The following is a 72089-nucleotide window of genomic DNA, read 5'->3' on the forward strand; positions in this document are numbered from 1 at the left end:
TTGATGCCTTCAGTGTGAATGTACAATTTTCATAGTCATGAAAATACAGAAAAATCTTTAAATGAGAAGGTGTGTCCAAACTTTTGGTCTGTACTGTATATATATATTATGTCTTAGTAATTTACTGTATTGAAGTTTTAGTCATGATCAAAATATTCCTTTTATCTTGATCAAAGCATATAAGATTTGTTCTCGATTTTCAACATAAATAACAAATAATAGAGGAAAAATTTTGATTATTTTTGCTTCTGTAGATGTTATGTCTGGCATGGCCTTCAAGTGTGATATTCGGCTTGTGTTATTATGTTTTTTTTCTCGGTCAGCACAAAAAGCTTTTCAATATTACAATTTTCAGGGCTCCTAGTTACATTCAGTAAGTAAAATATTGGTTTTAATCTCACAGGCTTTAGAGCATGTTATTATAGAGCTTTGAGCTATCCCTTGGTTCAGTCAATATTGTAAAATGCCAGAAACCAATAAAGAAATTTACATAATATTAATTTAGCATTTACAACAAAGTAAGCGGTTTCATGATTTACATGAAAAGGGAAAATAAACTGGACCCTTATTGAAAGGGAATATATCTCTTCATGACGAGGGAGTATCATGAAAATGTTTGTTTATATGCTGCAGCATGGCTTGACAACATTGTTTCAAACATATAACACAACTGTAAATTGTAACAATAAAATATAGAATTCATTATTTAGACTGCCTTTCCATATTTTACTATTTTTGTCAATGTACTTTTTTTTTTTTACTAGAAACATAATTTAAAGTCTAAAAGGTTTAAGAGCAAAAGGTTTAATTATGATAGGGCAATTGTATTTGTGAATTAAATAAGGAGATTGAGGCTGCACAACCAATGAAATAAACCTTTTATTAACCAATGCGACGTTTCTGCTTCAGTGAGCTTTTACTGGAGCTGAATGTCACATGGGTCAATAAATGCTTCTTTTCACAGGTTGTGCTACTTCGCTCTCCATATTTGTTGTTTGTTGGTTACTGTTGTGTTAAGTCCATAGGCGTGAACCCCATCTTTCAAATTGCCATCTCTGCCTGTCCTTTAATTTGTGAAATATTTTCTGGGATTCACTAACTACTAACTACAGTGAATGATACCAAGAAGAAATAAAAAGATCCCATAGATAATGAAAAAAAAAATAGTGTCTGGTTTCAGGTAATTTACTAAACTTGGCCAAGATCATGGAGTTATAGAATACGAACATAACCATTGAATCCCCATGGGCTGCAACACTCCAGCTCCACCTCTCTGTTGGTATGGAACTATGGTACAGTGGTTCTGGTGGTTGGTATTACAGTGATTACACGCTATACAGTGCTGGTCACCATTATTGGCACCCCTTCATTTTTCATAGACTGTACAATATCTTCATAAATAAATGGAAATGTACCAAAGTTATATCCTCAGGATTTTTTAATTAATGGTCCAAAGTAATACAACAATAAAACATTGTTTTTCAACTTCCATGTTGCAAATTCAAAGAAGAAACAGAATAAACAGCATGTGCAGCAATAAAGGAACCCCTAATTAATACTTGGTTGCACACCCTTTGGCATTGCTGACAGCCTCCAAACATTTCTTGTAGCCATCTATAAGCTTCTTGCACTTCACAGCTGGAATTTTCTCCCACTCTTCCTTTGCAATTTGGTCAAGCTCTTGAATGTTTGCAGGGTTCTTTTTCCCAATGACAGATTTCAGCTCACCCCAAAGATTTTCAATAGGATTGAGGTCAGGACTCATTACTGGCTATTTTAAAACAGTCCATTTTTTATTTTTCAACCATTCCTGTGTACTTTTGGATGTGTGCTATGGGTCATTGTCATGCTGGAGGACCCATGATCTTTGACTCAAACCAAGTTTTCTTACACTGGGTAGGACATTTTGCTCCAAAATCTCTTGATAATTCTCTGATATCATGTTTCCTTTGATACGGTCAAGCCCTCCAGTACCAGACACAGTTAAGAAATCCCACAGCATTATGGATCCTCCACCATGCTTAACTGTTGATAAGGTGTTCTTTTACTTATAAGCTTCATTGTGCCATCTGTAAACAAACTGTTGCTTTGCATTCCAAAAAGCTCTATTTTTGTTTCATCTGTCCACAGAACATTTTTCCAGAAGGATTCTGGTTTGTCAAGGTACTCTTTGGCAAAGATCTGTCGTTCCTTTTTATGTCTTTTCTTCAGCAATGGTTTCTTCCTTGGCATTCGCCCATAAAGCTCTGCTTGGTTTAGTGTGCAACGTATAGTATTTGTTGAAACCATGACCCTAAACTGTTCCAGGTTGGCCTTCAGGTCTCTGGAAATTTGACGTGGTGTTTTTTCCACCATTCGCACCAACTGTCAAAGACATCTCTTGTCAATTTTCCTCTTTCCCCCATGTCCAGGGAGATTCTTGATGGTTCCATGCTTGACAAACTTCTTAATAACATTGCACACTGTTGAAACTGGGATACCAGGGTCTTTGGAGATGGCCTTATACCCTTTGGAAGTCCTGCGTTTGCTAATAATAGCAGTTCTGATGTCCTCAGACAGTACCTTTTGTCTTCAACATTGTGACAAAGGAACAGGGCCTACCATGTGGCTTTTTCAAACACTGAAGTCATCATTCATTGGCTAATTCGTGTCACATGGGCACCACAATTAATCACAGATGAATTTTTTTTGTGATTTACCACAAGCGAGTCAAAATGTGTTTCCATACTAAATTACTGTAAAGGGTGCCAATACCAGTGACACAGCCAGCTTTAGGTTTTTCTATTTATCCCTCCCATTGTTTTTTGTTTTAAATTATTGTTTATAATTTTCTCTTTTGTATTTAACATGAGTGCTGTATTAAAAAAAATTGTTTCACTTGGTTCATTTTTTTCAGGAGATATTCCACATTATGTACTTAAACTTCATGGGTGCCAATAACAATGAGCAGGACTGTATATGATTCACATGACCACTGCAGCCACTCACTGTGTTTAGTAGTAATGTTTGATTGTACAGCATACAGCTGTTGATGCCAGTGATAGGCTACAATAGTCCTGTGAATGACTGATGGACTTCATCACTCAGTGGCAGGAGATTCAAGGGGTTCTCTAAACCTCTTTAAATTACATGTTCTTGGTGCATAAACTACTTCATTTTGATTCCAGCACCAACATCAGCTTTTTAAAAGTGATAATGAGGTAGGTTTTAAGGCAGCATTTCTTTCAATATACTGTATTTTGTATCACATCATAGTATGCAACAATACAGGTACCAGTTTTCAGCCTGTTTTTTTGTGCATATGTTTAGGTCTCACTCCTATGCATTGATCTACTAACCTAGTAGACAGCTTAGTAGACCAATATATAAAACCATCCTCACATTGCATTTGCTCTACTCTAAGTACTATTTTAGGTCAACATTAATAAAACCCATTGAGCTAGAATTTGTGTCTTTTACTTATAAACTCACCTGACTCACACTGCATAGTTTTCCAATGTGTTTTATGAGCTTTTTCATTACTGTATTCAGAGAGCTTAATTTTTTCATGATGTAACCATATGAGGGCTTGAGTTTCATGAGATAAGTTGAATTTTTTAATGCCACCGTTTTGCTGTACATATAATATATTGAAAAAATTTATTCTGGGAGTAGGAAGAGTGAGGAGCAGGGAGAGGAAGCAAGCAGAGGGAGAAATAAAAAAATGAGGGGAGCTTTCTAATGTGTTTTACCTAACCCTGATTCACATCTAGCCATCACACAAGGGATGGGTTATTTAAATGTTTGACCAAATATAGCAGGATCATTTGTAAGTTCATAATTTTGTATAGCCCTTGAATTATGTTATAAAGATCCAAATGGTCCTTGACAAAAAAAAGGTTCCCCACCCATGATTTAAAGGTTCTCTAACAGACCCTTTTTGAATATATGTTATTATATTTTTTAAACCTCGTTTTCACACTGCTCAATATATTAACCCCTTTAAAGCCCATGACGTACTAATACGCGTCTGTGCCCTGGGACTTAAGAGCCTGACCTGTATTAGTACGTCATTGCGATCGCGCGCGCACACAGGCTGTGCGGGTGCGATTGCTGCCAGGTGTCAGCTGATTGTCACAGCTGACACCCGGTACTATGTGCAGGGAGCGGTCCCGCACTGCTCCCGGCACATTAACACCCACAATGCTGCGATCGAAGTCGATCGCAGCATTGCGGTGGCTAAGGGGAGGTGATCGCAATACTCACCTCCTCTTCCGGCCTCCAGCGCTGTCTGCCGCGGCTTCCCGGGTGTTGCCATGACGACCCGATGTCGTCATGACAACATCTGGGTCACCAGACAGCAGGAAGATTGTTTGGTCATGCGCAGTGCAATCTTCACACTGTGCAGCGCTGACTGCCTGCATAGCACAGGGATGGTGCTCCATCCCTATGCTATGCAGGCGATCAGAATAAAAAAAAGTGAAAGTCCAAGAGTGGGACAAAGTAATAAAGTATAAAAACTGTCAGAAAGTGAAAAAAAAAAAAAATTGTAAAAATATAAAAAAAAAATAAAAAAAAGAATCCACCAAAAATAAAAATATAATGTACCCATCAATAAATATTATTATGAAAAAAACAAACAAACAATAAAAGTACACATATTTGGCATTGCTGCGTCCGTAATGACCTGACCTATAAAACTGTCCCACTAGTTAACCCCTTCAGTGAACACTGTAAAAAAAAAAATAGAAAACGAAGCAAAAAACAATGCTTTATCATTATACCGCCAAACAAAAAATGGAATAACACGCGATCAAAAAGACAAATATAAATAAAAAATGGTACCGCTGAAAACGTCATCTTGTCCCGCAAAAAACAAGCCACCATACAGCTCCATCATCCGAAAAATCAAAAAGTTATAGCTCTCAGAATAAAGCGGTGCAAAAAAATATTTTTTTCTATAAAATAGCTTTTATTGTGTAAAAGCGCCAAAACATAGAAAAACTATATAAATGTGGTACCGCTGTAAACGTACTGACCCGAAGAATAAGGCTGCCTTATCAATTTTACCACACGCGGAGTAGAATAAAAAATTTTTTAAAAAAACAATTCCTGAATTGTTGGTTTTTGTTTATTCTGCCTCCCAAAAGCTGGAATAGAAAGCGATCAAAAAATGTCACGTGCCTGAAAATGGCACCAATAAAAACGTCAACTCATCCCGCATGTCACATGACTCTGTCAGCCAAAATATGGAAAAATTATAGCTCTCAAAATATGGCGATGCAAAAACTAGTTTTTACAAAATATGTGTCTTTTAGTGTGTGACAGCTGTCAATCATAAAAACCCGATATGATTCTGGTATCTCTGTAGTCGCACCGACCCGAAGAATAAGGTAGTCTAATCACTTATACCGCACTAGGAACGGCGTAAAAAATAAACGCTAGGGCTGGAGTTGGAGTTAGGGTTGTGCTAATGTTAGGGTTGGGGTCAGGGTTGGGCTAGGGTAGGGTTAGGGTTGGGGTTAGGGTTGTTTTTTTTTCAAAAGTAAAAAAAAAAAAAAGATGACGATATGGCAACTAGTGTTGAACGCAAGTGCTCGCTACTTGTGTTTGCATCGGGTCCTCGGGTATGCATTGAGTATCGCGGGTGCTCGAGTCTCCGTTCCACGAGCGATCCCCGCATGTTTTCTTTGGGGTGTCTAATAACCGTGAAACATGCGGGTGGGGACTTGAGCATTTCACTTGAGCACTCGTGATACATGGTGCATACCTGAGTACGCGATGCAAACTCAAGTAGCGAGCACTTGCGCTCAAGACTAATGACAACTTATTCAATATGATGACCTAATGTCATCAAATTCTGTGTCGTACCTCTGGGTTCAAAATGTTCACTATACCCCTTGATAAAATCCTTGAGGGGTGTAGTTTCCAAAATGGGGTCACTTGTGGGGGGTTTCAACTATTTAGGCACATCAGGGGCTCTCCAAACGCGACATGGCGTCAGCTCTCGATTCCAGCCGTTTTTGCGTTCAAAAAGTCACACAGTGCTCCTTCCCTTCTGAACTCTGCCGTGCGCCCAAACACTGTATTTTCCCCACATATGGGGTATTGGTGTACTCAGGAGAAATTGCACAAAAGTTTTTGGGGTCCATTTTCTCCTCTTACCCTTGTGAAAATAAAAAAATTGGGGCTAAAACATCATTTTTGTGGAAAAAGTTTGATTTTTTTTATTTTCACGGCTCCATGTTATAAACTTCTGTAAAGGACTTGGGGGTTCATGGTGCTCACCACACATCTAGATAAGTTCCCTGAGGGGTCTAGTTTCTAAAATGGTGTCACTTGTGGGGGGTTTCCATTGTTTAGACACATCAGGGGCACATCTGCTAATTATTCAAGCAAATTTTACAATCAAAAAGTCAAATGGCGCTCCTTCCCTTCCGAACCATGCCACGCGCCCAAACAGTGGTTTTCCCCCACATATGGGGTATCTGCTTACTCAGGAGAAATTGCACAACAAACTGCATGGTGCAATTTCTCCTGTTACCCTTATGAAAATGCAAAAGTGGGGGCTGAAAAACATTTTTGTGGGAAAAATGTGAAAATGTTATTTTTACGGCTCAATGTTATAAACTTCTGTGAGGCACCTGGGGGTTCAAGGTGCTCACCACACATCTAGATAAGTTCCCTGAGGGGTCTAGTTTCCAAAATAGTGTCACTTGTGGGGGATTTCCACTGTTTAGGCACATCAGGGGCTCCCCAAATGCAACATGGCGTTCGCTAATTATTCAAGCAAATTTTACATTCAAAAAGTCAAATGGCGCTCCTTCCCTTCCGAACCCTGCCGTGCGCCCAAACAGTGGTTTTCCCCCACATATTGGGTATCTGCTTACTAATGAGAAATTGCACAACAAATTTTGGGTTCCATTTTTTCCTGTTACCCCTGCGAAAATAAAAAAAATTGGGTCTAAAGTAACATTTTTGTGAAAAAAGTTAAATGTTCATTTTTATCTTCCACATTCCAAAAATTCCTGTGAAGCACCTGAAGGGTTAATAAAGTTCTTGAATGTGGTTTTGAGTACCTTGAGGGGTGCAGTTTTTAGAATGGTGTCACTTTTGGGTATTTTCTGTCATAAAGACCCCTCAAAGTGACTTTAAATATGATGTGGTCCCTAAAAAAATGGTTTTGTAAATTTTGTTGGAAAAATGAGAAATCACTTGTCAACTTTTAACCCTCATAGCTCCCCAATAAAAAAAAAATTTGGTTCCAAAATTGTGCTGATGTAAAGTAGACATGTGGGAAATGTTATTTATTAACTATTTTGTGTGACATATCCCTCTGATTTAAGGGCATAAAAATTAAAATTTTGAAAATTGCAAAACTTTCAAAATTTTCGCCAAATTTCCGTTTTTTTTCACAAATAAACGCAAGTGATATCGAATAAATTTTACCACTATCATGAAGTACAATATGTCACGAAAAAACAGTCTCAGAATCAGGGGGATGAGTTGAAGCGTTCCAGAGTAATTACCTCATAAAGTGACAGTGGTCAGAATTGTAAAAATTGGCCTGGTCATTAACGTACAAACCACATTGGGTTGTAAAGGGGTTAATACTTAGAGTAAAAATAACCCCAAGGTCCACTTTTACATTTCCTTCCACCTTGGCAATCGCAAGGTTACACATCTGCTTTAAAGAAACCAATAAATTGCTCAGATTAAGATTGCATAATGGAAAAAAATGAACATACAAATGTTGAACTATATGCTTTATTTTCCCCTGTAAGCTTTTGGCTTGGCTACAAAAAGTACTATATTGTTGTTCATAATTTCAATTCACCTCAATAACAATTTGTGATTAGCATGGACAAGCTTTACATTGTTAGTTAGGTTTTATTACTGTAATTTATTTAATTCATTTCTTGTTTGTGTTCACGTCTTGAAAACAAAAGGCCACATTTTAAGTAAAATGACTATTGGAGTAAAATCAATTACTATTGATGTAGACAGCCGCATGAAGCTTTGTTGAAGTAGAGGAGATGTGTTATTTAAAAAGAAATGACTGCTACAACTGCATGAGCAAAATACATAAACGGCAACAAATCCATTGGAAATAATGAGTTGGCAAAGTTGATATCCAGATACAACACAACAACATGATGGACTCAGTGACACATTCTTGGAGATAATTCTATAAATTTTTGCAGAGATATTTTGCAGGTATTGTGATGTACATTACTATAGCATTGCTATCTTACCCACAAATAATATAGTATTTACAAAAAACATAAAAATATCACTTCTCACAACATAATAGACTGATACACAAAACTATTAATGTTCGAATTTCTTAATGTTTATATTTCTTTTCTGAAACATGCTGATTACTACTAACATTAGAAAATGAGATAATTTTTTTGTTTTATTACTAATGTCAGTGGACATTTATTTAACTTCTTAAATCCCCAAACCATAGTATTATGTACATGGAGATTGGGCCTTGACATTAACTGGCATACTATTATGGTAGGGTTCTGGGTTTTCCTGGTGATGTGGATTTTCAAAGCCATAGGTCAGGGTGAGGAACATGGACAAGATGCAACAAGACAGTAGAACTGGATTTCCTGGAAAGCACATGGGTCAGCCAGTGGAGTATATAGAAACCATGGGGCCGTACAGCAAAACTCCTAATTGGGCCCCCCCTTCCTTCTCGGAATTAGGATTAGGCGGGGTCACGATGCAAAGGAGGAGTCACAGAATGGCATGCCTCATACATTTAAAAGTGAAGAGGAATATGAATTACCACACATACAGGTTAATTTTGGTCCTATTGAAGCCCCTTACTGTTCTCACCCACTACAATATCCCTTTTATGGCCCCACAGAGTATGATGCTGACGCGCCCCCTGGGTCGTGGGGTACTCGGTGCCGGGCCGGACGTTGCTTGGGGAGATGTCACAGTGGCGGTGACCCGGTCCGTGACCCAGGGTGGTCAGTAAAAAGGGTTATTTTATAGTTTTTATGTATGCAATTCGTGACGCCACCTGTGGTGTGCGGCTATAGGTAGCCGCCGCTGCAGCGCAGATCTTCTGAAGCTGGTGTTTAATGCAGCAGAGTTGGTTCGACTCTCCACAGGTCGAGCTTAGTTCCAGGGCAGTGTAGATGTTGTAGTGAAGTAGATGATGCTGGGCGGTGTAGTACAGGGGTGATGGCGCAGTTAATAATCAGTCCACAACTCAATGGCAGTTTCCTCTTATGTTTACTTGCGGTGATTAGGAAGACCAGGACACGGGTGCTGGCTAGAAGTGGAAGTCCGGGCAGCCTGGAAGCAAGTAAGGAATCCACCTCGCCAGGTGGAGTTGTAGGCCTCCCCTTTTGCACTAATCTCTCTGGCCCTGCTGCTTGTAGCTGTGCTGTGGCCCTCATCCCTGAGTGCAACGTCCTTGTGCTCACCCGTATGGCAGGCAGCTCGGGCCTTGCTGATGCATCACTCCCACGTGGCAGTGCTGGGCCCTGTGGTGCTGCTGAGCCTCTGGGCGTCTGGTGGGGCCAGGAGACCTGCAGTCTCCTGCCCTCCGGTTTCTGCTGCTGGGCCTTAGGTGCCCCACAACCTCGGACTCCAGTGTCCGGTTCTTCCGTGCTCCTATCCTCAGGGGTGAACGGCCGTGCAGCTCCACTCCCTAGGTCTTTCCTCTTCAACGTCCTGACTTCAACTCCTCTCACTAAGTCTAACTAACCCTGCCTCCAGATCCCAGTTGCTAAGGGGAGGAGCTCCCCTTGCTGGTCTGGAGACAGGAACGTGTTGCATGTTAGTATACCTGACTAGGGGACCCCTGCTTGCTTCCAGGCATGGCATCACCTCTTGTGAGGGAGGCAATGCCACTGTGGCAACCGGACTCCTGGGGTGACACATTTCCCCCTAGTTAACTTCAGTACTCCCGGACTGAGGATACCTTTTAAAATTAACAATAACAATTCACATTACAAACAATGTACAAAGTCAAAAATTCCAAAAACTAAACTTAGTCTTTACACCACAATCCGGGTAACCGAAATTTGGCTGGTGGGAACCGCATCAACCCACTTTGTGTATCGTTCCTGGGCGTGGCTTCAGGGTACTCTGTCGTTGTGCCTGGTCTTCGGCCACATCTTATTTTCAAGGCCACTTACTAACTGTTTTCAATATTGTCCTGACCACACCTAGTTCTGTGGTCCGATTGTCCATAAATTTAACAACTATATATATCCAAGATTATTTAACGGTTACAACTATATATAACATACTCTTTAGTTCTCTTACACTTTAGTTCCTCCAGCGGGCAGGGAGCTGACCGTTAGTACTCCGCGTCGATCTACGTAGTACTTTTGTTGTCACTGACCTACCCGGGTCCCTAGTGTCTACTCCTGGTGTGGTGGGTTCAGTGTGAATGACACTACGGGTAGTCTGAGGTAACACCGGTAGGCTGGGTAATCTCCTACGAATTCTTTGACTTACTCTGGGTACGACAGGTTCACTGCTAGCAGAGGGTAGATTCTCCTGATCTGCTGCTGATGAAGCATCTGTCTCTGGGGCCGATTGGTCTTCCAGATGTTCTGGAGCCTCTGAAGCTTCCGGTGAGGCCGCTTGGAGAAAGGTCAGGACTGGTACCACAATCGCTTTGTTCACCTGCGTCCAAGACCGGGGAAATTCTCTGAGGACTGTCTGGACCGTTTCCTCCACTTTTGCTGTGGGCCGAGGGCTGTCTAGATCTTCTTCTGTGTGTTTCAACTGTTCAGGACATGTCTTCAAGTGATCTCTTGAGACTGCCGCTGAAGTTTCTCCTCCATCCTTACTGATGAGACACACTTTGGTGTTATCGTAATTCGAAGGTAGGACGGTGTATGGCTCAACCTCCCACTGGTTATCTAATTTATGGACTCGTCTCTTCCTCTTGAGTACTTGTTCTCCAGGTGACAATGGAACTGCAGGCGCGTGCTGATTGTAAGTTTTATCCTGCTTCTGTCTCGCCTGGGACAAACTTCTCTCAACAGATTCTTGCACCTTGCGGTATTGTTGCTGCCGCTCTGTATCCCAATCTGCATCTGCTGATGTCGTCTCTGGTGTTAAGAATCCCATGTCTAAGTCAATGGGTAGCTTACAAGGTCTTGCTCTCATCAGGTAAGCAGGTGTACAGTTAGTGGAGTTCACCGGGATGTGGTTATATAGGTCCACCAAATCTGGTAACTTCTCTGGCCACAGGCAACGTTCTTCAAGGGGCAACATCTTCAACAGGTCTATTACCACCTGATTCATCTTCTCACACAAACCATTGGTTTGGGGATGATATGGCGTCGTCCTTATTTTCTTGCAGCCATACAAGTTACAGAATTCTTGGAACACCTCTGCTTCAAAGGCTGGACCTTGGTCGGTAAGCACTCATTCAGGGTAACCGTGCGGATGACAAAAGTGTTGTTGGAACGCTTTGGCTGCCGTCTGAGCCGTCTGGTCTTTCACTGGCACTACTACCAAGAACCTGGAGTAGTAGTCTACTATGGTGAGAGCTTAGACATAGCCTGACCGGCTTGGGGCTAGCTTCACGTGGTCCAAGGCTACCAGTTCAAGTGGTTGCTTGGTGAATATGGGCTGCAGGGGAGCCCTCTGGCTATCACGGTCTTTCCTCCTCAGGTTGCATGGACCACATTCTCGACACCATCTCTCGATTGCTTTCCTCATGCCAATCCAGTAGAATCGCTCACGTAGCAGGACTTCCCACTTCTTCCACCCGAAGTGTCCTGCTCCATCGTGGTACGCTTCTAAGACCATTGGCGCATCCCGCCTCGGGACTGCCACCTGCTAGACCAGTTCGTGTGTCCAGGAGTTGATACTTCTTCGACACAGCTTTCCCTCGTAGATGAACGGTTTGCTATTCTCCTTCCACAACTGTTGGGTCTCCTGTGGAGCATCTGGATCAGGGTGCGAGTCAGCTCGTGTCAGCAACTCCTTTACCAGGCAGACAGCCGGGTCGCTATCCTGCATCTCTGTCCATCCATGGTGGGGCAATGGGTTGAACGCGGCCTCTCTGTTGGCGGAGCACTTGTCCCTCACACAGTGGGAGCACTGGGTCACCCCGTGACAATGAAAAGCGGGTAGCTCTATCTCCTCCAGCTCTTCCGGGTCTCCCCCCCATCTGGCAAGTTGGCCATCCTGGACAGCACATCAGCATTTGTGTTTTTATGCCCCGCCCAATACTTGATGGTAAACTCGTAGATAGACAGTCGGGCCATCCATCGTTGCTCTAGGGCACCAAACTTCGCAGTCTCCAGGTGCGTCAGCGGATTGTTGTCTGTGAAGACTGTAAATCTGGAGGAGGCGAGGTAGTGTTTGAAGCACTCTGTTACAGCACAGACTATGGCTAAAAACTCCAACTTGAAGGAACTATAGTTGTCGGGGTTCCATTCCGTAGGACGGAGCATCCTGCTGGCATAGGCAATCACTCTCTCTCTGCCCTGCTGTACCTGGGACAGCACCGCTCCCAATCCCACGTTGCTGGCATCCGTATGGAGTACAAATGGTTGGCCATAGTCGGGGTAGGCCAGAACTTTGTCTCCAGTAAGAGCCATTTTCAGTCGAATGAAAGATTCGTCTTCTGGTTTACCCCATTTGAACGGAGGTTTCGGGTTCTTGGCCTTCTTGGACTGGCCCACTAAGAGGTCCTGCATGGGTGCCGCTATCTTGGTGAAACCCTTGATGAATCTCCTGTAGTAGCCTACCAGCCTGAGGAACTGCCGCACTTCCTTGATAGTGGAGGGTCTTGACCAGTCCTTGATCACGGTGACTTTTTCAGGGTCTGGTGCTACACCTTCGGCGCTTACCTTGAGCTTCAACAGGTGGTACTTGGACGGCTTTACCTTCAGGCCATAACCAGATAGGGCTTCGAACACCTCGGCCAGGTGCTCCAGGTGGTCTTCATATGTCTTCGAGTAGACAATTACATCATCTAGGTACAGCAAGACGGTTTCAAAGTTTTTGTGTCCTAGGCAACACTCCATAAATCGCTGGAAGGTTCCTGGGGTGTTGCAGAGCCCGAATGGCATTCAGTTGAACTCGCTGAGGCCCATTTGTGTTGTAAACGCAGTCTTTTCTCTGTCCGCCTCTGCCACATGAACCTGCCAGTACCCACTGGTGAGATCCAAAGTGGAGAAATAGTTAGCTGATCTCAATGCTGTTAATGATTCCTCAATTCTGGGTAATGGGTAGGCGTCCTTATGTGTAATGCAGTGAATCTGCCTGTAATCAACAGACATCCTCATTACATAGTAACATAGTTTTTAAGGTTGAAGGAAGACTAAGTCCATCTAGTTCAACCCATAGCCTAACTTGTTGATCCAGAGGAAGGCAAAAAAAACCCATGTGGCAAACACTAAGCTCCACATTGGGGAAAAAAATTCCTTCCCGACTCCATACGACAATCAGACTAGTTCCCTGGATCAACGCCCTATCATGGAATCTAGTATTTATAACCTGTAATATTATACTTTCAAGAAAGGCATCTATGCCCTTCTTAAATTTTAATAGTGAATCACTCATTACAACATCATGCAGCAGAGAGTTCCATAGTCTCACTGCTCTTACAGTAAAGAATCCCCGTCTGTGATTATGATTAAACCTTCTTTCCTCCAGACGTAGAAGATGCCCCCTTGTCCCCGTCTCAGGCCTCAGAGTAAAAAGATCAGTAGAAAGGTCTTTGTACTGTCCCCTCATATACTTGTACATAGTAATAAGATCACCCCTAAGTTTTCTTTTTTCCACACTAAATAACCCCAAGTGTAATAACCTGTCTTGGTATTGCAGACCCCCCAGTCCCCTAATAACCTTGGTCGCTCTTCTCTGCACCCACTCTAGTTCAGCTATGTCTTTCTTATACACCGGAGACCAGAACTGTACACAGTATTCTAAGTGTGGTCGCACTAACGACTTGTATAGAGGTAAAATTATGTTCTCCTCATGAGCATCTATGCCTCTTTTAATGCATCCCATTATTTTATTTGCCTTTGCAGCAGCTGCCTGACACTGGCCACTAAACGTGAGCTTGTCGTCCACCAATACACCCAGGTCTTTTTCAGTTACAGTTTTGCTCTGTGTTTTACAATTAAGCATATAATTATACATTTTATTTCCTCTGCCCAAGTGCATTACCTTACATTTATCCCCATTAAAGCTCATTTGCCATTTATCAGCCCAAGCTTCTAGTTTACATAGATCTTCCTGTAATATAAAATTGTCCTCCTCTGTATTGATTACCCTGCAGAGTTTAGTGTCATCTGCAAATATTGAAATATTACTCCGAATGCCCCCTACAAGGTCATTAATAAATATGTTTATTAATCTTTCTTTCTAACGAGAACTAAAGGAGCTGCCCAGGGGCTACAACTATCTCTGATCACCCCAGCCGCCTTCATCTCCCGTAACATTCCTTTGGCACATTGATAGTGAGCTGGGGGTACAGGCCGGTACCTCTCTTTAATGGGCGGATGATCTCCTGTGGGGATATGATGTTGGACCCCTTTTACCTGCCCAAAGTCTAGTGGGTGTTTTCTGAAGACTCGCTCATATTCTTGGACCACCCGGTATACTCCATGCTTTTGGTGCAAAGGGGTGGAGTCAGTGCCTACTTGTAGCTTCCGACACCAATCCTCCATCTGCCCCTTGGAGCCGTTATCCTCCGCCGGTTTGGATGGAGGCAAGGGTTCCACTGCCTTTATTGCATTGTTACTGACAGTGAACAGCTTAGCAAGGGTAGCATACTGGGGTAAATGGACCTCTTTCTCCCCACAATTCAGGATGCGTATCGGTACTCTCCCCTTGCGGACATTGACTACCCCCCTGGCTGTCAAGATGGTGGGCCTACTGTCAGAGTACACGGGTTCCACCAGGGCCTGATAAGCTTGACCCCTGAGACCTATTGCTGCCCGACACCATATTAACATTTCACTCCTAGGGGGCATTGCAATGGGGAATGGATCACTCATCCTGACACTGCCAACTTCTCCACCAGACAGCTCTACCTGTTGTCTTTTCATCAGCGCCCTGATTTCCTTCTGCATAACTCGCTGCTGACTGGAACTGGCAGTCTCTGCGACCTGTTGCAACAAAAGAATAATTTCCCCAAGACAATTTTCTATCACATTGGTGCCTAAGGTTATCATAGGGTGACTTTCTCAGCGATCAATATCAACAATAATCATTCCTTGTGATGGCAATTCTACTTTTATGGTCACCTCTTTATACCCCACCTGAGGCAAGGGCTGACCATTGCTGGCATAGATACTAAGATGTTCATCTGGACGGCGGGTAATGTCTGAATCAGTCCAGTATTGTTTATACAGGATATTTGGCATCGTTGTCACTTGGGACCCAGTGTCCAGCAGTGCGCTCATCGGGATGTCATCAAGCACGACAGGTAGGACCAGTCGTCCTCCCACGTACTTGTCTCGCCAGCTTTGTGGGCCTGGTCGCCTTACTCCTTGGGGTTGGCCCTCTGCCACAGGGGTTGCTCGTTTAAATTACAGAATCTTGCGTAGTGCCCCGCCTTTTGACAGCGTTGTTCGTCCTGGTCGTAGCGATCGCTGTTCCTCCCTCTGGTCGGTGGAATTCTTCTCTGTCGCCGCCACGGGACATCATCTGGACTGGAAGCCAGCTTGATCTTTTCCTTTGGAGACACTTGCATGGCCTGCACGGATTTGGCTAACGCTGCCACACTTTTGGTCAGCTCCTGGACCTGAAGGCGCAGGTCTGCAGATGGATCATTATCTAGGGTCTGCGCGTCAGCCTCCACAGGTGCTGGGGGAAAGGACGCCACCTCCTGGTGGTATGTGATAGCTGGACGCCGGAGGGATGCAGTGCCACTTGGGATTGATTCTCGCAGCACCCGGATGGCTCTGTCTTTAAATTGTGCAAAGTCCAGATCAGGGTTTTGCAGAGCCATAATGCGCAGCTGTGTCCTGTGAGCGCCAGACAGGAGCACCTCAATAAACTGCTCACTCAGCAATCTGTCCTCATCTCGCACACTGTCGGGGTCTACCTGTTTGATGGCCCGCAGCGCCTTCTGCAGGTTTAGAGCATAGTCCCGTACACTGTCTTGCACCCTTTGTTTGCACCCGTAGAACTTCATCTTTATTTCTGCTGCGGTGCGGGTGTCAAAAGTATCCTTCAATCGGGCCAGTATTTCCTTGACAGTGCCTTTGTCCCTGCCCGGCCAGGACTTCACCTCTCTCTGGGCTGCACCGATTAGCTGTCCTATGAGTATGCTGACTTTTTGTTCCTCAGACAGGGGGTATACTTTAAACAAACTGCGCAGTGTCTCCTCAAAGTCGTTCAGGGTGTACGTCTCCCCTGAGTACTGGGGCAACCACGCCGCCCCCGGTTTATATGGCATTGATAACGGCATTACAGTGGCGGCGGCCGCGCCCGCGGCTGAATCCTCTCCCATGCTGGGCATCTTCTTCCCCCCTAGAATCATAGAATGGTAGAGTTGGAAGGGACCTCCTGGGTCATCTGGTCCAACCCCCTGCTCAAAGCAGGATTCACTAAATCATCTCAGACAGATGTCTGTCCAGCCTCTGTTTGAAGACGTCCATTGAAGGGGAACTCACCACCTCTCGTGGCAGCCTGTTCCACTCATTAATCACCCTAACTGTCAAAAAGTTTTTTCTAATATCTAATCTGTGTCTCCTCCCATTTAGTTTCATCCCATTGCTTCTAGTCTTTCCTTGTGCAAATGAGAATAAAGATGATCCTTCTACAATGTGACAGCCCTTGACATATTTGTAGACAGCTATTAAGTCTCCTCTCAGTCTTCTTTTTTGCAAGCTAAACATTCCCAAATCCTGCAACCGTTCCTCATAGGACATGGTTTGCAGACCAGTCACCATTCTGGTCGCTCTTCTCTGAACTTGCTCCAGTTTGTCTATGTCTTTTTTAAAATGTGGTGCCCAAAACTGTACACAGTATTCCAGATGAGGTCTGACCAAAGAGGAGTAAAGACCAATAATGACTTCACGTGATCTAGACTGTATGCTTCTGTTAATACATCCCAGAATTGTATTTGTCTTTTTTGCTGCTGCATCACACTGTTGACTCATGTTCAGTCTATGATCTATTAGTATACCTAAGTCTTTTTCACATGTACTGTTGCTTAGCTCTATTCCTCCCATTCTGTATATGCTTTTTTCATTTTTATTGCCCAGATGTAGTACTTTGCATTTTTCCCTGTTAAAAACCATTCTGTTGGTTGCTGCCCACTGCTCCAGTTTATTTAGGTCTTTTTGAATCCTCTCTCTCTCTTCTCTAGTATTAGCTATCCCTCCTAGCTTTGTGTCATCAGCAAATTTAATCAGTTTACCCTCAATTCCTTCATCTAAATCATTGATAAAGATGTTGAACAATACAGGTCCCAGGACGGAGCCCTGTGGTACCCCACTTGAGACATTCATCCAGCTGGATGTGAAGCCATTTACAATCACCCTTTGAGTTCGATCACTAAGCCAGTTATGAATCCACCTAACAGTTGCCTGGTCCATTGCATACTTGGTCATTTTTTCAATAAGGATGGTGTGAGATACTTTGTCAAATGCTTTGCTGAAGTCAAGATATACTATATCTACAGCATTTCCCTGATCCACCCAGTCAGTGATTCTGTCATAGAAGGAAATTAAGTTAGTCTGACATGACTTGTTAGTTATAAACCCATGCTGACTCTGGTTAATCACTTCATTCTTATCCAGGTACTTACATACATGTTGTTTAATAATTTGTTCAAAGATCTTTCCTGGTATAGAAGTCAGACTCACCGGCCTATAGTTCCCTGGGTCCACCTTCTTCCCCTTTTTGAAGATAGGAACAACATTTGCTCTTCTCCAGTCTTCTGGGACTTCTCCTGTTCTCCAAGAATTTTCAAAGATTATGTGAACCTCAGCCAGGGCCTGGGCGTCTTCTGACGTACCAGTATGCTGCTCTGCAGGCGGAAGGATCTTTTACCCAGCGGTTCCGGATCGGGGCCTCTTGCTTCCCTTCGGCGGGCGGCAAAACACGTGATAACACTGTTTAGTAAAGTCTATGGCACACAGGACCCGGTTATACCGGGCTTTGTGAATCCTGTTTGTGACGCCAAGTTGACACGCCCCCTGGGTCGTGGGGTACTCGGTTCCGGGCTGGATGTTGCTTGGGGAGATGTCACAGTGGCGGTGACCCAGGCGTTGACCCAGGGCGGTCAGTAAAAAGGGGAATTTTATACTTTTAATGTATGCAATTCGTGACGCCACCTGTGGTGTGCGGCTATAGGTAGCCGCCGCTGCAGCGCAGGTCTTCTGAAGCTGGTGTTTAATGCAGCAGAGTTGGTTAGACTCTCCACAGGTAGAGCTTAGCTCCAGGTCAGTGTAGATGTAGTAGTGAAGTAGATGATGCTGGGCGGTGTAGTGCAGGGGTGATGGTGCAGTTAATAATCAGTCTACAACTCAATGGCGGTTTCCTCTTATGTTTACTTGCGGTGATTAGGCAGACCGGGACACGGGTGCTGGCTAGAAGTGGAAGTCCGGGCAGCCTGGAAGCAAGTAAGGAATCCACCTCGCCAGGTGGAGTTGTAGGCCTTCCCTTTTGCACTAATCTATCTGGCCCTGCTGCTTGTAGCTGTGCTGTGGCCCTCGTCCCTGAGTACAACGTCCTTGTGCTCACCCGTATGGCAGGCAGCTCGGGCCTTGCTGATGCGTCGCTCCCACATGGCGGTGCTGGGCCCTGCGGTGCTGCTGAGCCTCCGGGCGTCTGGTGGGGCCAGGAGACCTGCAGTCTCCTGCCCTCCGGTTTCTGCTGCTGGGCCTTTGGTGCCCCACAACCTCGGACTCCAGTGTCCAGTTCTTCCGTGCTCCTATCTTCAGGGGTGAATTGCCACGCAGCTCCACTCCCTAGGTCTTTCCTCTTCAACGTCCTGACTTCAACTCCTCTCACTTAGGCTGTGTGCACACAAAGCGTTTTTAATGCGTTTCCGCAGCGTTTTTGCAGCTGCGGAAACGCATTAAAAACGCATGGTAGAAGGGCAGCAATGTTCCCCAATGATAATCCGCATGTGCTGTGCCCATGCTGCGGATTTTTCCGCAGCGTTTATGCTGCGCTCAAAAATCCGCAGCATGTCCATTAATTTTGCGGAAACGCGGCGTTTTCACCGCCATTGACTTTCATTAGACCGCATGGATTACGCATCACTGTATATGTAGATGCGTAATCCACGCGTTCTAATGTGCGGATGGTACCCGGGTGTGGAGGAGAGGAGAGTCTCATCCACACCCAGGTACCATTAAAAAATCTGTAAAAAAAGAATAAAATAAAAAATAAATGTATACTTACCTTCTGTTGGCCCGCGCACCGCTCCTGCTTGGTTCCCGGCACTTTGCAGTGAGTTGAAGGACCTGCGCTGACGTCAGAGTCATGTGACGGGTCACGTGACGCTGACGTCGGCAGGTCTTTCAATTCAATGCTGCCGGCAAAGGGAGAACGGAGTGAGCGGGACACCGGGGCCATCGGAGGGTAAGTATACATTATTTTTTATTTTTACCACTCTCTCGGGTCACACTATATAAATCCATGCTGTTTGCATGGTTTTATATAGTGTGACCTAGTTGTCACAAGCACTTTCCAAGTGATGCTAATCGCTTGGAAAACGCTTGTCAATCCGCATGCGGAAATGTCAGTGGGTAACCGCTCCATTTCCGCATGTCCCTGGCAGGAAAACGCATGTACAATCGGCATGCGTTTTTTTTCTGCCAGGGAGATGCAGAAACGCTCAGGAAAAAATCCTGAGCATTTCTGCATCGTGTGCACATAGCCTAAGTCTAACTAACCGCGCCTCCAGATCCCAGCTGCTAAGGGGAGGAGCTCCCCTTGCTGGTCTGGAGCCAGGAACGTGTTGCATGTTAGTATACCTGACTAGGGGACCCCTGTTTACTTCCAGGCATGGCATCACCTCTTGTGAGGGAGGCAATGAGACTGTGGCAACCGACTCCTGGGGTGCCACAATGCCTCCAAAAATGCATCTAACACATTGCATGATACCCCCACACATACCAGGTGAACCCAGTGTCCCCAAAACAGTATGATGTCCCCACAAGTAAATACAGTACAGACCAAAAGTTTGGACACACCTTCTCATTTAAAGATTTTTCTGTATTTTCATGACTTTGAAAATTATTCATTCACACTGAAGGCATCAAAACTATGAATTAACACATGTGGAATTATATACTTAACAAAAAAGTGTGAAACAACTGAAAATATATCTTATATTCTAGGTTCTTCAACGTAGCCACCTTTTGCTTTGATGACTGCTTTGCACACTCTTGGCACTCTCTTGATGAGCTTCAAGAGGTAGTCACCGGAAATGGTTTTCACTTCACAGGTGTGCCCTGTCATGTTTAATAAGTGGGATTTCTTGCCTTATAAATGGGGTTGGGACCATCAGTTGTGTTGTGAAGAAGTCTGGTGGATACGCAGCTGATAGTCCTACTGAATAGACTGTTAGAATTTGTATTATGGCAAGAAAAAAGCAGCTAAGTAAAGAAAAACGAGTGGCCATCATTACTTTAAGAAATGAAGGTCAGTCAGTCTGAAAAATTGGGCAAATTTTGAAAGTGTCCCCAAGTGTAGTTGTAAAAACCATCAAGTGCTACAAAGAAACTGGCTCACATGAGGACCGCCCCAGAAAAGGAAGACCAAGAGTCACCCCTGCTTCTGTGGATAAGTTTATCCGAGTCACCAGCCTCAGAAATCGCAGATGAACAGCAGCTCAGATTAGAGACCAGGTCAATGCCACACAGAGTTCTAGCAGCAGACACATCTCTTCAACAACCTATAAGAGGAGACTTTGTGCAGCAGGCCTTCATGGTAAAATAGCTGCTAGGAAACCACTGCTAAGGACAGGCAACAAGCAGAAGAGACTTGTTTGGGCTAAAGAACACAAGGAATGGGCATTAGACCAGTGGAAATCTGTGCTTTGGTCTGATGAGTCCAAATTTGTTTCACACTTTTTTGTTAAGTATATAATTCCACATGTGTTAATTCTAGTTTTGATGCCTTCAGTGTGAATGTACAATTTTCATAGTCTATTCAGTAGGACTATCAGTTGTGTATCCATCTGACTTCTGCACAACACAACTGATGGTCCCAACCCCATTTATAAAGCAAGAAATCACACTTATTAAACCTGACAGGGCACACCTGTGAAGTGAAAACCATTTCCAGTGACTACCTCTTGAAGCTCATCAAGAGAATGCCAAGAGTGTGCAAAGCAGTCATCAAAGCAAAAGGTGGCTACTTTGAAGAACCTAGAATATAAGACATATTTTCAGTTGTTTCACACTTTTTTGTTAAGTATATAATTCCACATGTGTTGATTCGTAGTTTTGAGGCCTTCAGTGTGAATGTACAATTTTCAAAGTCATGAAAATACAGAAAAATCTTTAAATGAGAAGGTGTGTCCAAACTTTAGGTCTGTACTGTATGCTTAATATGTCATTCTCAGCAAGGAGAAACATTACCCCTTGGATACCGGTCTGACCCATCTCACTCAAACCATATCTCACACTTTGCACTGACAAGAGGCAGTAACCTGAAACACAGTGCCTGCAAATTGAGATTTTGGTTTTGGCTATTATCCTAAATCATGTGATAAGGCTACTTGAAGAGTCAATATTGACTTTTAGGATTGCTACTTCCTATAGGTGGCACAAGAGTTCTAGTTCTCTTCCTCTCTGATGAGACAATTTGCATATTTCTCAGAGGAGCATTGTGGCTTAAAACTCTCCTCACCTTGGCATGCTTAACATATCACTCTCCGCTAGGAGAAATGTTACTCCTTGGATACATGTTATAAGCTAACACTCTCTGCTCTGAAAAAGACAAGAGCTGGAGGGAGAGCCTCCTCTTTAGAGATGAGCGAACATTTCAATGTTCGGTTCAGAAATGTTCGCTGAATATTTAGACATTCGCCAAATTTATTCATTGAATGTTCGTCGAACATTGCCGAACGCCATAGGATTCAATGGGGGGACAAAAAAAAAGCATATGCAACACCTTCAAACAGGCCGAAAACATAAGAGGGGTCAAGGGAGGGCTTTGGAGGATGGATGTGATCGAGGTATGTTTGAATCATGAGGGGAAGATTCCAGTTGTTAGTGACAGGTTGAAGAGGAGGGTTAGGCTTGGGATGAATGCTGTGGTACTGTTTGGAATGAGGTGGGATCATATTGGGTCAAGTTCACCAGTGGTGAGATGTGATTTGAAGAGTAAAGATGATCTTCCGTGATGGCGGAGAAGCTGGTTTTGGAGGAGGAGAGTTGAGTCATTATGATACGGAGGTGTTGGGACTTTAATCAAAAGCTTTGCCATATGTTGTCAATCTTCTGCTTGAAGACTTGAATGAGTCTTCAACTGAGATGAGAGGAGAGGAGAGGGAGGGGGAGCTGGTGGACAGAGGAGAGACTTGAAAGTACTGAATCGCTGTTTAGGGTTGTGAGACGCATATGATATGAGAGATGAGAAGTAGGTTTGTTTTGCTACAGTGAGCAATTATGTAGCATTTTTAAAACTTCTGTTACTGGACTCCACTCCCATTCTTTGGCAGTCGAACAGCAGTACGCCTTGTAGATGAGGGGCAGGAAGAACATGTGCTCCATTAGATGACAAGTGCTGCGTCAAGTGGCGTCTGCTCCTCTTCCTCCACCTTAACATCACACACAGTACAGTCCTCAGTGGTGGCACCCCAATTACCCTTGTTTGTACCCACGTCACAACTCTCCAACCGGCCAACTGACTGTGGGGAAGCACAGATTGGCGAATCTGCAGAGCTGTTCACACATTTTATTCTGGGGCATCAGAGGTCTGATCCAAAGCTTCACAGACTCAAGAGGGGGAAAGCATGTGTAGCGATGCCCAAAATTTTTTTCAGTTGATCCGGGCCCGGACAAAGTAGGGTCAGAGAAGAATCCAAACCCTCATTACCAGACATTAACCCCTGGGGGTGGGCATGGATGGGTTGGAGAAAGAAATAAATAAACACCAGAACATGGAGAGCTAAACTAATATACAACAGGGGTCGGAGAACTAAACTAATAAGACAACAGGGGTCGGAGAACTAAACTGCTAAACAATTAAGGATGGAGAATGAAACAAATACACACCAGAACATGGAGAACTAAACTAATATAAAACAGAGGTTGGAGAACTAAACTAATAAGACAACAGGGGTTGGAAAACTAACCTACTAAACAGCTAGGGTTGGAGAACTAAAGCACAACACACCAGGGGATAAAGAACTAAACCACTAGACACCAATGTGTCACTAGACAGCAAGTGTTGTAATTCCCAAGGCTTGCAGGACAAACCTCTGTATCTAACACTTCCTCAAGTGCTTCTACATCCTCCACCTCCTCTAGGGCCTCCATTCCACCTGCGCCCTCAATCTCTGCCTTAATGAGACACACGTTCCAACTGTGCAGAGAGAATCCCCCCCACCTCCATACTGCACAGCCAGGGCTCACTGCAATCGGGCAGTCTTCAAATTAATATGCCTTGGAGATCGCAGTCATACAGCTAAAGAGTTGTGGACAGCTCTCCAGGCCAAGTTTGAGCAATGGCTGTCTCCACTGAACCTGGAGCAAGGGAAGGCCATGCGTGATAATGGTGCAAACTCGGTGGCGGCCCTACACCGGGGCAACCTCAGACACGTGCCTTGCATGGCTCGCATCCTCAACCTGATGGTACAGCAATTTCTCCGTCACTATCCCGGCCTGGAAGTGCTGCTGCAGAAACCACGGTCTCTGCATGCTCACTTAAAACTATAAAAATGAGCAGGATCTTTAGTAGAAAATCCAGACTACTAGACAACGAGCAAACTCCTTCATGATGATAGAGGCCACCATCTCCTTAGCTTGCTGGTACTTTTCTGTGGGAATGAGCTTGTCTCCAACCAGCCACGAATATCCAGTGAATGACATGCCACAGTTTGGTATTTGCACCCAGTACCAGATGCGAAGCCATCCACAATTTCCATACCTCAGGAATTTTATTTGGTACACTGGCTGCCCAAACATTAGTTTCTCACAAGGGAGCTGAAGACACTGAGTGGCAGTAGGTGCAAGTTTCTCCAGCATGACCTGTTTCTTATTGTTAGATATCAGAGGGAGAACATAACTGGGCTTTGCCAAGGTGCCATATTGCATCTTAAGTCTTATAGACTCTACACTTGCAGCCTTACATTCTACAGGATGGTGGGGAAGGAGACAGTAGGTTGTGGAGTTGCATTAGCTCTGGTGGTGTTGAGGTGGCAGCGAGGCAATGGCAGGTTGTAGGCTGTCTTGAAGAGATGGGTTTTCAGGTTGTGTCTGAAAGATCCGAATGTGGTGGCTAATCGGACGTATTGAGGCACATAATTCCAGAGGATGGGGAATATTTGGTAGAAGTATTGGAGGCGATTTGGAAGAAATAAGTGTGGAGAGAAGGAAGTCTTGGGAGGACCGGAGTTTACGTAAGGGAATATATCGGGAGATTAGTTCAGAGATGTATGGAGAAGAAAGGTTATGGATGACTTTGTACATAAATGTTAGTAGTTTGAACTGGATACGCTGGGCCATTGGGAGCCAGTGAAGAGATCTTACAGATTTCAATCTTATGGATTGCTGGAGCCAGTTCACAATAAAAAAGCAGCCATAGAGTGTCCGGGAACCTTCAAGCAGACTTTTCTTAGCCAGGGCTGCTTCTCTGCAGGGTTGGACGGGCCCACCAGAGAACCGGAGAATCCTTCAGTGGGCCCTTGCTTCTCCTTCAGGAGAGTTCCTCTAGTGCCGAGGTCGTGATGATGATAGAGGCCACCATCTCCTTAGCTTGCTGGTACTTTTCTATGGGAATCAGCTTGGTTCCAACCAGTCTGGAATATTTCCAGTGAACTATGGCACGACGCCATGGTATTAGCAGTGCCCCCAGTAACAGTAGCAAAGCCATCCACAATTTCCTTATCAGGAATTTTATTTGGCAGACTGAGTGTCTGCCCAAATACATTAGTTTCTCACAAAGGAGCTGAAGATACTGAGTGACAGTAGGTGCAAGTTTCTCCAGCATATTAGATATCAGAGGGAGAACAGAGAGGGAAGCACAGTGGCTCAGTGGTTAGCACTGAAGACTTGCAGCGCTGGGATCCTGGGTTCAAATCCCACCAAGGACAACATCTGCAAGGATTTTGTATGTTCTCCCCATGTTTGCATGGGTTTCCCCCTCAGTAAAAAAGCAGCCATAGAGTGTCCAGGAACCTTCACACAGACTTTTCATAGCCAGGGCTGCTTCTCGGCAGGGTTGGACAAACCCACTAGAGAACTGGAGAATCCTCTGGTGAGCCCTGGCTTCTCCATCAGGAGCGTTCATAGTGCAAACCTTGCAGGTTGTGATGATGATGAGGCCATCTATCTCCTTAGTTTTCTGTTACTTGGAATGCAATCGCAAGTATGCAGCCAGCCACCCACCCACAGGCCGCAATACTTAACTGACACATTTCTGGACAGCTGCTTGCACTTGAAATGTTGCTTTTTAGGCTCATGGAGGCGGAAGCTTTTCACAACCTTATGGCGATGGCCGGGTCTCCATACTCGGTCCCCATCCGCCACTATTTCTCCCGGTGTTGTCCCCGCCTTCAGCAAGCACAAGTCCCAGAACATTACCCGTGCCCTCCTCAGTGCACTTAGTAGGAAGGACTGCCTAACCACAAACATGTGGACAAGTGAATGTGGCCAGGGACGGTACATCTCACTGGAGCCAGTCCACAGAGAAAAAGCAGCCATAAAGTGTCCAGGAACCTTCCTATAGACTTTTCTTAGCCAGGGCTGCTTCTCGGCAGGGTTGGATGGGTCCACCAGAGAATCGGAGAATCCCCCAGTGGGCCCTGGCTTCTCCTCCAGAACAGTTCATAGCGCAAACCTTTCAGCTGCTATGGGGCTCTTTAGCAGGGGAGAAAGGTGGTCCCTCAGAATCAAATCCTCTGGTAAGCCCAATGTTCTTCAGTCTGACACTGCTTCTCGGTGAGAGTAATATTTCACCACAGCCATATTCTTTAGCTCAGTGAAAGGACTGGCATAGTGAGAAACTGTATCTACTCCGGCTGCCATTTCTCCCATGAAGTGCTCTAATGCAGTTTGTTCCAATGGCAGCCCGTCCAACATTAGTTCACACTTCTCGGTGGTGCTTTGACACTCAAAGATCTTTACACCTTGAATTTTATGACTACAGAGTTTGGCAATGGCCTGATCTGCAATGCATTTTGAGAAATAATGTGCATAAGCAAAGCCACGGTTTAAGCCACTGAAGGTCATCATTAAGCAAAACTCATACAGCTTTCGCACAGACTAAAAGAGGGGTATCAAGACTTCCAAGACAGCCAAGAGTTTCCTGTCCTCACCAAGAGGACCACTGTCCATGTTCTCCTCCTCCTCCTCATTATCACTGAATCCGCATTGAGATGAGATGAGGCTGGGCTGCATAGTTCCTTGCTCCGCCTGCAATGCTTCCTCTTTAACTGTGAGGACCGAGTGTTCCAGTAGACAGAGAAGCGGGATGGTGACACTAATTATGGCGTCATCGCCCCTCACCATCTTGGTGGAGTCCTCAAAGTTTTGGAGGACGGCACAGATGTCACACATCCATGCCCACACATCAGCTGTTATGTGCGGAGGCTGACCTGAATGCCGGTGGGCATGTTGAAGCTGGTACTCAACAACTGCCCTCTGCTGCTCATAAATCCTTCCCAACATCTGCAACGTTGATTTCCAACATGTGGTGACATCGAACAACAGTCGGTGAGCTGGAAGCTGCAAATGCTGCTGAAGCACTGCTAGGGTGGCGGAAGCTATAGCTGACTTTCTGAAATGGGCACACACGCGTTGTACTTTCACAAGCAGCTCTGGCAGATCTGGGTAGGTTTTGAGAAACCATTGAACCACTAAGTTGAGCACATTTAGTGCTCACTCATTACTAATGTGTACCCCTGTATGGAGAACAATATCAGCACTAAAAAAATTAAAAGATGAAATATAGCCTGCTTTATATACCACGGTACTAAGCAAACCAATTTCGATTATATCTTGTATACCCCGTTGACAAAAATATCTGCAACAAAGAATTAATTTCACTAGAGTAGAACTAGTATAATGGTGACTGACAACTCTTCCACTACAGCCAAACCCAATAGATGGAGACACAATCAGGATTCTCCACATTTCCAAAAATTAGTGGTAGGCACCAGCAAAGTGGCATAAATTTCACCAGAGTAGAGGTAGTTTAATGGAGACAGAAACCTCTTCCACTACAGCCAACACAATAGATCGAGACCCAAACAGGATTCTCCACATTTACAAAAATTAGTGGCAGACACCAGCAAAGTGGCATCAATTTCACTACAGTAGAAATAGTGTAATTAGGACCGAAACCTCTTCCACTACAGCCAACCCAGTAGATGGAGACTCAATCAGAAGTGTTTACATTACTCTAAATTAGGGCCTAACACCACCAAAGTGGCATCAATTTCACCAGAGTAGAAGTAGTATAATGGAGACAGAAACCTCTTCCACTACAGCCAACACAATAGATGGAGACCCAATCAGGATTCTCCACATTTACAAAAAATAGTGGCAGACACCAGCAAAGTGGCATCAATTTCACTACAGTAGAAATAGTGTAATTAGGACCGAAACCTCTTCCAGTACAGCCAACCCAGTAGATGGAGCCCCAATCAGGAGTGTTCACATTTTAATAAATTAGGGCCTAAAATCACTAAAGTGGCATCAATTTCACTAGAGTTTAAGTAGTATAATGAGGACCGACACCACTTCAACTACAGCCAACCGAGCAGATGAAGACACAATCAGAACTGTTCACATTTAAAAAAATTAGGGCCTAAGACCACCATTTCCATGGCCTTCAGATTGGAGATGGTGAAGTTCAACCTCTTAGCTTTGTCATGTGTAGGAGTAAGCAATCTTTTACGTGACCACAACTGCAGGACCAAGGGCTGGTTGCAGTGCTGAGAGAGGGCGGAGTACGGTGAAACGGACAAACTGCTAGACTGTGAGTGAGGTGCAGGCGGAGATGTTACGGTGCATTGAGAAACATGTGGTGTGCTCAATGAAACAAACACAGCAGGCATGTCTGCTTCTGTTACAGCTGATGGACTCTCACTCAGCCTGACTGGAGCGAGTATACAACCATAGGTTCTGCGGTCGGGGACCTGCGTGACAATACTTGGCACAGTAACAGAGGAGGAGGAAGAAGCAGCAGATGCGTTTGATGGGGCGGCTGATGGTTGTCTATTGAAAACCAATTCTGAGTTTATCATGTTTGTGTACCCCTTTTTGTAGAACAATATCTGCACCAAACAATTAATTTCACTACAGCATACAGTACTATACAAATGGATGGAGACCAAAACCTCTTCCACAACAGCCAACCCAGGAGATGGAGACCTAACCAGGAGTGTTCACATTTCCCTAAATTAGGGCCTAACACCAACAAAGTGGCATAAACTTCTATAGAGCACAAGTAGTATAATGGAGACCAAAACCTCTTCCACTACAGCCAACCCAATAGATGGAGACCCAATCAGGAGTCCCCACATTGCCAAAAATTAGTGGCAGACACTAGCAAAGTGGCACCAATTTCACTATAGTAGAAATAGTGTAATTAGGACCAAAACCTCTTCCAGTACAGCCAACACAGTAGATGGAGACTCAATCAGAAGTGTTTACATTTCCCTAAATTAGGGCCTAACACCACCAAAGTGGCATCAATTTCACTAGAGTAGAAGTAGTTTAATGGAGACAGAAACCTCTTCCACTACATCCAACACAATAGATGGAGACCCAATCAGGATTCTCCACATTTCCAAAAAATTGTGGCAGACACCAGCAAAGTGGCATCAATTTCACTACAGTAGAAATAGTGTAATTAGGACAGAAACCTCTTCCAGTAGAGCCAACCTAGTAGATGGAGACTCAATCAGAAGTGTTTACATTTCCCTAAATTAGGGCCTAACACCACCAAAGTGGCATCAATTTCACCAGAGCACCAAAGTAGAAATAGTTTAATGGAGGCAGAAACCTCTTCCACTACAGCCAACACAATAGATAGAGACCCAATCAGAATTCTCCACATTTACAAAAATTTGTGGCAGACACCAGCAAAGTGGCATCAATTTCACTACAGTAGAAATTGTAGAATTAGGAATCAAAACCTCTTCCACTACAGTCAAACCAGCAGATGGAGACTCAATCAGGAGTGCACTATCATCTCCAGTCGTTCAGCACATGTCAGACTTGTACTCTGTTGTGCAGGTGCACGAGCTGGTCTAAAAAATATGTGAAATGACTCACAGAAATTGCTTCTGCCACTTACACTACTGCTGCTGGAGGTTGAAAGTGTAGAGCTGCGATGAACTCTGTGTGCCTCACTGTTGGCTTAGGGAAAACCTATCTTAAGGTTGTGTAAAAGCGTGTTTCAATACTCCAGCATTCACGGGTCCCTTTCCAGGGCAGGAAGCAACTGTCAAAATTACTCTTATAATGTGGATCTAACTGGCAACTGGCAACCCAGTAGTCAACACTATTTTGAATCATAACTATACGGGGATCATGTTGCAGATAGTGCAGCAAGAACACACTCATATGTCGGGCTCTTTCATGAGGTTCAAGCCCATGCTGTGTTGGTGGCTGGGTAATTCTGATGCTTGTTTCCTCTGTACCCTCTCGCCAAACATGAAGAGAGAGGGGATGATTATCCTCTTCATGTTCTGACTGTTGCTCGCCCATAACCTCTTCCTCTTTCATTTGTTCCTCACCTTCACTAACACCTTCACTAACAGTTTTTCTAGTATCGCCAACCCCCCTCGATTGCAGTGAACCACCCTCCCTTGGCACCCTGAGATGTCCCCTAGTGTATGACGTTAGTAACAGAAGAAAGTATTTATGAGCTCTGCATACAGCTGAATTTCACCGCCACTGAGATAGTAGGTGGCTTTTAGCAGAGTATCACGTTTGCGACACAAAAAAATCTTTTGTGGGCTCTGCCTGCCAACAGAAAAAATATATTTGTTTACTGTGCATACAGCTGAAGTTCACCCACCAAAAAAATGACAAACTGGGCTAACACAGCTTGCAGTATCACATTAGCAAATGAAACAAAAAAGTTTTTTGTGCTCTGCACTCAGAAGCTCTGCACTGACAAGCTCTGCAGATTTTCAACCCCACAAAATCAAAAAGTGGCCTACAAGGGCTTGCTTGCTTTATCACATTAGCAAGTGCAAAAATAGATTGAAGGTATACTCCTGCATGGAGCACAATACAACCGGTGCACAACACTGTTCTATGCCATAGGCCCTGCTCTTTCTGTCAGAATCTCAGTAATTGCACAAGAAAAAAAAATGTGCTGCAAGGTCGATTGAACAGGTACATGGCAGAGGACTTTTCTACACTATCTGACTTCAAACAAGCACCCATCTATCTAGCTAATATCTCTCAGTACATGGGCACACACTGAGCCATATCTGTCTCCAGCAGTGACATGGATAAAATGGCGCTGAGTGAACATGGCCGCTTTTTATACAGAGAGGACGTGATTTCAGCAGGCAATTGCAGAAGCCCCTGTGTCTGGGACACTGTGGATGCTTCATGCACTCTATTTGGCTAGCCGCGCTTTCTTGACTTAAAGTTACCGCCTATAGGAATAAAAAAAAAAATGACAAGCGCGCTGCTGATCTGACCTGTTCTGAGCTATCACCAGCGCCCCCACTCACCTATCACGTCCCCCCACTCATCATACTCAAACATTATGCTAGCCAAACTGTTCAAAACGCTGTAGTTGCCCCACAATCACGTTCCTGCATTTATTTGCCTATCGTTGCCTATTTTTTCCGAATTTCAGAAATTTTGCTTGCATTTCCGATCACGAATCCGAATGTGCCATATTCGTGTCGAATTTAAGTTGTAAGTTCGGATTTCGAACAAATTTGCTCATCACTACTCCTCTCCTCTTCTAACAGAGCAGACACTGAGACATCCTCTGCACATGCTGACATAGTGCAGCCAGAGGTGGATCCTTCCCCCAACTCTGGGGTGGTTCTGATAAAGCCCGATTGTTTTCAACTGTATCTTCACCCTAAGGATGCAGAAACTTTTGAAATTGTGATGGGGGCGTGGAGGATTCTGATGCTGATTCACACTGGGCCCCCCTGTTTCACAGGCTCCATAGCAGCTGAAAGGGCTTCCGCTATGGGCCATACACCTCTGGGGTCAGGAAGGACCAAGACAGCTGGGAATGCAAGACGGACAATGGGCAAGCAGGAAGCTGTAGATGCTGCTCAAGAGCAGTTACACACAGAAACAGCAATATAAGCAATCAATGTATCCTGCAGCTACAATAGTAGCATTTTCTGGAGAAATTTCAAGGGTGCCAATACTATCGGCCATGATTATTATATATATATATATATATATATATATATATATATATATATATATTATATGCACACTGTTGAAACCAGAAGTTTACATACACAATATAAAAAGACACATATGCATGTTTTTCTTAATATTTGACATGAAATCAGAATAAACATTTAGCGTTTTATGTCAATTAGGATTACCATAATTTTTAATATTTGCCAAATGCCAGTATAATGAGAGGGAGAGAATGTTTATAGGCGTTTTTATTGCTTACTGCAAAGTCAAAAGTTTACATACATTTCATTAGTATTTGTTACCATTGCCCTTAAACTGAATGACTTGGGTCAAACATTTGGGATATCCTTACTCAAGCTTCTCACAATAGTTAGTCGGAATTTGGGCCCATTCCTCCTGACAAAACTGGTGTAACTAATCCAGGTTTGTAGGTCGCCTTGCTTCGACCTGCCTTGTCAGCTTTGCCCATAAATTTTCAATAGGATTGAGATCAGGGCTGTGTGATGACCACTCCAAAACATTGACGTTGTTATCCTTAAACCACTTTGTTTCCATTTTGGCAGTATCCTTTGGGTCATTGTCCATTTGGAAGACCCATTTCCTCCCAAGCTTTAACTTCCTGGCTGATGTCTTGAGATGTTGCCTCAGTATTGCCACGTAATCGTCTTTTCTCACAGATGCCATCTATTTTGTGAAATGCACCAGTCCTTCCTGCAGCAAAACAACCCCATAACATGATGCTGCCACCCCCGTGTTTCACAGTTGGGATGGTGTTTTTAGGCTTCCAAGCTTCTCCCTTTTTCCTCCAAACATAACGATGGTCATTATGTCTAAAAAGTTCAATTTTAATTTCATTAGACCACAGGACATGTCTCCAAAAATTAAGGTCTTTGTTCCTGTGTGCATTTGCCAACATTAATCTGGCTTTTTTATGTTTCTTTTGGAGTAATGGCTTCTTCCTGGCTGAGTGGCCTTTCAGCCCATGTTGATACAGTACTCGTTTCATTGTGGATATTGACACAATCTTGCCAGCTTCCGCCATCATCTTCACAAGGTCTTTTGCTTTTGTCCTTGGGTTGATATGCACATGTCAGACCAAAGCACGTTCATCTCTGGGACACAGAACCCATCTCCTTCCTGAGCGGTATGATGGCTGGACATTCCCATCTTGTTTGCGTATAATTGTTTGTACAGATGAACCAGGCACCTTCGGGTATCTTGAAATTGTACCCAAGCATGAGCCAGACTTGTTCAAGTCCACAATTCTCTTCCTGATATCTTGGCTGATTTCTTTAGACTCTCCCATGATGCTACACAAAGATGCAGTGTGTTTCAGGTGTGCACTAAAATACATCCACAGGTGTGTCTCTAATTAATTCAGATGTTGCCCAAAAACTATCAGAAGCTTCCAAACACATGACATCATCATATGGGCAGTCCAGAATTGTTTAGAGGCATAGTAATCTTAGTGTATGTAAACTTTTGACTTTGCAGTAAGTAATAAAAATGGCTTAAAACATTCTCACTCCCATATATATATATATATATATATATATATATATATATATATATATATATATACATATACATTGCTCAAAAATAAAGGGAACACTCAGATAACACATCCTAGATCTGAATGAATGAAATATTCTCATTGAATACTTTGTTCTGTACAAAGTTGAATGTGCTGACAACAAAATCATCAATGGAAATCAAATTTATTAACCAATGGAGGCCTTGATTTGGAGTCACCCCCAAAATTAAAGAGGAAAAACTCACTACAGGCTGATGCAACTTTGATGTAATGTCCTTAAAAAAGTCAAAATGAGGCTCAGTATTGTGTGTGGCCTCCAAGTGCCTGTATGACCTCCCTACAAAGCCTGGGCATGCTCCTGATGAGGTTGCAGATGGTCTCCTGTGGGATCTCCTCCCAGACCAGGACTAAAGCATCCGCCAACTCCTGGACAGTCTGTGGTTCAACGTGATGTTGGTGGATGGAGCGAGACATGATGTCCCAGATGTGCTCAATCGGATTCAGGTCTGGGGATTGGGCGGCCAGTCCATAGCTTCAATGCCTTCATCTTGCAGGGACTGCTGACACACTCCAGCCACATGAGGTCTGGCATTGTCCTGCATTAGGAGGAACCCAGGGCCAACCGCACCAGCATATGGTCTCACAAGGGATCTGAAGATCTCATCTCGGTACCTAATTGCAGTCAGGATACCTCTGGCAATCACATGGAGGGCTGTGCGGCCCTCCAAAGAAATGCCACCCCACACCATTACTGACCCACTGCCAAACCGGTCATGCTGAAGGATGTTGCAGGCTGGAGATCGCTCTCCACGGCATCTCCAGACTCTGTCACGTCTGTCACATGTGCTCAGTGTGAACCTGCTTTCATCTGTGAAGAGCAGAGGGCGCCAGTGGCGACTTTGCCAATCCTGGTGTTCTGTGGCAAATGCCAAGCGTCCTGCACGGTGTTGGGCTGTGAGCACAACCCCCATCTATGGACCTCGGGCCCTCATTCCACCCTCATGGAGTTGGTTTCTAGCCGTTTGTGCAGACACATGCACATTTGTGGCCTGCTGGAGGTCATTTTGCAGGGCTCTGCAGTGTTCCTCCTTGCACAAAGGCAGAGGTAGCGGTCCTGCTGCTGGGTTGTTGCCCTCCTACGGCCCCCTCCATGTCTCCTGGTGTACTGGCCTGTCTCCTGGTAGCGCCTCCAGCCTCTGGACACTACGCTGACAGACACAGCAAACCTTCTTGCCACAGCTCGCATTAATGTGCCTTCCTGGATGAGCTGCACTACATGAGCAACTTCTGTGGGTTGTAGAGTCTGTCTCATGCTACCACGAGTGTGAAAGCACAACCAACATTCAAAAGTGACCAAAACATCAGCCAGAAAGCATTGGTACTGAGATGTGGTCTGTAGTTCCCACCTGAAGAACCACTCCTTTATTGAGGGTGTCTTGATAATTGCCAATAATTTCCAACTATTGTCTATTCCATTTGCACAACAGCATGTGAAATTGATTGTCAATCAGTGTTGCTTCCTAAGTGGACAATTTGATTTCACAGAAGTTTGATTTACTTGGAGTTATATTCTGTTGTTTGTGTTCCCTTTATTTTTTTGAGCAGTGTATATATATATATACACACTATCATTTAAAAGTTTGGGGTCACCCAGACAATGTTGTGTTTTCCATGAAAACTCATACTTTGATTTATCAAATGAGTTGCAAAATGAGTAGGAAATATAATCCAGACATTGACAAGGTTAGAAATAATGATTTTTATTTGAAAGAATAATTTTCTCCTTCAAACTTTGCTTTCATCAAAGAATGCTCCATTTGCAGCAATTACAGCTAATCTTGAGAAATTTCACCCCATACTTCCTGAAGCCCATCCCACAAGTTGGATTGGCTTGATGGGTACTTTTTGCGTACCATACGGTCAATCTGCTCCCACAACAGCTCAATGGGTTGAGATCTGGTGACTGCACTGGCAACTCTATTACAGATAGAATACCAGCTGCCTGCTTCTTCCCTAAATAGTTCATGCATAATTTGGAGGTGTGCTTTGGGTCATTGTCATGTTGTAAAATAAAATTGGCTCCAATCAAGCGCTGTCCACAGGGTATGGCATGGCGTTGCAAAATGGAGTGATAGCCTTCCTTATTCAAAATCCCATTTACCTTGTACAAATCTCCCACTTTACCAGCACCAAAGCAACCCCAAACCATCACATTACCTCCACCATGCTTGACATATGGCGTCAGGCACTCTTCCAGCATCTTTTCAGTTGCTCTTCGTCTCACAAATGTTCTTCTGTGTGATCCAAATACCTCAAACTTTGATTCGTCTGTCCATAAAACTTTTTCCAATCTTCCTCTGTCCAATGTCTGTGTTCTTTTGCCCATATTAATCTTTTCCTTTTATTAGCCAGTCTCAGATATGGCTTTTTCTTTGCCACTTTGCCCTGAAGGCCAGCATTCCGGAGTCGCCTCTTCACTGTGGACGTTGACACAGGCGTTTTGCGTGTACTGTTTAATGGAGCTGCCAGTTGAGGAGCTGTGAGGCATCAATTTCTCAAACTAGAGACTCTAATGTACTTGACTTGTTGGTCAGATGTGCAGCGGGGCCTCCCACTTCTCTTTCTACTCTGGTTAGAGCCTGTTTGTGCTCTCCTCTGAAAGGAATAGTACACACCGTTGTAGGAAATCTTCAGTTTCTTGGCAATTTATCGCATGGAAAAACCTTTATTTCTAAGAACAAGAATAGCCTGTCGAGTTTCACATGAAAGTTCTCTTTTTATGGCCATTTTGAGAGTTTCATAGAACAAACAAATGTAATGCTCCACATTCTCAACTAGCTCAAAGGAAGGTCAATTTTATAGCTTCTCAAATTAGCCAAACCGTTTTCAGCTGGGCTAACATACTCGTGAAAGGGTTTTCTAAACATCCATTAGCCTTCTTACACAGTTAGCAAACACAATGTACCATTAAAACACTGGAGTGGTGGTTGCTGGAAATGGGCCTCTATACACCTATGGGGCTCACAACAATAAATGTTATTAATCTTACCAAATCACAGTATATAAACTAAAGGGAAGACATTTTAAAATTATATATTTATAAAGGTATAAAGTTAAAAACATACCAAATAATTGTGCAAAAAAACAAAACACCCCGACCCACAGACTAACAGATTAAACATTGTACACTAATTACCAATCAAGCAGAAAAAAATAACAACCAATAACCTAGGTTATAATCATGGTTCAGCCTCCCATCTACTGTTAGTAGTCATAGTGTCCGAGGTCAGCCTATACTCTCCTAGAAAAAAAACAAGCAATGTGAACTGAGGTCTAAGATGGTAGACATGCAAGAAATAGGAGCATGTTCACACTAGCAAAAAGAAGCAAAACCTACAAAAGACAAAAATATATCTCGTACCCTACCATCATTATATATAAATGTAAAGCAAAGTTGCATAATAAACATAGGGTACTTAGTGAACTATTTTTGATCAAAAAAAGTATACAAGCCGTCCCACCAGCGGCAAGGTGACCCTAAATTGGGACGGTACCTATACTGTCTATATTGAAAACCTTACTGTATATCAAAGTTGAAGTAATGCATATAAAAGGGTAGACAAATAGGACCGGGTCCCAACTCCAGACCACCTAGGCCCGTGGTAAGCTACATATATACTAATCAGCTCAACAAAGGGGATGCCACACCCTTAAATTGCACAGAATGCAAACAAGACAAAAAACCAAGCAATGTGAACTGAGGTCTAAGATGGTAGACATGCAAGAAATAGGAGCATGTTCACAATAGCAAAAAGAAGCAAAACCTACAAAAGACAAAAATATATCTCATACCCTACCATCATTATATATAAATGTAAAGCAAAGTTGTATAATAAATATAGGGTACTTAGTGAACTATTTTTGATCAAAAAAAGTAGTATACAAGCCGTCCCACCAGCGGCAAGGTGACCCTAAATTGGGACGGTACCTATACTGTCTATATTAAAAACCTTACTGTATATCAAAGTTGAAGTAATGCATATAAAAGGGTAGACAAATAGGACCGGGTCCCAACTCCAGACCACCTAGGCCCGTGGTAAGCTACATATATACTAATCAGCTCAACAAAGGGGATGCCACACCCTTAAATTGCACAGAATGCAAACAAGACAAAAAACCAAGCAATGTGAACTGAGGTCTAAGATGGTAGACATGCAAGAAATAGGAGCATGTTCACACTAGCAAAAAGAAGCAAAACCTACAAAAGACAAAAATATATCTCATACCCTACCATCATTATATATAAATGTAAAGCAAAGTTGCATAATAAATATAGGGTACTTAGTGAACTATTTTTGATCAAAAAAAGTATACAAGCCGTCCCACCAGCGACAAGGTGACCCTAAATTGGGACGGTACCTATACTGTCTATATTAAAAACCTTACTGTATATCAAAGTTGAAGTAATGCATATAAAAGGGTAGACAAATAGGACCGGGTCCCAACTCCAGACCACCTAGGCCCGTGGTAAGCTACATATATACTAATCAGCTCAACAAAGGGGATGCCACACCCTTAAATTGCACAGAAAGCAAACAAGACAAAAAACCAAGCAATGTGAACTGAGGTCTAAGATGGTAGACATGCAAGAAATAGGAGCATGTTCACACTAGCAAAAAGAAGCAAAACCTACAAAAGACAAAAATATATCTCATACCCTACCATCATTATATATAAATGTAAAGCAAAGTTGCATAATAAATATAGGGTACTTAGTGAACTATTTTTGATCAAAAACAGTATACAAGCCGTCCCACCAGCGGCAAGGTGACCCTAAATTGGGACGGTACCTATACTGTCTATATTAAAAACCTTACTGTATATCAAAGTTGAAGTAATGCATATAAAAGGGTAGACAAATAGGACCGGGTCCCAACTCCAGACCACCTAGGCCCGTGGTAAGCTACATATATACTAATCAGCTCAACAAAGGGGATGCCACACCCTTAAATTGCACAGAATGCAAACAAGACAAAAAACCAAGCAATGTGAACTGAGGTCTAAGATGGTAGACATGCAAGAAATAGGAGCATGTGGAAATATCATTTATTAAAAATCTAGAGTTTTACTGGTAAGCCTGTTTTCTTGGGTCTCCTTGAATTGGATACAATGGAGGGGGCAGTTTTTCTGATACACCCGCTCTGGGGGTTCAAAATTAGTTTTATACTGGGTAAATTTTTGTTTATAAGAACCTTTCATCACTATATGTTTTTATAGGAAAGGAGCGCTGTCTCTGAGTTATAAAGGAAATCATAACTAAGAGATGAAATCTGGGTTGTTAGTCCTTGTGTAAAAATGCCCTGGAATAAAATATAAAAGAGGTGAGGAGTAGTGCCGAGCGATACCTTCCGATATCGGGAAATATCAGATCGGATTGGATCGGACCGATACTGAAAAAGTATCGGATATCGCCGATTCCGATACCGGAAACCAATGCTAGTCAATGGGACAGAAATATCGGAATGAAAATAAACCCTTTCTTTCCTTGTAGGTTAATTCTACATGAAGGAAAACAACTAAGAATAATGTAGAATGTATTGGGGGAGGTGGGGGAGACAATAAAGGCATAGAGGTTTAGCCCAATCAAATGGAATAGCAGGAATTAATATTTTTTTTAAGACGTTCTGAGTTACGGAAATATTGACTATGTTAAGTATTTTTATATTTTGTCAGATATTTATGTTTCACTACTTCCATGCTCTTCACCTTCTTTTTTACTTCTCCCACACTTTCTCCTTCATCATCCTCAGCATCTTTTTCATCCACTTCTTCTTCACGCTCTTCATCTTCTTCTTCTTCACCTTCTTCGTATTATTCTTTTTTTTTCATTCTTCATATTCTACTTCTTCATCTTCTTCATATTCTTCTTGTTCATCATATTCTTATTTGTGACAGGCATTCCTGTAGTTGTTATCTATAAAAGGTTGGACATTACACCTTTCGTTCTGCCCGTCACAAAAGATTTACAACAGGATTTGTCCGCGTTCAGTTTGGCCTGCAGCAGCAGGTCTTTTCCAGGGGCACCACGAGGAGGAACGGACTCACCCCCATACACTGCTTAGTCATCTTCTGCTTATAATTTAGATATGATCTTTTGCTCTGATTTTTAGTCTTATGCTTAATGTTCTTCCGCTTTTTGTTCTGCAGCTTCTTGTATTTCTGCTTCTTGGTTTTCTGTCTCTTGTTCTTCTGTATCTTGGTGCTTGTCTTCTCTTCTTTGTCCTCTTGGTCAACTTCTTCAGGGTCATCTTCTTGGTCTTCTTCGGGGTGGTCTTCAGGGTCGTCGTCTTCGGGGGTCGTCGTCTTCGGGGTCCTCGTCTTCTTCGGGTTGGTCTTCTGGGTCCTCGTCTTCGGGGTCCTCGTCTTCTTCGGGGTGGTCTTCACGGTCCTCATCTTCTTCGGGGTGGTCTTCAGGGTCCTCATCTTCTTCGGGGTGGTCTTCAGGGTCCTCGTCTTCAGGGTCGTCGTCTTCGGGGTCTTCGTCTTTTTTGGGTTGGTCTTCAGGGTCCTCGTCTTCAGGGTCCTCGTCAGGGAGATCCAGAGTGATTACCAAGAACCATTTCAAAAAGCTTGAACTTGGAAATGTAGCAGAAGGTACAAGAAGGCTGAGGAACTACCGAGGACCAGCTGACGGTACTGGAACCCGGATGGGTAGCAGAAGGTACAAGAGCCAATGGAACTGCTGAAGACCAGCTGACGGTACTGGAACTCGGTAACTAAGCAGGAGGTACCTGTGCCAGAAAGCACTACCAAGGACCGGCAGACGTTGGTGGAACTTGGATACCAAGAAGGAGGCACCTAATCCAAAGGCACTGCCGAGAACCAGCTGACGGTACTGGAACCCGGATGGGTAGCAGAAGGTACCCATGTAAAAAAAAGTTTCAAGGCCGCGAGTCGGCCGCAGTTACCAAAACCCACAGTCCTACAGGGGGTGCTTGTCCTATTGGCACTATGGAACCAGCCTTCATTGCCAGATCCCGCAGCCCACATAGGAGTCACCTAAACTGCAGGCACCATAGAGTCGGCTAACCCGACCGCAACACGACAGGACAACGCATTGGAGGCAAAGTGACGTTGACACTACCCGGAAACAGCTGGCATGCTGGAACCAGGCTGGGCAGGAGGGAGTACCCGTGCCAAAGACACTGCTAGGAAACAGCTGGCGGTGCTGGAACCCAGGGTAAATACTAAAAACAGAGTGGAGCCAGAGGCGTAATTGGAGCAACTTTAAAATCTGTAGTAGTGTGAATGTGGACAGAGCAGGAGAATTTGCCGAACACACAGCTGGGGAACAGCTGACGTTACTGAACCCCAATAACACTGGAGCAAGCGTTGACTGTGCAGACGGCACTTCTGAGCAGCAACTAGCGGTATTGGAGCCCAGGGTAAATACTAAAAACAGAGGAGCCAGAGGTGTAATTAGAGCAAGTTTTAAATCAGTAGTACAGTGGATGTGGACAAAGCAGGAGAATTTGCCGGACACACAGCTGGGGAACAGCTGACGTTACTGAACCCCAATAACACTGGAGCAAGCGTTGACTGTGCAGACGGCACTTCTGAGCAGCAACTAGCGGTATTGGAGCCCAGGGTAAATACTAAAAACAGAGGAGCCAGAGGTGTAATTGGAGCAAGTTTTAAATCAGTAGTACAGTGGATGTGGACAAAGCAGGAGAATTTGCCGGACACACAGCTGGGGAACAGCTGACGTTACTGAACCCCAATAACACTGGAGCAAGCGTTGACTGTGCAGACGGCACTTCTGAGCAGCAACTAGCGGTATTGGAGCCCAGGGTAAATACTAAAAACAGAGGAGCCAGAGGTGTAATTGGAGCAAGTTTTAAATCAGTAGTACAGTGGATGTGGACAAAGCAGGAGAATTTGCCGGAGACACAGCTGGGGAACAGCTGACGTTACTGAACCCCAATAACACTGGAGCAAGCGTTGACTGTGCAGACGGCACTTCTGAGCAGCAACTAGCGGTATTGGGGCCCAGGGTAAATACTAAAAACAGAGGAACCGGAGGTGTAATTGGAGCAACATTAAAATCTGTAGTAGTGAGAATGTGGACAGAGCAGGAGAAATTGCCGTGCGCACAGCAGGGGAACAGCTGACGTTACTGAACCCCAATAACACGGCAGCAAGTGTTGACTGTACAGACGGCACTTCCGAGCGCCTACTGGCGGTATTGGAGCTCAGGGATAATACTGAAAACAGAGGAGCCAGAGGTGTAATTGGAGCAACTTTGAAATCTGTAGTAGTGAGAATGTGGACAGAGCAGGAGAAATTGCCGTCCGCACAGCAGGGGAACAGCTGACGTTACTGAACCCCAATAACACGGCAGCAAGTGTTGACTGTGCAGACGGCACTTCCGAGCGCCAACTGGCGGTGTTGGAGCTCAGGGATAATACTGAAAACAGAGGAGCCAGAGGTGTAATTGGAGCAACTTTAAAATCTGTAGTAGTGAGAATGTGCACAGAGCAGGAGAAATTGCCGTCCGCACAGCAGGGGAACAGCTGACGTTACTGAACCCCAATAACACGGCAGCAAGTGTTGACTGTGCAGACGGCACTTCCGAGCGCCAACTGGCGGTGTTGGAGCTCAGGGATAATACTGAAAACAGAGGAGCCAGAGGAGTAATTGAAGCAACTTTAAAATCTGTAGTAGTGAGAATGTGGACAGAGCAGGAGAAATTGCCGTCCGCACAGCAGGGGAACAGCTGACGTTACTGAACCCCAATAACACGGCAGCAAGTGTTGACTGTGCAGACGGCACTTCCGAGCGCCAACTGGCGGTGTTGGAGCTCAGGGATTACAGTTCAGGTGGTAGAAACATGAACACAACAGGAGACCTGGATACTGTTGCCAACCAATTATTTATTCTGGAACAGGACTGGCAAATTCATGAGAGATCCAGGCCTTGTTCATTTTGAGAAAAGTAAGCCGGTCAACGTTATTGGAGGATAGTCGCATGCGACGGTCTGTTAGTACACCACCTGCGGCACTAAAGACGCGTTCCGATAATACACTAGCAGCAGAGCAAGCTAGCACCTCCAATGCATACTGACTAAGCTCTGGCCATGTATCCAGCTTACAGACCCAAAACTTGAAGGGAGAAGAGCCGTCTGGGAGTACACTAAGAGGGCAAGACATGTAGTCTGTCACCATCTGACGGAAACGTTGCCTCCTGCTGACTGGAGCCGTCTGTGATGGTGTAGACATTTGTGGCGGCGGGGACACAAAACTTTGCCACATTTCGGCCATACTGGTCTTGCCTTGTGCTGAGGCGCTGCTTCTGCTCCCTCTTTGTGCAGAGCTTCCTCCACTGCCTCGACGCACTGAGCTGCTTTGTAAAGCACTAGCAGCACTGCTCTCGGTTGGAATGGAGAACATGATGGAATGCACCAGTGCGTCTTGGTACTCCTGCATTTTACGCTCCCGGTTCAACGGTGTTATGAGGCTTTGTAAGTTGTCCCGGTAGCGAGGATCTAGGAGGGTGGACACCCAATAATCAGCCATGTTGAGAATGTGGGCGATGCGGCAGTCGTTTCTCAGGCACTGCAGCATGAAATCAACTATGTGCTGCAGACTGCCAACTGTCCAAGAAACGCTGTCCCCTGCTTGAGGTGTGATCTCTGCCTGCTCTGCATCACCCCACCCTCACTCTAGATACTGACTACTAGAGCATTGTGTACCTCCCTCCTCTGGACAGATGTCTTCCTCATCCATTGACTCCTCCTCATCCTCCTCACAAAGTGTCCCCTGCCTAGGCCTTTGTGAGGAACCACGCTGCACAGACTGTAGAGAAGCAGATGGCATTTTTGACTCCTCATCCTCCACCTCTTCCAAAACCTTGTCCCTTAGTGCTTGCAGTGTTTTTTCAAGCAGGCAGATAAGGGGGATAGTCATGCTGACTAGTGCATCATCTGCACTCGCCATCCGCGTGGAATAATCGAAGGCACGCAAAACGTGGCAAATGTCCTTCATAGAGGCCCACTCAGTGGTGGTGAAGTGTGAACGGCGCGCACTGCAACTTGTTTGCGCCTGCTGCAGCTGGTACTCCATTACTGCTGCCTGCTGCTCACACAACCTCTCCAACATATGTAACGTTGAATTCCACCTGGTGGGTAGGTCACATATGATGCGATGTTCCGGAAGACGTAATTGGCGCTGCAGAGCTGCAATGCGTGATCTTGCATTGCTGGAACGCCGCAAGTGAGCGCACTCTATGCGGACCTTGTGAAGCAGTGCATCAAGATCCGGATAGTCCCTCAAAAAACTCTGCATGACCAAGTTGAGCACATGTGCCAGACATGGGATGTGAGTGAGGTTGCCTAGGCCCAGAGCTGCCACCAGATTTCGGCCATTGTCACACACTACCATGCCTGGCTGGAGATTCGCTGGCACAAACCACACGTCGCTCTGCTGCTTGATGGCATTCCAGAGCTCCTGCGCTGTGTGGCTTCGATTCCCCAAAGAAATTAATTTTAATATGGCCTGTTGACGTTTGACCACGGCTGTGCTCATATTGGTCACCATAACAGGTAACCGTTCACGGGTCGATGTGGAGGTAGACCGTGACGGCTCCTGCAGCGCTGATTCAGAGGAACTGGAGTATGAGGAGGAGTCAATGTGTACAGACTGGATTCCTGCAATCCTTGGAGATGGCAGAACACGTACAGCGCCACTCTCAAGATCTGTACCCGGCTCCACAACATTTACCCAATGGGCAGTGAGGGAAAGGGATCGTCCCTGTCCATGCTTACTGGTCCATGCATCGGTGGTCAGGTGGACCTTGCTACTGACGGTGTTTTGTAGCGCATGTTTAATTTTTCCCTCCACATGATGTTGCAGGGCAGGGACGGCTTGCCTGCTGAAATAAAAGTGGCTGGGCACGTTGTATTGTGGGACTGCCAATGCCATAAAGTTACGGAATGTGTCAGTCTCCACCAGCCTGAATGATAGCATTTCAAGGGCCAGTAGTTTAGCAATGCCAGCATTCAGAGCCTGTGCTCGGGGGTGGTTTGCCCAGTATGGGCGCCTTTTCTCCCATGCCTGTGCTAACGATGGCTGTAGACTGGCCTGGGAGTGTGAGGATGACTGGGAAAGTGGTGCTGTGGGTGGAATTACACTGTGTCTCTGTACAACAGTGCCAGAGATTCTTCCATGGCGATCCTGTGAGGAAGCCGAACCAGCTGTGTGTGAGCTGGAGGAAGAGGCTACAACACGAGCTGAAGAGGTGGTAGGTGGCGCTGTAGGTTGGCCTAGGTCTTCAGTGTGTTTTTGTAACTCCACCACGTGCTTGGCCGCACATGTTTGCACATATTTGTGGTATTGAGGTTGCTGACACTTTTCCCTCTTTTCACCTTCTGATTACACAGCTTGCATTTGACAAAGCAAATGTCATCTGCAACTGTGTCATAAAAGGACCAGGCACTGCAAGTCTTGGGAGCGCCCGCTTTGGATTTTGGAAGAGCCATGCTCCTAATGGGTGCCGAAGTGGAGGCTACAGGCAACCAAGTCTGCCCCCTCCCTCTCCCTCCTTTTTGGGCTGTTCGGGGAATCGCTTCCTCAGAGCTGCTCCCACCACCTTCCTGTCCCTCATGCCATGATGGGTCAAGGACCTCATCATCTACACCACCCTCTTCAAACAACTGCTTCTCCTGGGTAGTCTCGACAGCACAGTACGCACCAGAAAGTGGCACCTGAGTCTCATCATCAGATGGGTACTGAGGTGTGCTGCTGACCATAGGCACTGGCCCACCCGCCTCTTCAGATTCAGAGAGACAAAACGGTTGCGCATCACTGCATACTACCTCTTCTTCAAATTCTCGAATTCTGCTTGGCTGGCCCCCTCTTTCCAAGCCAAGAGATTCAGAGAACAGAAGTAGAGATGGCTCCTGTCCAGGGCTCTCTGACTGCCTGGGCAATTTGGCAGGTGGTGAAGAGACAGATGGGTGCTCTTCAGTGCTCAGGACCTGAGAGGATCTGGAACTAATTGAAGTCGATGCGTTAGCTGCCATCCATCTGACAACGGCTTCAATTTGGTCCTCCCGCAGCAGTGGGGTACGGCTAGCTCCTACAAAGCTGCGCATAAAGGACTGTTCCCTGGTAAAACTGGGGGATGCTGAGTCACTGGTGCCCGCAGCAGGCACAGAATCCCCACGTCCTCTCCCTGCAGGCACAGAATCCTCACGTCCTCTCCCTGCAGAAACTCCACGCCCACGCCCACGCCCACATGCCTTACTCCCTGCCTTCTTCATCTTGGTAGACTGAAAAAGATAGGCAGAAAAGTACTAAGGGCTTAGTGTGCTTATTCCTGAACAGCTGCTAACAGGTATAAGAAACACTAATTTTATAAAGTGTGGACTAGACTTTAATATGAGCTAATGTGGCATACACAACTGTAAAGTGGAGTGTTTGGTGAACTTTATTTAGGTTTTTTTTGTCACAAAAAGACACTGGATGTGCCTAAAGATGTAATAACGATAGTATCACAAACATTTTGTAGCTATTACAATGTAGGAAGGTAACCTACAATGCAATAGATGAGGCTACAAAAAATAGGCTAATACTAATCTGGCTGGGGCTGCAGGGCCCAATGCTGCAGAAAGGCTCCTCTAACTACTCCTATATAGTGTGTTTGGAACCAATTTAGCTGAATACGGATGGAACCACCACACTAATAGGAGAAATCAGGAAAAATTATGAATTGGCAAAAAGGGACAATGTATGAGGCAGTGACACACACTGAGTGCACTACAACCAGACATGGTTGAAGCACACACTACAGGGTGAGCTGCACTCACACACCAGACCTTGCAGACAGCGGTGAACAGTACAGATGCAGAGCACTGTGCACTAGCGCTGCAAGACCAAAAAAATTTCTCTATCTACTCCTATATAGTGTGTTTGGAACCAATTTAGCTGAATACAGATGGAACCACCACACTAATAGGAGATATCAGGAAAAATTATGAATTGGCAAAAAAGGACAATGTATGAGGCAGTGACACACACTGAGTGCACTACAACCAGACGTGGTTGAAGCACACACTACAGGGTGAGCTGCACTCACACACCAGACCTTGCAGACAGCGGTGAACAGTACAGATGCAGAGCACTGTGCACTAGCGCTGCAAGACCAAAACAATTTCTTTATCTACTCCTATATAGTGTGTTTGGAACCAATTTAGCTGAATACGGATGGAACCACCACACTAATAGGAGAAATCAGGAAAAATTATGAATTGGCAAAAAAGGACAATGTATGAGGCAGTGACACACACTGAGTGCACTACAACCAGACGTGGTTGAAGCACACACTACAGGGTGAGCTGCACTCACACACCAGACCTTGCAGACAGCGGTGAACAGTACAGATGCAGAGCACTGTGCACTAGCGCTGCAAGACCAAAAAAATTTCTCTATCTACTCCTATATAGTGTGTTTGGAACCAATTTAGCTGAATACGGATGGAACCACCACACTAATAGGAGATATCTGGAAAAATTATGAATTGGCAAAAAAGGACAATGTATGAGGCAGTGACACACACTGAGTGCACTACAACCAGACGTGGTTGAAGCACACACTACAGGGTGAGCTGCACTCACACACCAGACCTTGCAGACAGCGGTGAACAGTACAGATGCAGAGCACTGTGCACTAGTGCTGCAAGACCAAAACAATTTCTCTATCTACTCCTATATGGTGTGTTTGGAACCAATTTAGCTGAATACGGATGGAACCACCACACTAATAGGAGATATCAGGAAAAATTATGAATTGGCAAAAAAGGACAATGTATGAGGCAGTGACACACACTGAGTGCACTACAACCAGACGTGGTTGAAGCACACACTACAGGGTGAGCTGCACTCACACACCAGACCTTGCAGACAGCGGTGAACAGTACAGATGCAGAGCACTGTGCACTAGCGCTGCAAGACCAAAACAATTTCTTTATCTACTCCTATATAGTGTGTTTGGAACCAATTTAGCTGAATACGGATGGAACCACCACACTAATAGGAGAAATCAGGAAAAATTATGAATTGGCAAAAAAGGACAATGTATGAGGCAGTGACACACACTGAGTGCACTACAACCAGACGTGGTTGAAGCACACACTACAGGGTGAGCTGCACTCACACACCAGACCTTGCAGACAGCGGTGAACAGTACAGATGCAGAGCACTGTGCACTAGCGCTGCAAGACCAAAAAAATTTCTCTATCTACTCCTATATAGTGTGTTTGGAACCAATTTAGCTGAATACGGATGGAACCACCACACTAATAGGAGATATCAGGAAAAATTATGAATTGGCAAAAAAGGACAATGTATGAGGCAGTGACACACACTGAGTGCACTACAACCAGACGTGGTTGAAGCACACACTACAGGGTGAGCTGCACTCACACACCAGACCTTGCAGACAGCGGTGAACAGTACAGATGCAGAGCACTGTGCACTAGTGCTGCAAGACCAAAACAATTTCTCTATCTACTCCTATATGGTGTGTTTGGAACCAATTTAGCTGAATACGGATGGAACCACCACACTAATAGGAGATATCAGGAAAAATTATGAATTGGCAAAAAAGGACAATGTATGAGGCAGTGACACACACTGAGTGCACTATAACCAGACGTGGCTGAAGCACACACTACAGGGTGAGCTGCACTCACACACAGAGACCTTGCAGAAAGCGGTGAACAGCACAGAGAACTGTGCACTAGCACTGCAAGGCACAGCGATTTATAAAAGTAGCTTGGGTAAAGCAAAATAGACCAAATAGGTAGCTAAAACTGTCCCTCAGAACAACAGCGTCCTATCCCTAACTGAATTCATAGCAGAGTGAGCTCAAAATGGCGGCGGCGGCTTTTATAGTGCATCATGACATCATTTCAGCAGCCAATCACAGCCATGCCATTAGTTAAGATGTCTACATGCCTAACAGGATGTGCCCACACTTCTTAGGATCCTCATTGGCTGAATAAAATGAAAATGGCTCATTGCATTATGGGAACTTCCGATTCCGGTATACGATATTGCAAAAGTATCGGAATTAAGTATCGGAATTCCGATACCGCGAATATCGGCCGATACCCGATATTTCAGTATCGGAATGCTTAACACTAGTGAGGAGTCTACTTTTGCTGTACGGTAATATGCTTAGTCTGGTAAAGGGGAGGGCCTTTTTCCTTTTTTTTTTGTGTCCCAGGGGCCCAATAGTGGAACCCATAAAACATTATGTTTATTTGTCTAGGAGAGAAATCAATCCTGAGGGGTCCTGGATGGAGTGGGACAGACTCAAGTCTACATCATCAAAAGGAGTATTTGGCTGTAATCTGATGAGTGTTTATAAATTATGATGGAATAGCAACCTCTATGTCTCATTTTTATATAATATATAGACCGCAGAGGTACGGGCTAATTTATTTATTTTTTGTTGTTGTTGTTTTTTTTTTGTTTTTTTTTGCTATGAGGAATATTAGATGAACTACTATTAGTGCTCCTCTTCTGTCTGCCTAGGTCATGGGGAACACTAGATGAATCTCTAAATAAAAGCTGCAGCAAGAGACACTGGAAGAAGATTTATATGTTGATTTCTCAGTGGAGAAAACAGAAACTGTTATCTATAATGTGTTATACATACCTATATATTGGCTTGTTAACTTGTGTTGCCCCTGAAGAGCCGCTACTACAGTTGGTGGCGAAACGCGTTGGGCATTAAGCATTTTTCGGGCATTAAGCATTTTTCTTCTGAATGAATGGTTATAGTTGAAATTGGGTATTAGGCATCTCCCTTTGAGTGGATGGTTATAGATATACAGTTAGGTCCATATATATTTGGACAGAGACAACATTTTTCTAATTTTGGTTCTAGACATTACCACAATGAATTTTAAACAAAACAATTCAGATGCAGCTGAAGTTCAGACTTTCAGCTTTCATTTGAGGGTATCCACATTAAAATTGGATGAAGGGTTTAGGAGTTTCAGCTCCTTAACATGTGCCACCCTGTTTTTAAAGGGACCAAAAGTAATTGGACAATTGACTCCAAGGCTTTCTCAAGGACAGGTGTGGGCAATTCCTTTGTTATGTCATTCTCAATTAAGCAGATAAAAGGCCTGGAGTTGATTTGAGGTGTGGTGCTTGCATTTGGAAGGTTGTGCTGTGAAGTAAACATGCAGTCAAAGGAGCTCTCCATGCAGGTGAAACAAGCCATCCTTAAGCTGCAAAAACAGAAAAAACCCATCCGAGAAACTGCTACAATATTAGGAGTGGCAAAATCTACAGTTTGGTACATCCTGAGAAAGAAAGAAAGCACTGGTAAACTCATCAATGCAAAAAGACCTGGGCGCCCACGGAAGACAACAGTGGTGGATGATCGCAGAATAATCTCCATGGTGAAGAGAAACCCCTTCACAACAGCCAACCAAGTGAACAACACTCTTCAGGAGGTAGGCGTATCAATATCCAAATCTACCATAAAGAGAAGACTGCATGAAAGTAAATACAGAGGGTTCACTGCACGGTGCAAGCCACTCATAAGCATCAAGAATAAAAAGACTAGACTGGACTTTGCTAAAAAACATCTAAAAAAGCCAGCACAGTTCTGGAAGAACATTCTTTGGACAGATGAAACCAAGATCAACCTCTACCAGAATGATGGAAAGAGAAAAGTATGGTGAAGGTGTAGTACAGCTCATGATCCAAAGCATACCACATCATCTGTAAAACACGGCAGAGGCAGTGTGATGGCTTGGGCATGCATGGCTGCCAGTGGCACTGGGTCACTAGTGTTTATTGATGATGTGACACAGGACAGAAGCAGCCGAATTAATTCTGATGTATTCAGAGCCATACTGTGTGCTCAGATACAGCCAAATGCAGCCAAACTGATTGGTTGTCGTTTCATACTACAGATGGACAATGACCCAAAACATAAAGCCAAAGCAACCCAGGAGTTTATTAAAGAAAAGAAGTGGAATATTCTTGAATGGCCAACTCAGTCACCTGATCTCAACCCAGTAGAGCATGCATTTCACTTGTTAAAGACTAAACTTCAGACAGAAAGGCCCACAAACAAACAGCAACTGAAAACCACCGCAGTGAAGGCCTGGCAGAGCATCAAAAAGGAGGAAACACAGCATCTGGTGATGTCCATGAGTTCAAGACTTTAGGCAGTCATGAACAACAAAGAGTTTTCAACCAAGTACTAGAAGTGAACATTTTATTTACAATTATTTAATCTGTCCAATTACTTTTGGTCCCTTTAAAAACAGGGTGGCACATGTTAAGGAGCTGAAACTCCTTAACCCTTCATCCAATTTTAATGTGGATACCCTCAAATGAAAGCTGAAAGTATAAACTTCAACTGCATCTGAATTGTTTTGTTTAAAATTCATTGTGGTAATGTCTAGAACCAAAATTACAAAAATGTTGTCTCTGTCCAAATATATATGGACCTAACTGTATGTCACAGTGAAAACCATCTAACCAATATACTACTTGTTTAGGTATAAAAAAAAAAAAAAAAAAAAAAAAACCTACAAAAGACAAAAGACAAAAATATATCTCATACCCTACCATCATTATATATAAATGTAAAGCAAAGTTGCATAATAAATATAGGGTACTTAGTGAACTATTTTTGATCAAAAAAAGTATACAAGCCGTCCCACCAGCGGCAAGGTGACCCTAAATTGGGACGGTACCTATACTGCCTATATTAAAAACCTTACTGTATATCAAAGTTGAAGTAATGCATATAAAAGGGTAGACAAATAGAACCGGGTCCCAACTCCAGACCACCCAGGCCCGTGGTAAGCTACATATATACCAGTCAGCTCAACAAAGGGGATGCCACACCCTTAAATTGCACAGAATGCAAACAAGACAAAAAACCAAGCAATGTGAACTGAGGTCTAAGATGGTAGACATGCAAGAAATAGGAGCATGTTCACACTAGCAAAAAGAAACAAAACCTACAAAAGACAAAAGACAAAAATATATCTCATACCCTACCATCATTATATATAAATGTAAAGCAAAGTTGCATAATAAATATAGGGTACTTAGTGAACTATTTTTGATCAAAAAAAGTATACAAGCCGTCCCACCAGCGGCAAGGTGACCCTAAATTGGGACGGTACCTATACTGCCTATATTAAAAACCTTACTGTATATCAAAGTTGAAGTAATGCATATAAAAGGGTAGACAAATAGGACCGGGTCCCAACTCCAGACCACCCAGGCCCGTGGTAAGCTACATATATACCAGTCAGCTCAACAAAGGGGGTGCCACACCCTTAAATTGCACAGAATGCAAACAAGACAAAAAACCAAGCAATGTGAACTGAGGTCTAAGATGGTAGACATGCAAGAAATAGGAGCATGTTCACACTAGCAAAAAGAAACAAAACCTACAAAAGACAAAAGACAAAAATATATCTCATATCCTACCATCATTATATATAAATGTAAAGCAAAGTTGCATAATAAATATAGGGTACTTAGTGAACTATTTTTGATCAAAAAAAGTATACAAGCCGTCCCACCAGCGGCAAGGTGACCCTAAATTGGGACGGTACCTATACTGCCTATATTAAAAACCTTACTGTATATCAAAGTTGAAGTAATGCATATAAAAGGGTAGACAAATAGGACCGGGTCCCAACTCCAGACCACCCAGGCCCGTGGTAAGCTACATATATACCAGTCAGCTCAACAAAGGGGATGCCACACCCTTAAATTGCACAGAATGCAAACAAGACAAAAAACCAAGCAATGTGAACTGAGGTCTAAGATGGTAGACATGCAAGAAATAGGAGCATGTTCACACTAGCAAAAAGAAACAAAACCTACAAAAGACAAAAGACAAAAATATATCTCATACCCTACCATCATTATATATAAATGTAAAGCAAAGTTGCATAATAAATATAGGGTACTTAGTGAACTATTTTTGATCAAAAAAAGTATACAAGCCGTCCCACCAGCGGCAAGGTGACCCTAAATTGGGACGGTACCTATACTGCCTATATTAAAAACCTTACTGTATATCAAAGTTGAAGTAATGCATATAAAAGGGTAGACAAATAGGACCGGGTCCCAACTCCAGACCACCCAGGCCCGTGGTAAGCTACATATATACCAGTCAGCTCAACAAAGGGGATGCCACACCCTTAAATTGCACAGAATGCAAACAAGACAAAAAACCAAGCAATGTGAACTGAGGTCTAAGATGGTAGACATGCAAGAAATAGGAGCATGTTCACACTAGCAAAAAGAAACAAAACCTACAAAAGACAAAAGACAAAAATATATCTCATATCCTACCATCATTATATATAAATGTAAAGCAAAGTTGCATAATAAATATAGGGTACTTAGTGAACTATTTTTGATCAAAAAAAGTATACAAGCCGTCCCACCAGCGGCAAGGTGACCCTAAATTGGGACGGTACCTATACTGCCTATATTAAAAACCTTACTGTATATCAAAGTTGAAGTAATGCATATAAAAGGGTAGACAAATAGGACCGGGTCCCAACTCCAGACCACCCAGGCCCGTGGTAAGCTACATATATACCAGTCAGCTCAACAAAGGGGATGCCACACCCTTAAATTGCACAGAATGCAAACAAGACAAAAAACCAAGCAATGTGAACTGAGGTCTAAGATGGTAGACATGCAAGAAATAGGAGCATGTTCACACTAGCAAAAAGAAACAAAACCTACAAAAGACAAAAGACAAAAATATATCTCATACCCTACCATCATTATATATAAATGTAAAGCAAAGTTGCATAATAAATATAGGGTACTTAGTGAACTATTTTTGATCAAAAAAAGTATACAAGCCGTCCCACCAGCGGCAAGGTGACCCTAAATTGGGACGGTACCTATACTGCCTATATTAAAAACCTTACTGTATATCAAAGTTGAAGTAATGCATATAAAAGGGTAGACAAATAGGACCGGGTCCCAACTGTTTAGGTATACCTAGGAGAGTATAGGCTGACCTCGGACACTATGACTACTAACAGTAGATGGGAGGCTGAACCATGATTATAACTTAGGTTATTGGTTGGGTTTTTTTTCTGTTTGATTTGTAATTAGTGTACAATGTTTAATCTGTTGGTCTGTGGGTCGGGTTGTTTTGTTTTTTTGCACAATTGTTTGGTATGTTTTCAACTTTATACCTCTATACACCTATATAGATATTGCAATAAAAACAAGACGTTTGCAGCTAGAATAGTCATTTACCACATTAACAATGTATAGAGTGTATTTCTGATTCATTTAATGTTAGCGTTATTGAAAAAAATGGGCTTTTCTTTCAAAAATAATGAAATTTCTTAATGACCCCAAACTTTTGAACGGTAGTATATATATATATATATATATATATATATATATATATACACAGTACAGACCAAAAGTTTGGACACACCTTCTCATTTAAAGATTTTTCTGTATTTTCATGATTATGAAAATTGTACATTCACACTGAAGGCATCAAAACTATGAATTAACACATGTGGAATTATATACTTAACAAAAAAGTTAATCCGGTTTGCGCTTAGTTGGACCATTATTTATTTTTCAACAGGACAATGACCCCAAACACACCTCCAGGCTGTGTAAGGGCTATTTGACCAAGAAGGAAAGTGATGGGGTGCTAGGCCAGATGACCTGGCCTCCACAGTCACCAGACCTGAACCCAATCGAGATGGTTTGGGGTGAGCTGGACCGCAGAGTGAAGGCAAAAGGGCCAACAAGTGATAAGCATCTCTGGGAACTCCTTCAAAATTGTTGGAAGACCATTTCCGGTGACTACCTCTTGAAGCTCATCAAGAGAATGCCAAGAGTGTGCAAAGCAGTCATCAAAGCAAAAGGTGGCTACTTTGAAGAACCTAGAATATAAGACATATTTTCAGTTGTTTCACACTTTTTTGTTAAGTATATAATTCCACATGTGTTAATTCATAGTTTTGATGCCTTCAGTGTGAATGTCCAATTTTCATAGTTATGAAAATACAGAAAAATCTTTAAATGAGAAGGTGTGTCCAAACTTTTGGTCTGTACTGTATATATATATAAAAACTTGTAGCGGGGATGAGTTATGAGTCGCAGGGAGGATAATTAGCCATGTGGCTGGTGAAAAAGCATATGACATCAAGGTGCTGTACATCCTAAATAATCAGGCATATTATGGCTGCCTGAAGCATCCTTAAAAGGATTTGAATGATGACATCAGAGATGCTTGCCAGGTTACCAGAGTAACCGGGAGTGTAATTAGTAAAGAGGGAGATAGCCATAGGAGAAGGAAACAAGCATCACTATTGTAAGACTTGTGCTTGGAAGCTAAGCCCACACTAAGAGTTGGAGATTTCAGTTGTATGATATAACTGACATGCTGTTTTATCCCCCAGATATTGTGGCAAATATTTGACTGTGACATCTAGCTGCTAGACAGAGGCAGGTTGCTTCTTATATAAACCAAGCCGATTTCTTTTCTGCAAAATCCATTCTGTACTAATTCCTAGAAAAATGGGGTTGAAATAATGGTCACTTTACCCCTTGATGTATGCATTGAAAGTGGTAGAGCCAACACACAGTCACTTCTTTAGAGTTCCTTTTGTTCATTTTACCTTCAAACCTATAACATTTTTAACCAATATTTTGTGGATCCCAAAGTTAGTCCTCAAATGCTCTTTTCCTTTTTTTTGCATGGTTATTGGTTACATGAGGCCATGCCTGTGTTTTACCAATATCTCGTAAAAATCATGTTTTAAATGTCTAGCCATATTTGAGTTTGCTTGCAGTGGAAACGTGGAAGAAATTACCAGAAAATGTGCAACAAAGTTCACAGATGGCTACAAAAATATTTGGAGGCTGTCATTATTGCCAAAGGTTGTGCAACCAAGTATTGGGGAACAGTGCCTTTAATTCTGTCCCTGTCATATACTATCGTTTGTTTTTTTAAATGACGACATGTATGGTGACAGGGCAACTTTTTTGCTGAATGTATTAGCACATGCTATTAAAATATTGTAATGATACACAGTGGGTCCAGATCCATTTATTTCTGAACATATTGGCTTTTTATATAATAAACAATTGAATTTGACACTTTATTAAGGTTTTAAACAGAGGGGGTGTAACATACAATGGGGAAAATAAGTATTTGATACACTGCCCATTTTGCAAGTTTTCCCACATACAAAGAATAGAGAGGTCTGTAATTTTTATTTTAAGTACACTTCAACTGTGAGAGACAGAATCTAAAAATAAAAAAACAGAAAATCACATTGTATGATTTTTAAATAATTACATTGCATTTTATTGCATGAAATAAGTATTTGATCACCTACCAACCAGCAAGAATTCTGGCTTTCATAGAGCTGTTAGTTTTTCTTTAAGAAGGCCTCCTACTCTGCACTCATTAAATGTATTAATTGCACCTGTTTGAACTTGTTACCTGTATAAAAGACACCAGTCCCCATACTCAATCAATCACACTCTAACCTCTCCACCATGGCCAAGACCAAAGAACTGTCAAAGGACACCAGGGACAAAATTTTAGACCTGCACAAGGCTGGGATGGGCTACAGTACAATAGGCAAGCAGCTTGGTAAGAAGGCAACAACTGTTGGCACAATTATTAGAAAATGGAAGAAACACAAGATGACTGTCAATCTTCCTTGGTCTGGGGCTCCATACAAGGTCTTGCCTCGTGGAGTAAAGATGATTCTGAGAATGGACCGGAATCAGCCCAGAACTACACGGGAGGACCTGGTCAATGACCTGACGAGAGCAGGGACCACAGACTAAAACATTAGCGTTAGTAGCACACTATACCATCATGTATTAAAATCCTGCAGGGCACGTAAGGTCCCCCTGCACACACCAGCACATGTCTAGGCCCTTTTGAAGTTTGCAATGACAATCTGGATGATCCAGAGGAGGCATGGGAGATGGTCATGTTGTCATATGAGACCAAAATAGAACTTTTTGGTATCAACTCCGCTTGTTGTGTTTGGAGGAAGAAGAAGGATGAGTACAACCCCAAAAAGACTGTCCCAACCATGAAGCATGGTGGGAAAACATCATACTTTGGGGGTGATTATCTGCAAAGGGGACAGAACTACTGCACCATATTGAAGGGAGGATGGATGGGGTCATGTATCGCGAGATTTTGGCCAACAACCTCTTTCCCTCAGTAAGAGCATTGAAGATGGGTCGTCACGATTCTGTTGTTTGATAACCCAGGGCCAGTGGTTCCTTCCCTGTCCCTAATGCTAGGGGCGCCCTAGCTATCCCTGTTCCCCAGGTTACTTCTGATGATGAAAATGCTTGTACCACGGACCTTGCTGAACTCCTAAAGAACTTACAAAAATAAATGAAAATACCAATCATATAAAATATGCACTCACAGACAACAGAGGAAAACACCGGAGAGATAAGGAAGGTAAACAAAATAGGAGAGGATGGGGACTTTGCACAGAGCCAAAACGCAAAGCAACAGTCACAGGACAATTCTTCACCTCTACTGAACACCGACTCCTTCACTCCTCACCAGGCAGTACAAGACTTAACACTGGCAATTCAGATTGCCAGAGACAAGAATATATAGGAGAGGGGAGTGGCTAATACTGCACAGCTGAGATCATCCAAGCAGGAAGTTTGAGAAACTCCAAGCTGAACAGTTTAATTCTTGCACTGCTGACAGAAACCTGCACTGTTTAATATGAGGGGGAAGTGCTTCTAATCAGTGCAGGACCTGTGACAACAATGACCCGAAACATACAGCTAGGGCAATAAAGGAGTGGCTCTATAAGAAGCATTTCAAGGTCCTGGAGAGGCCTAGCCAGTCTCCAGACCTGAATCCAATAGAAAATCTTTGGAGGGAGGTGAAACTCAAGGTTGTGTGGCGCCCCTGGGGGTTCGATCGCCACAGGGATACTGCACCTCTTTAATGGGGTGTGGTATCTCTCCTTCGAGGTGAGGATTGTGCAACTGTCAGGACCCCACCTCTACATCCAACACCACACTTCTCCCACCTGTAGGAGGGGCTAATAGGCACCAGTGTGCTGCCCCAGCCGGGATAAGAGGAGATTGGGGAACCAAAAGCTAGGGGGAACCATGTAGTGGGTGAGGGTGGAGGACGCATTAAATTCATATTTAATAACCAGCCTTCTTGGGCTTATGGTCTTTTGATTGTGATCTTCATCACTGAATGTGGCTTTCTGTGTGAACCTGCAGTTGATGGGGACACGGTCCTCGTACTCTGGCCTTGAGTCGAGGAGCGGGTTAGAGTTAACGGCTGTCTCTACCCGGTCAAGGTCCCTACCCAAGAAGGCCTGGAGCTGAGGAGTCTAGCTCCACCGCAAAAGGATCCCAAGGGGATGTAGACGGAGTGGTATACGCTACCTGTCCTCGCTATTCTGGCCTAGTCAGAGGGATTCCGGCTGCAAGAGGGGTACCGGACCCCGACACCTGACTTTTCTACTTCACGTCCTAGTCGGGAAAGCCCGGAAGGCTCAGTGGATCCCACCGGGTAACGGACGGAGCGGAGTTGCCACCCGTACCCTTGTTCTGTGCATAGTCCAGAGGGAGACCCGGCCTTTCTACACACACATGGACAGGAGAGGACTAAGTTTGAAGTCTAGGAACACTCTGGTGCGGGGTCCTGACTAAAGCACCTGAACTACACGGAGGTTGTCGGACCCCCGGTCCTGGTGGCAGCAGAGCCCCCGTGAGGAGCAGGGAGAAGCCTTGCAGCTGCATGCTCTACCGTGAGTAGAAACCCTGGAAGTCTACCCCTATGGCCTCCGGTCTCTTTATTTCTGCACCGCACCGCACAGCACCAGAACTCCTCCACTACAACTCCCTCCATCCACGTCTCTGCCCTGAGGCCCTGCTCCACCTGTGGGGAGTAGCACCAATTACGGCTGCCACTACATCCTGCCTCAGAGGACTGCAGCAGCGCTGGTGGCCATCACCAGATACCACAGGTGGCATAGTCGATAGCAACCATTCAACCCTGATAGCCCATTACTTTTATGTGACGGCCCTGGGCACGGAACGGGTCCAGGCTATGACAGCCTCCCCAACATCTGACCCGGCTCCGAGTACCCCATTTCCAAAGGAGGGCTGTGAGCGTCACAGTTGCACAGCGACAGCCCCGAAACCTGAAAGATCTGGAAAAGATCTGTATGGAGGAGTTTGCCAATATCCCTGCTGCAGTGTGTGCAAACTTGGTCAAGAACTACAAGAAACGTCTGACCTCTGTAATTGCAAGCAAAGGTTTCAGTACCAAATATTTAAGTTCTGTTTTCCTATTATATCAAATACTTATTTCATGCAATAAAATTCAAATTAATTATGTAAAAATTATGCAATGTGATTTTCTGGAATTTTTTTTAGGTCTCACAGTTGAAGTGTACCTGTGATAAAAATACAGACCTCTCCATTCTTTGTAGGTAGAAAAACTTGCAAAATTGGCAGCGTATCAAATACTTATTTTTAACACTGTATAAGATTAGCTATTGTAAGAGCGCTTAGTTAGGCTCCCTCTAGGAGGAGCTCAACATACTTGTAAATACTGGAGAGTGGAGAGGATTATCTTATAGTAAACAGAGTTTACAACTAAGGAAGATACAAGTCTGTGCCTCTCCTCTGCTCACCCACAGGTGAGTTATAACCAGGGCTGCCGCTAGGAATTTCAGAGCCCCATACTGTCAAAATTTCTGGGCCCCCTTGAGACTCTGCCCAGTCTCCACCCCAGCTCCGCCTCCACCCCTTGAACCTTCCACAGTCCCACCGCCCATTCTTGGAAAAACTCCACTTCTGCACCACATCCTCACCAATCATAAATTAACAGTTCCCATCGAACACCAGATCACATACATAGCCAGCAGCTTTTATTTTGGCCAAAAGATTTTGCAGACTCTTCTTCCAGGGCCCTACTCTACTCTAACCTATTAAACATTTCTTAAAAATATCCAATACTTTTTTTAGGTATATTTTAATTAATTTTTCTTTAAGGGAATGTGTCACATACATTTTTTAAACTAATTGTAACCAGATTGTGATAATTTTTTTTATAATCTGTATTTCTGATTGCAGATTCCATCAATCATTCCCTCCCCAACCAAAACGTATAAGCTCCTGGAGAATCCTGAGCGCGGCCGCCTGTTGTTGCAATTTGGCATTTGGTTTTACAGCAGCGTCAGGATCATCCAGTAGCTTATAAATTTTGGTTGGGGGAGGGAATGATTACATCATACAATCAGGTACTGAAATGGTAGACAAATTAATACATGAACTTAAGTTAGCTACTCACATAGCCAGTGGCACCGCCGCGCCCTTCGCCCAGTCAAGAAGAATCTAATGGTCGCCTCAGCTTGCCCACCGCCGCCTCAGCTTGCCCACTGCCACAGCCTCAGCCTGCCCACCGCCGCAGCCTGAGATCACCGAATTAAATGTAAACAGGGTATATTATTGCATATACTGTATATTCACCGATTATACACTACTAAAAATGTCTTAATTGGTATTCATTAAAAACCTATAAATTCTAGAATATAAATACACCTCAAAACATGATAACTCAAAGTGATAATATAAAAAAATTATCAAGTAGTCAAGAGTAAAGGGTGGAGGGGGGCCACCCCATTTAGCAACTACTCATCCCTACCTGTCTGCGGAGCTTGGCACCCTCTTGAAACAAAATTGGCGCCCCCGCTCTGCAGTCACTCAACAGCCTCCACTCGCCAAAATCGCCCTCACCAACCTCCCTCTCCCCAGTATCCCCTCAGCAGCCTCCCACTCAGCAGCCTCCCCCTCAGCAGCCTTTCTCTCAGCAGCATCCCGTTCATCAACCTCTCCTCAGCAGCCTCCCTCTCAGCAGTATCCCATTCATCAGCCTCCCCTCAGCAGCCTCCCCCTCAGCAGCCTCCCCTCAGCAGCCTCCTTCTCATGATCAGCCTCCCCTCAGCAGCCTCCCTCTCATCACCTTCCTCTCAGCAGCCTCCCTCTCATCAGCCTCCCCTCAGCAGCCTCTCTCATCAACCTCCCCTCAGCAGCCTCCCTCAGCAGCCTCTCTCTCATGATCAGCCTCCACTCAGCAGCCTCCCCTCAGCAACCTCCCTCTCATGATCAGCCTCCCCTCAGCAGCCTCCCTCTCATGATCAACCTCCCCTCAGCAGCATCCCTCTCATGATCAGCCTTCCCTTAGCAGCCTCTCTCTCAGGAGCCTCCCCTCAGCAGCCTCCCTCTCATGATCAGCCTTCCCTCAGCAGCCTCACTCTGCTGATCAGCCTCCCCTCAGCAGCCTCCGTCTCATGATCAGCCTCCCCTCATCAGCCTCCCTCTCATAATCAGCCTCCCCTCAGTAGCCTCCCTCTTATGATCAGCCTCCACACACACACACAGCTTCCCTCTCATGATCAGCCTCTCCTCAGCAGCCTCCCTCTCATTAGTCTGCCTCTCATGATCAGCCTCCCCTCAGCAGCCTCCCTCTCATGAGCCTCCCTCTCATGAGCCTCCCTCTCATGATCAGCCTCCCCCTCATCAGCTTCCCTCTCATGATCAGCCTCCATTCAGCAGCCTCTCTCTCATCAGCCTCCCTCTCATGATCAGCCTCCCTCTCATCAGCCTCCCCTCAGCAGCCTCCTTCTCTTGACCAGCCTTCCCTCAGCAGCCTCCCTCTCATGATCAGAATCCCCTCAGCAGCCTCCCTCTCATGATCAATCTCCCCTCAGCAGCCTCTCTCTCATGATGAGCCTCCCCTCAGCAGCCTTCCTCTCATGATCAACCTCCCCTCATCAGCCTCCCCTCAGCAGCCTCCCTCTCATGATCAGCCTCCCCTCAGCAGGGGAAGCAGGGTTGAAAAGCAATGTCTGACTTTCATTTGTTCATTATCATATATTTTTAATTTCTTATTACTTTTGTCAGATTCAAGTTATTTCTGTGACCATGTGACCATTGTGGGTTTTTCTTTCATTAAACGAGGGGTACCAACAATTTTGACCATGTGTGTATATACCAGGATGGGGGATATATATACCAGGATGGGGCCCAGGCTAAAGGACATATACCAGGATGAGGGATATATCAGGATGGGGCCCAGGATAAGGGACATATACCAGGATGGGATATATATATCAGAAGCGACATATATACCAGGATGGGGGATATATGTACCAGGATGGGGCCCAGGATGAGGAACACATATACCAGGATGGGGGATATATATACGAAAAACTAGAGAAACTCGAGTATGCGGCAAAATTCGAAAAAACTTTATTAAATATTGAGAAAATCACATCTAAAATAGTGTAGATTACAAATATATGTAGATTGCGGAACATATCACAGGGTAAAAGATACAAAAAGCAACCACAGTCATACTGCAAACGAAAGGGAACACATAGACCAATAGTACAAAGTAATTCAGAATGAAATCCAAAAGTAAGTCATTGAAAAAAGTGTTCCCCTAGGGTGCAGGCACAACCGGGTTAAAATGGTGATACACCTAGATCGGGAGCAAGAAATCCATAGCTCAAAAATTCATAAAGGGTCTAGGATACCAAAGATATACATGTAATCAACCCAAGGGTATACAACATTGCAAGCTATCCAGCATATACAATCATTATAAATAGAGGGTATATAGTATTGAGAGGTATCCAGCATATACAATCATTATAAATAGAAGTAGCTCACCAATGACAGTGCCAGAAGGAGAGGGCAGGAGGGTGAATTGACAAGGCAGGAGAGAACAGGTGTAAAGCCCGCAAGCCTCGACGCGCGTTTCGCGTGGATCGCTTTCTCAAGAGGCGTCGCTGGTCCAAAGACCGGTATCTTTTTAAATAGCGCGCTAAGATGGTCACGTGTGATGTCACGTGACCGAAAGAAGATGGCCGCCGGCCGGAAGGCATGTCTGGCGCATGCGCCAGGACCGCTCACACAATCCCGCCCCCCGCAACGCCCGTCAAGGCAGACGCGACGCCCCGGAAGCGCCACAAGGACCACATCCGGAGCGTCGCCAGTGCCATGGAGACAGACGCGCGGGACCGCGGAAGGGTAAGTAGCCCGGCGCATGTGCACTGCCCACCTCAGAGTGTCACATCCTGCATCCACCGTAGTCATAGTTATATATCCCACATAAACCATCATCTTACAATATCATATCTGCCGTCAGAACGATTCCTCATCAAGGTCAGAGATGTATAGCAGAGTTCGTACAATAGGATATAACGATGTTAAAAGTTCAATTCCACGGCGGAGCACAGGCAGCCGAGTGGGTCAAATCCGTCAGGGCCCGTCGGTCATCTTTCTTGATACGGTTAGGGAATATTTGTTCATGGAATAAAGCTGTATAGTAGCCGGAATGAGGACCAATGATATTTGTAAACACTAGATAAAAAATATATATATCAAAAATAAGATTAAAATCAAAAACAATAAAATCAAACAAAAATAAAGTGGGCACACCATATCTATTAAATCCGCCATAAATTAGATAGCAGGAACTACAGGAGAGCATAAGGTAAATGCCAAGAAAGGGCACTAGAAACAAGTACAACCTGAGGATTAGCAGATAGCAGATATATCTTAGTCAGGGTTATCTATAGTGCAAAAGAGCCATCAGCCAAATCCAAAGGAGAAAATGAGGGGGGGAATCATAACGCCTGTGAGACGCAGAACACGCTATCTGCATCATAAGAATGATGAAAAGCCTAAGTTTTCATTCAGACCCCGCGGTGCCAGGGTATCAAGGGTAATTATCCATCTCGCCTCCTTTTGTGCTAGGAGGCATTTGGCATTCCCACCCCGGGAGCCGAGACACACTTTATCAATCCCCCGCACCTTCAGTGAACGAGAGTCACAGTTGTGAACATCTCTAAAGTGTCGGGGTAGCGTCTTCAGCTCTCGGGGATCTGTGACTGTCCGCGCTGCACCAATGTCTCGTACGTGCTCCCGAACCCTGACTCGAAGCTCCCTAGAGGTTAGACCAACATAAATCAAATTGCACCCACACGTGGCAAAATAAACCACATGTGTGGTACTGCAAGAGATAAAGTGGCGAATATCAAATTGACGGGAGCCATCAGAGTTGGGGAACGACGTACACCGAAGGACATTGGTACAGGCGACATAATGGCCACATGGGAATGAACCTACCCTGGGACCGCGGGATCCGAACGGATTAGGCCGCGATGGAACATAATGGCTGGTGACCAGTATGTCCCTCAAAGTAGGAGAGCGCCGTGGTGTCATGAGTGGAAAATCACCTATCCGTTCCCGTAGGCAGGGCTCCGTGCTAAGTATGTCCCAATGGCGAGAGAGGATTCGCCGCATACCACCCCACTCATGGTTGTATGTGGATATATAACGGATCCTCTCCGTCTTATCATGTTTAGAAACAGGAGAGGGGTACATAAGATGCTCCCTCGGAGTGTCACGGGCTCTCCTGTAGCCACGGCCGATTGATCGATTACTGTACCCACGTTGTTGAAAGCGTTCAGCCAGATCTGCGGCCTGTTTCTCAAAACTAGAGTTAGTAGAACATATTCGCCTCATCCTGAGGAACTGACCAACCGGGACGGCTTTAATAGTAGAAGCATCATGAGCCGAAGTGGCATGTATCAGGGAGTTAACAGCGGTCGGCTTCCTATAAACATCCGTCTGGATACGACCATCATGGTCCACCTCAAGGGTAATGTCCAGAAAATCGATTCGTTTCGGATGACAAGTATAGGTAAGCCTGATCGCATGTTTATTGGAGTTCAACTGTTTATTGGAGTTGCTCCTGTTCATATTGTGTGCATGCCTCTGTTCTGACTGCTTAGGGCGGCGGCCCGGTTACTTCCTGATTCTTGTAGCTGCTGTGGGCACACCCCTAATGCATCCCCAGCCTATTGCTGTGGGTCACTGGATATTTAAACCTCTTCTCCCAGAAGAAGGTGCCTGAGCAACTCTTACCTTCAGAGGGCTCCTTGCCTCTGATGTGCCAGGTCCCGTCCCGTCCCGTTCTGTTTCTTGCCTGTCTGCCAACCTGGGGACTGTATTCCCAGGCCTGTCTGAACTATCTCTTAGCCTGTTTGTCCGCCTCTCTGGGGGCCGTATACCCAGACTCGCTCCTGTATCTTGTTGCAGTGTCAGTTCCTGTCTGAACATTCTCCTAGCCTGTTTGTCTCTGTATCCGTACCTTCCCTTTTCCTGCAGTCTCTGAACCTGCACCTAACTCCTACTCGTAGTCTCTGTACTTCTGTTGTGTGTTTAGAATTCACTCGCTACTTCACTGCAAGTACCTTGTGTGTATCTGGTTCTGCTTGTCCCTTCCAGTCTGTTCAGTGTGAACAGAGCCCTGTCCTCTCTGCTCTGCCTTGCTCACCGCTCCGGCGGTTCCTTTCTGCTCTGCCTTGCTCACCGCTCCGGCGGTTCCCTTCTGCTCTGCCTTGCTCACCGCTCCGGCGGTTCTTTCCTGCTCTGCCTTGCTCACCACTCCGGCGGTTCCTCTCTGCTCTGCCTTGCTCACCACTCTGGCGGTTCCTTCCAGCTCTGCCTTGCTCACCGCTCCGGCGGTTCCACTCTACTCTGCCTTGCTCACTGCTCCGGCGGTTCCTTCCTGCTCTGCCTTGCTCACTGCTCCGGCGGTTCCACTCTGCTCTGCCTTGCTCACCACTCCGGCGGTTCCTCTCTCCTCTGCCTTGCTCACTGCTCCGGCGGCTCCTCTCTCCTCTGCCTTGCTCACCGCTCCGGCGGTTCCGCTCTCCTCTGCTTGTCTACCACATCTGCAGTTCTGTTCCTGAATCCCAGTCTGTACTGGACCCTATTCTGTCCAGCCTGCGCTCCAACCTGCTAGTGCCTCCCTGTCTGCACTCCAGCCTTGCTTGCCAGTACCCCCGTGTCTGCATACCAGCCGTGCTTGCTAGTATCCTCCTGTCTGCACTTCAGTCGTGCCTGCCAATACCCACCTGTCTGTGTGCCAGCCTAACCTGCCTGTTCCTGTATTCCCCGGTGTGGGTCAACAGCTGTGACCGGGGTCTGACCTGGAGTAGCACCTGGTCCCTCTGCTCGGTTCATCCTTGGTTCAAGGAGTCGTTAGCCGCCGTGCGACCTTGGTCGGATCGGGTAGATACTTAGTTACACCCCTCCAGGCACTCCTCGGTTCATGGTACAGTGGGATCACTAATCACGCACACGCCAGTCAGCCCGGGCGTGTGCACAACAGTTTGCTCAGGCCATGGTTCCCGTTGAGCCCCACGGCCCTTCGCCCTCAGAGACTTTTGAATCTGTGTCCGGCAATTATGTGCATCAAGAATTTTTTTTTTCGCAAGCTGAAGTCCAGGCGATTTACGCACCAGCCCCAATGGAGCTATCAGCTACCGTTCCTGCGGATCCGCCACGGTACTATGGGGATCCAAAACAAAGCCGTGCGTTTGTATGGCAATGACTGCTGCAGTTCCGGTTCTATGCTCACTATTTTCCTACCTATCGGGTTAAAGTGGGATTTATGATGTCCTACCTAGAGGGTGATGCCTTGGAATGGATCACCCCCCTATGGGAAGCATGGGATCCTATCATCTCTGACCTGCAGGCCTTCCTGGTGGCCTTTCTAATGGTCTTCGATGACCCTAATCCTGAAGCCCCTGCTAGAGCTTCCCTTCCCAATATCCCGGAGCAGCCCCGATGGGTAATGTGTGTGGGTAGCTCACCAGTTCTCCAGCCTGAAGAGACTGCTGCTCACCCAGAATCCACACAGGATGACTACGCTCCACAGAATACTTCTCTTCCCAACCTCAAGAGGCAGCCCAGACATGCAAGGTGTAGAGGCAAACCATCACGCCAGGTTCTGTCCTCCCAAAGACCTTCTGTTCCCCAGCCTGTAAAAGCAGCTACCTGCACTGAATCTATGAAGGTTGACCATGTTCGTCAGGCGAAGCAGAGGCCGAAACTCAGTCACAAAATTGGATTGCGGTCCCGCTGCGGTTGTTTGGGACCCCCTGACGGTCTTTGTCCAGAGAAGGTTGGAGAATCCCAAGACATTAGGCCTGTAGGAGAAGCTGCCCTTGGCCTTAGTGTTTCCTCTCCACAGATGACCATGACTGTCTCCGTGGCAAGTAAAAGCCTCGGATTAACCGGAAGTTTCGGGCTTAAAACCTTGAAGAGTGCGTGTTTGATTCCCGTCCGAAAACTCCAGAAGCCAGTTTGGGCATTGTCAGCGGAAGGACGAGCCCTACTCAGAAACAGTCAAAATATGTCTGTACAAATTAAGCTCCAGATTGGAGCATTACACATGAAGAAGCTTACATTCCAGGTGGTGACTGGTTTACCCACAAGTCGTCCAGAGCCGAGAGATCTAGTGACCGCTCAGGTCTGGAGACCCTGTATGGTGTATCCTGGGGGACTGCTAAGGTACAAGGGGTGTCCAGTCCCCATATCTTCAGGATAGTCAGCAGTTTCTCCTTCTTCTTCACCAGATCTGCTAGTCGCTGACTCGCTGTGCGCTGAAGTCTCCGAAGGAAGAGAAGCGGAGGCAATGTCTCCACACAGTCTTGACGATTGTACCAATGATCTGGCTTCAGGTACCGTCCCGCCTCACAGACATGTCATTTCTGAAACCAGACTTAAGATGGTCCCAAAGCAAGGACCCTCCGTCTCTAATATATCTGGTCCTACTTCCATCAAGGCGGTGATTTCCCCCGAATCTCTGCACCCCTCCAACCAGGCGGAGGACCTCCAGTTGTCTCCTGAATTCCCTGGGGTGCTACCTGTTAAACAGAGAGAGACTTTCCTACACCCGGTACCTGGTACGCCGCCCAGTTCATCCAGTAAGCTTGGCAAAATGTACTCCGAAGCAGTGATTACCCCCGAGTCTCTGCACCCCTCCAACCAGGCGGAAGACCTCCAGTTGTCTCCTGAATTTCCCGGGGTGCTACCTGATAAACGGAGAGACTTTCCTACACCCGGTACCTGGTACGCCGCTCACTGCATCCAGTAAGCTTGGCAAAGTGAACATCAAGGCGGTGGTTACCCCTGAATCTCTGCACCCCTCCAACCAGGCGGAGGACCTCCAGTTGTCTCCTGAATCCACCAGGGTGCTACCTGATAACAAATGGAGAGAGACTTTTCTGTGTGCTGTTCCCGGTACTTCACCCACTTCATCTGTTGCTGAGGATGGCTCGATGGGAGGAAGCATCCTAGTCACCAAGATGATGAGACCAGTTTCATTTCCTCTAATGGACAGAAGAGGTAATCCTCTTGACGAGAAGGATTGGCCTCCAAATTCTCTGTGGAAGATCCTTGCAGGCTTGAAGAAGAGGGGGCGTAAAGGGGGGGTACTGTAACATCCCTGGCAGCATGCTTGCATAGTGCACCATCTCCCACTATGCAAAATCACAATATTACCTTTCAGTCCAGCTTGCAAATCTTGCTCCTGTTCATATTGTGTGCATGCCTCAGTTCTGACTGCTTAGGGCGGTGGCCCGGTTACTTCCTGATTCTTGTAGCTGCTGTGGGCACACCCCTAATGCATCCCCAGCCTATTGCTGTGGGTCACTGGATATTTAAACCTCCTTCTCCCAGAAGAAGGTGCCTGAGCAACTCTTACCTTCAGAGGGCTCCTTGCCTCTGATGTGCCAGGTCCCGTCCCGTTCTGTTTCTTGCCTGTCCGCCAACCTGGGGGTTGTATTCCCAGGCCTGTCTGAACTATCTCTTAGCCTGTTTGTCCGCCTCTCTGGGGGCCGTATACCCAGACTCGCTCCTGTATCTTGTTGCAGTGTCAGTTCCTGTCTGAACATTCTCCTAGCCTGTTTGTCTCTGTGTCCGTACCTTCCCTTTTCCTGCAGTCTCTGAACCTGCACCTAACTCCTACTCGTAGTCTCTGTACTTCTGTTGTGTGTTTATAATTCACTCACTACTTCACTGCAAGTACCTTGTGTGTATCTGGTTCTGCTTGTCCCTTCCAGTCTGTTCAGTGTGAACAGAGCCCTGTCCTCTCTGCTCTGCCTTGCTCACCGCTCCGGCGGTTCCTTTCTGCTCTACCTTGCTCACCGCTCCGGCGGTTCCTTTCTGCTCTGCCTTGCTCACCGCTCCGGCGGTTCTTTCCTGCTCTGCCTTGCTCACCACTCCGGCGGTTCCTCTCTGCTCTGCCTTGCTCACCACTCTGGCGGTTCCTTCCAGCTCTGCCTTGCTCACCGCTCCGGCGGTTCCACTCTACTCTGCCTTGCTCACCGCTCCAGCGGTTCCTTCCTGCTCTGCCTTGCTCACTGCTCCGGCGGTTCCACTCTGCTCTGCCTTGCTCACCACTCCGGCGGTTCCACTCTGCTCTGCCTTGCTCACCGCTCTGGCAGTTCCTCTCTGCTCTGCCTTGCTCACCGCTCCGGCGGTTCCTCTCTGCTCTGCCTTGCTCACCGCTCCGGCGGTTCCTCTCTGGTCTGCCTTGCTCACCGCTCCGGCGGCTCCTCTCTGCTCTGCCTTGCTCACCACTCCGGCGGTTCCTCTCTGCTCTGCCTTGCTCACCGCTCCGGCGGTTTTGCCCTGCTCTGCCTTGCTCACCGCTCCGGCGGTATCTCTCTGCTCTGCCTTGCCCACCGCTCCAGTGGTTCCCTCTGCTCTGCTTGTCTACCCAATCTGCGGTTCTATTCCTGAATCCCAGTTTGTACTGGACCCTATCCAGCCTACGCTCCAACCTGCTAGTGCCTCCCTGTCTGCATACCAGCCGTGCTTGCCAGTATCCTCCTGTCTGCACTCCAGTCGTGCCTGCCAATACCCACCTGTCTGTGTGCCAGCCTAACCTGCCTGTTCCTGTATTTCACGGTGTGGGTCAACAGCTGTGACCGGCTTCTGACCTGGAGTAGCACCTGGTCCCTCTGCTCGGTTCCTCCTTGGTTCAAAGAGTCGTTAGCAACCGTGCGACCTTGGTCGGATCGGGTAGATACTTAGTTACGCCCATCCAGGCACACCTCGGTTCATGGTACAGTGGGATCACTAATCACGCACACGCCAGTCAGCCCGGGCGTGTGCATAATAGCTTGTATATAGAGTGCTGAGGCTGACTGGTATTTGGAGGTATCAATGCGCTCCAGCAATCCAGGATAGTTTCAAGCAGTGCTTACAAATTCAATAGAAAAAAGCTTGTAAGCACTTGCATGTTCTGCTCTCTACCAGCGACGGTCGGTGTCCAAAGTAATAAGGAGTAATACTAAAGAAAAGTATAGTGGCAAAATATCAAGAACAGCTGAATATTTTAATAAGCAGTTAATTGCAAAATTTCTTGAATTTCCAAGTATTGATAATAGCCTTTTATGAAGATGGGAATAAATATCATTATGTTCATTTCAACAATAACATTTTCAAAAGTTTTATGTTGGTCTAATCAAACTCCTGATTTGAGCCCAACTGAGATTTTACACAATTCTATAGAGCAGTTTTAAAAAATTCTATACTTGCCTGGAAATGCTGCCTGGTGAGCTGGGTGACTAATGTGCATCTTCCACACTTTAGTTGTGAAGTTCAGAAGGGTTGATGTCATGTATCAATTCACAGGATCAAGGCATTCTGCATGCAATGCATTGTATGATCCTGAGCATCTGCCCAAACTTATTAGTCTATTGCTTAGTGATTAATATTGGTAAAAAAAAATATTTAATGAAGGAATCTGGATTTTGCTTTACTAGAATTTTCTTTAAAGAGCAATTTCACTAATTACTAACTATTATATGTGTAGTCAGCATGCATATCTAATAATGGCGTTAGAGAATAAAAAAAATCATAGATTTCCAAACACTAGATAGTTTATATCCAACCAAATCACCTTTGAAAGAACATACACAGCAGACCCTGTCAATATACCCAACAAGGGAACCATTAATATAAGAGTGTCATTGAATACACATGGGAAATGACCTGATTCCTGATTTGGACACTAGCCATTCTCCGGGGACAGAAAATGGGAAAGGCCTGATTAAGGCTTTTCATCAAAGTCAAACCTTCAAGAGCATACAAGGTGAGGCCTCACAATGAAGCCACATAACTGGGTAATATGTTATGTGCTAACGTGACAGCCTCCATATCAAGGACATATTGTTCACTGTCTTATATTTGCATTTGACTTCCACTCTTTACAGGGATTTAGGAGTGGCCTACTAAAAGCATTGCAGAATTGCTTTGTACTAGCTTAAATAAATGACTTTGAGTATTTTTTTAATAGAATAATGTGTGTTAAAACACAAAGGGACAGAGCATATAATCAAATCCAATATTTCCGGGAGGGAAGTCAGCTGGGAAGCTTAACATTGTTATCATCATTAGATGACTTTCCACTGTCTTCAATATTACTTTTTTGCAAGAGAGGATAATTAATCCAGTGACAACTAGCCACAGTAACAATAATAAGTATTATACTTTAAGGTTTTCTGGTAAAGAAGAAAACACCCATTATTGCTTATTTAATTCCTATACAAAATATGTAGGACATGAGTCAGCAATGTGTGATATGAAACAAAATCACATGATATAATTATAATGAAAAAATGATTTAAATGTAGACATTGTTTTATGGCTTCTACTATGTTATTGCATGTGAAGAAGGATCTGGCACTCCCAGATGCTTGATATAGAAATACTTTAATTATGTGGTCCAATACGTGGCCTTTTTGAAACATGCACAAAAAAGTGGAAGAGCACTAGGGCAGTATAATGATTGCAGAGCAATGAGAACCGCAACCGTTACTTGGAATTAAGCATTTAGATGGTGAAGAAGAATTTTTGTATCTAAGTGCATTTAAAGCGAACCTGTAAGCAGGTTTTTCTATCCCAATCTAAAGCCATCCAAGCAACGTTGCTGTAATGTAAAGTAAATACCTAAGTAAGTTGGTACCTTTGTGGTAGAAAATCAATTTTCAGTTTAAGCTGAATTTTTATGTTAATGAGCACGAAGTCCAGGAGGGTGGGCCCTCTGCTTACAGCTCTCTTGCCTCTCTCCCTCTTTCTCCGCCCGTCGCTGTGGGCCTCTGGAAACTGACTGACAGGTCACTCTTGTCTGAGTGACCTGCCTCTACCACTGAGATCACGTGCATGAGTAGTCATTCCCTGGTGCATGAGGAGATCGATAGTCCAGCTCTAACAGCATCATCAGGACTTTACAGCACATGCTCTGCCCTAGAAAATGGCGGCACATGCGTAAGATCTTTGCAGAAAAGATTTCTCAACTTTTCCCCCTCTGTTCTCAAAGCAGTTTTCCATGTTCAGTAGAGTGGACCCCAAACGTCTAGGGGTATGTAAGATAACAATGACATATGGTGCTTACTCTACTCTAAATTTCCATCTCTGCTTCGGTCTCTATGTTTTGGCTGCAGTGGTGATGTCATATCGACAGCAAGCATCACCACTGTAGCCAATCACTGAACTCAGCAGTTCATGTATACGTTGTTATGTTACATGCCTCAAGCTTTTGGGGTCCACTTTGCTGAAAGTTGCTACCCCTTATAATAGTCAGCTTTAGCAGTCAGTTCCTCAAAGGAACCAGTTTGTTCACCACCTTTCTCCCTCTGGCATGGCTATATCCTTTGGCCTTGGATTGGTGGATGGCTAAACTTCGCCTATTTGGAGGATGTATTATTCACTCACAGGAATAAGTCATTATGCTGCCCTCTGTGTTGGCAATCTTTGCATACTCTCTCTCTATAATGATGGTACTTTCATGCAGGTAGATCGGTCTACTCCACTATGCTTCACCAACTGCAATTCAAGCTTCAGCTTTTCACTTACTCCACTGCTGTGCTACCTAAAGCCTTGGGGCAGCACATCTTTTATACTGAGTGAAACCCAATTGCTAGCTATCTATGGTGCCGGAAATTTTTTACTGCTGCACAGCTTCTTATCCTCTGCTATCCGAACTCTTCCGGTAGAAAATATGAACTTTTAATGTCCTCTGCAGTGCTTAGAGGGGACTCTTCTGCAGACCCCATGCTGCTCT

The sequence above is a fragment of the Phyllobates terribilis genome, unplaced genomic scaffold (assembly GCF_046119375.1).
Source record: "Phyllobates terribilis strain yellow unplaced genomic scaffold, ASM4611937v1 Scaffold_1__5_contigs__length_1240528914, whole genome shotgun sequence".
In the NCBI taxonomy this organism is placed as follows: domain Eukaryota; kingdom Metazoa; phylum Chordata; class Amphibia; order Anura; family Dendrobatidae; genus Phyllobates; species Phyllobates terribilis.